At 39.0% G+C, this 72,089-nt stretch overlaps 1 long non-coding RNA gene across 1 annotated transcript; it reads right to left on the bottom strand.

Moving 5' to 3' along the window:
- Positions 1 to 26,137: 26,137 nt before the first annotated feature.
- Positions 26,138 to 57,162, bottom strand: LOC127479280 (uncharacterized). The gene is made up of 5 exons (XR_007907524.1): positions 57,045 to 57,162; positions 41,316 to 41,443; positions 38,401 to 38,478; positions 27,553 to 27,656; positions 26,138 to 26,214 (listed from the first exon to the last, which is right to left on the bottom strand). It is a non-coding gene; the product is annotated as an uncharacterized LOC127479280 (long non-coding RNA).
- Positions 57,163 to 72,089: the final 14,927 nt, after the last annotated feature.

Below are 72,089 nucleotides of genomic sequence, written 5' to 3'. Positions count from 1 at the left end.
CATGATCTTGTCATTTGCACTTGCTATACTGGAAAAAATGCTTTGTAACAGGACTTCTCAAAGAAGTGGAAAGTCAGTGTACCAAGAGTAATTTAGTCTGCTAATAATATGGTAAGCACAGAATATCTCCCCTGGAAGCCAATCCCGTACTGATTACAATTCTATGTAGGAGATAAAACATAAGTTAGCAAAAGTTTCACAGCTGCAGACCAAAGTGACAAAACAGAAGAACAAAGAGATCAGTGATAATGGGTAAAATCCCGGCCCCAGTAGGGTCAAGAGCAAACTCCCATTGATTTTAATGATGCTTGATATTTCTAATTCATCACCTTTGAAGTGACAAATATACAAACACCAGTCAGTACAGAGAAGTGGCCTGCAAAATCACACCTCCACAAATGTGGGGGGTTTGCTGTGTGTAGTCAGCCACCCGAGAAATTTGCCAGCAGGCTTTGAATGTATACTTTGAAGTGATTCAATTCTATTAAAGTGTAGCTTGCTCATTTCATATTTTTGAGCTTCTTATAAAAGCCATCTGTAGTTATTCTTCCAGTCAGAATAACCATTTGCAGTAATGGAAAAATGAATTATCTAGGGAGAGCCTGGAAATGTCACTGTTATGGATAAATACTGTGTGTTCCTTCTCCCTTCCTCTTCTCTCTACTACCCTTTGCCATTCTCTTTTTTAAAACCTGCTTCAGTGACTGGATCTCACCTTGTTTTCAAATACTGAGGCACAAGAACCCCATGAGCTGATACTACCAGCAAGAGTAGCCCAACAGAGTTTAGACTCATTGATGTAACTGCTGGCTCTGCATTAACCTGTATGTTTTTATAAAAGAAGGACTTCAAGGAGCAGTGTATTCTCCAACATGAAGAGACAGCTTGAAAAGTCCCATTTTGTCTATCAAGCTCTCTGTTTCTCACTACTCAAACTCCCACACAACTTCTCCTGTGCTCATCTGGACAGTTTGCATCCCCACTGGTACCCACAGTACTGTTTCTAACTCACCCTCTCCTACTTTTCCAGCACAATGGATGAAAATTCAATTCCATTAATAGCTAGTGTAGCACTCCTGTCAACTTCCACAAGGCTGAAGTTGTGCTTAATAGGCACGAGCACAGTATGAGTCTTTCCTGGAACTACTTGTGCTGTGATTTCAGGTAAAGGATTTGCAGAGCTTTTACATCTGAGGAACTCCAAGCACTTATTTGCCTTCTGGCCACAAGCCTGGATTCTGACAAACAAGCAGCACACCATCATGGGGGACAGGGTGGCCACCACAAGAAATGCTCACTTGGTGTTCAGAGGTGTGTGAGAGCAGGACTCCACAGCATCATGTTGTTGTCATGAACCATATGTGCTTCTCACTCCCACAGATCCTTCTATAACTTATCACTGGAGTGGTTAAAACCAAACCAAGCCAAACACAAATGTACACACAGGTTAGAAGTGAATCCTTTCAGAGAAATTTGCTTTCTATGTAGGAATTTTTTTTTTACTTGCTTCTTTGATTCAATTTTTCTTTTCTTTCTTTTTTTTTTTTTCTGTTCTCAAGATTCATTTATGCTGAGAGTTATGCAGAGATTTAAATGAAGACAATTAAGGGCAAACTAAAGTTACTCACAGTCCCACGGAGCAGGTTGTGAACTCCTAAATGAGACACTTTTAACCATGACCTGAGGCCACGGCGTCGTCCCAGCTGCCTTCACTGCAGGGAACACCTTTCCTCACCTCTGTTTTGAGGAGGCTTTTATATTTAGCATGAATATAACAAAAGTTTTACATGAGGACACTGCACAGCTCATAACAAAGGGGCAGACAAGAAAACATATCTGACAAAGATTCATTTTCACTTTTAGCTCCATGCCTTTGAAATAATCTTTTCCCTCCTCTCCAAGCAGGCTGCTGTTGGCTCACAGGTTGAGTGCTCATTGAGGGTTATTAGCATTCCTTGTTTGCAGCCTGTATCCCATTTGTATGGTACAAACTATTGTAGGTTTATTTCCTAATCCAATGGTTACCAATTAAATACCACCTGAGACTCAACATTTAATCAACCTTTGCCTTTTTTTCATAAATCCTATAAAATAATTTAAGTTCATCAAGGATTTGAATTTTAGAAGTGCTTCAGTGCCTGCAAAAGCACAAATGCCAATCTCACTGTTCACACCAACTTCCAGAGCTCAAAACAATTGAAAAGACAATTAATCATGATGGATGTATTGAAAAGAAAAAAAAAAAAAGAAACTGGAGGACCTTTTGTAGGTTATTATCTTGATTTACAGATTTCGCATGCTCTGTCTTTGAAAGTGGAGTGTTCTCTGCCCTTTCCTCTACCCTCGTCCAAGGTGAATCACTTTATGAAATGAGCAGATCCAAGGAGAGGAAAGAATCTGAACTCTGGTACTCTGGTGTGCAGTCGAGACTACCTCTGTATATCCCTTCCTTCCTGTTATTGTATGAACACCGGGATAAATCTCTGGAATTTTTTGACTTGTAAAAGAGAAGGGGGTACAAGAAGATGCTTGCATGAGTTACACACAGTGACTAACAGCAGTATGCACACACCTTCTGGAAGGTGGCACTAAGGCACAGCGTTGGGCAGCGTTTGGCTCTCACCGTGACCATTGCACCTCTCGAAACCACACAGTTTATAATAACATTTCAGCTCCTTCAGATTGGACCCCTTTGAAGCAATCAGTTCCACTCCCATCTGAGCACCCATTCCAAGTGTGACTGTCCTTCAGCAGCACTCCGTGCCCTCCATCCCCAGCACCCCTGGAAGCCCACACAGGCTGGCTGTGACCCCGTGGCACGTGCCTTCTGGTAGCAGAAGGCTTTGAGCTGAGCTGCTGGAGCCCACCCTGCTCAGAGCACAGCCAGGCCCCGTGTCTGAGGCCACATCTGTTGTTGTGGCAGCTCAAGCCTGGGCTCTTTCAGGGGGAGCCATGAGGGCGGCTTGGCACATACAGGGGGTGCCATGGTAACAGACTGGGTGCACAGAGCCTGGTCTAGCACCCACACGGTCAGATGCAAATTTGGGTCTGTGCAGACGGTCAGGGTGGACACAAGATCCTTCCTACCCTGCAGGTACATCCTGGGGTCTTGCTGAAGGTCATATTTCAGCCCAGCTTTTCCTTTACAGAGATGCAGTGATCTGCCACTGAGGGGTAAGAGCCTCCCTGTGAGGGGTTTCAGCTGAGCACTCTCCCTGAACATGATCTTGTTGAAGGATTACTTCATGAGCTTCTGTAACGTGCCTGTACAAAGACAGACTTTTTTATGCTACACTGTTAAAAGATGATTTGTGTATTTAGATGTATGCATTCATTGAAAGTCAACCTAGGCAGAGTGGAGAACTGACTGAAATGAATTAATATACCTAGCAAACCTTTTTTAAAAAATCCACACTTCTGAGAATATGAAACAATCTCTCTTCTTTTGTGTATTTCACTCCAATAATAAAAGAGTCACAACCCCTCTAAACAGAAATCAAAGATGTATGGGCATGCAACTTCAAAAATAACTAAGCCTGAGGGATTATAGAATACATGCTCCTAAGGAGATCTTCTCTACTTATAATATCTTATTTTCCAAGGCCAATATAAGATTAGTTACTGAGTGGCACACAAAGAAAATGCAGAATGCAATAAAGTGATAAACTTTATGTCATTTTTGAGATCATGTCTTCATTATAATGAAGACCTTGTTTTAAACTAATTATGGTAGAATGACTAGTATGTGCTAGAAGATCTGCCTGACCAGCCTTTGGGATCCTATATTAAAAAAACCCCAAAGCTTAATATTTTAAAACTAAAACATGGTCACTTCTTTTTCTAATTACTGCTGTGAATGTCTTAAAGATATCAAATTCAACTGCACAGCAAATCTTATCAAGATGATATTTAGAATGTCAAAAGATACACTCAGAAAGATAACTGGGACTTAACAAGCCCTATCAATCAGCTCTTAACAGTTGAAAACCCAGGTGATATCACAAAGTTATGAAAAAGCTAACAGAGGTTTGGATTTCATTTGGCTTGCAAGCCTATTGCCTTTTATTAATTTAAAAGATGTCTTCCAGTTTGAAAACATTTTTGCTTACGAACTTAGGTATGATCCTAGACTACATAACAGCATCTCTTTAAAAATTCTGTCACTTGAAATTGTGCAGGAATTTAATGACAAGGACTTCTCTGATCCCCAGAGTCTCCCCTGCAGCTTTGGACTGGGATTTTCCTTTATTTTTTTTTTTTTTTTAACACTATGATTTGACTTGCCATAGGAATGTTTTCAACTACTATGTTTTATAATTAAAAAATGTGTTTATGTACCCCTATCCTCCCACTATAGCCTCTGATAATGGACCATGGGAGTGGAAAACGGCCCATCCACCACTTCAATTGCAGGGAATGGGAGAGCAGGGCTGAGCAGCACAGCGAGAGGGATATTGCTTTGGTGTTTATGTTTGCAGTCTAAGGCCCTGATCCTGCACACGTTTAGGCAGTTGAGCAATTTTACACAAGTGAATAATCTGATTTAGTTCAAAGGGAATATTCCCATATGTTAAATGTCTCACCTGCTGTGGTGGTTTAACCCCAGATGACAACTAAGCACCAGAGTCACGATCACCCCCTGCTGTGGGGTGGGGAGGGGAGCTGGGAAACAACGGCAAAAATTGTGGGTTGAGGCAAGAACAGTTTAAGAATTGAAATAAAATAAAATATAATCATCATTACGATAAAATATAAAATAATAATTTTAATGGGAAGGGAGAAAACAAACAACGACAACAACAAAGAGAGAGAAATAAAACCTAAGAAAGGCGAATAACGCACAATACAGTTGCTCACCACCCCCAGACTGAGGGTCTGCAATATCCCTGTGGCCAGTTTGGGTCAGCTGTCCTGGCTGTGATCCCTCCTGGATTCTTGTGCCCCTCCTTGCTGGTAGAACAGCAAAGAGGGAAGAAAGAGGGAAGTCCTTGACGTGGGGTGAGCACCACTCACAACAGCCAAACCCTCCGTGTGTTATCAACATTATTCTCTTACTAAACCAAAACCACACCAATGTGGCAGGTACCAGGAAGAAAAAGAAGTCTCTCCCAAGCCAAACCAGGACACCTGGCTACGTGTTCCTGAGCTGGAGTCCCACATTGCACCCAGGCTGGCACTTTCCGAGGAGGGAACTTCACTGCATGAAATCACCGTTCTTTCATTTTCTCTTAATTGTTGCCAAAGGAACAGTATCACATTCCCTGATCTACCTTTATGAAATACAAGAATTTGCATTGCTAGAGCGCACATGAAGCTAAATTGAAAAGGGTAGTTGGCCTAAACTTCAGGAGAATGAAACAGGGCTTGAAAGCAAAATAAAACAGTTAGGATACAGCAAAAATATTTTTCGTTACACAGAGCATACATTCTGCTCACATGGACTTTGATTATACCTAAAGGTAGTGTAAAAGTGGGAGGTGGTTTATATTTCATTAAAAAGTGACACTGAATATGTTGGTTTCAACAGCAAAATCTCTCTCTGTTATTTACTACTTTTGCCATCTATTAGTGTATATATATGCCATCACAGAACTGTGATTCCATGGGAATTTCCATAGCAAAAATTCCATAAGAAGATAACAGACAAAAACTTTACCATAATTAGCCAATATTTATGGAAAGCATAAGATTTCTGACTGTATTCAAAAGGCAGAGGAAGATTTTGTGCCAGGTGGGGCAGCCCTTGCAGTGAAGAAATTTTCCCAAGTGTCCAGTCTAAAGATCTCCTGGCACAACCTGAGGCCAGCTCCTTTTGTCCTTTGGCTGGTTACCTGAGAGCAGAGCCCGACCTCCCCCTGGCTCCCCCCTCCTGTCAGGGGGTTGCAGAGCCAGAAGGTCCCCCCTGAGCCTCCTTTTCTCCAGGCTGAACCCCCCCAGCTCCCTCAGCTGCTCCTGCTGCTCCAGCCCCTTCCCCAGTTCCGTTGTCTTTGGGAGCTGAGTTACCCAAGAGCAACACAAACACTGCCCTACAAAACACTGTCCTAACAATTTCATAATAACTTAAACCCAGTTTGCGTGAGCACACTTGACTTCACAAAGACAGAAATAGTGGAAATTCAGATCCCAGTTGAGGAGATTATGATCAAAGCAGGATGGAAACATCTCCTGCTGCCTTTTATTAGCAAAAGACACTTCCACACATGGAACCCTTTAAATAATTTACTGAAAGCAAACAGATCAGCTCAGTAAAGGTCTAATTTCATACTGTGGAGAAGACACTAAGAATGTGGCCTTCAATATTGAGCAAACATCTTCTTTCACAATACATTTGTGAAAGTTATTTTTGCTCAAATAGAGAGTTGTGCCTGTGGAGTGTTGAGACTGAAGGCTTTCTCATCACTGTCACCAGGATGTCATCCCTAATTACTGTGTGGGGCTGTTGCTTGGGAACTCCTCCCTTCCCCCACCACGGGATAATATTTTCCTAGGCTATGGGAAACACAGCAGAGGGGGAAGGCCAGGAGGTCAGGATTGCTCTTTCCAGTAACAGCCCTCCAACCAGATCAACTTAAGCAGACCATGAAACTGGACCCCGAGGTAGACAGCTTTGAATTCTGCCGAGGGAAACTATCATATCTTTTCTCTCAAGTAATTTTTTATGTTCATAAAAATATGTTAAAAAAATAATTCAATGTGTCTGCCAAAATTTCCTGAAGTTAACAGTTGACCCAGACTTTTAAAGAAGTAGTTGCCTAAGACCATTAGTTTTCAACAAAGTCTGAATATTAATTGAAAGGCTCAGTAAAAAAGAAATTAAAATATATGCAACCAATTAATATTAGGGTCATAATATTCTTGTCCTCAGAAATGCTGTTCACTATCATATATATCTCTAATTATTTTTTCCTTATAACACATCTATTTCTTAAGGAGAATTACACTTGTTTGGGGTTGTGGTTTTTGTTAAGCCCATTATAGCAACTTTGAAAGTAAGAGTGGTAAAACATAACACACACATGGATAGCATAAAGTTAAACAAAATAAATGTTACTGCCTCAATAATTTCGGACTTCAGTAAGTAATATAGAAAGAAAGAACTCCATGTCCTTCCTTCGTTCCTTCTTTCTGTCCTTCCGTCCTTCCTTCCTCATTTGCTGGGCACTATTCACAAAGTAAAAATTCAGTTCAGATAGTTCTCCCTATACTTTGAAAAATTCAGATTTGAATCCAAACTCAAACGTTAGGTTCCCAGCTCAGGCCATATCACTTTATTTTGTATTATCTAGGACATATCTTCAAAAGGAAGCCTGAGATGTATGAAAGGACATTTTGGCTTTTTTTTTTCCTCCCCTTTATCCTCATAAAAGGGAATTTTCTACCTATCAGTAGGTTTCTTAAAGCTAGAACTATACCTAGGATAGATTCCATTGTGTGTTTTAGACACAACTAATTAAATACTTTTTCTAATTATACACAAAATTGATAGATTATAATAATGATCTTCTCAAAACCAATAATCTTTCCTTTCAGTGAAAGTTTTCTCCTTCCGTAGGCTTTTTTCCCACCGCAAAGTTCTTCCAAGTTTCTAAATCCAGCTCCTACATTTCCAATTTACAATATGAGATGGTCACAAAAGACATGTGGAGCCTGTAAAGAAAGAGGCCCCCATTCACATGCAGTTGTCCAGCTGCTTCATTTAGCCAACCTCTTCTTTCCACAGGGTATGTAGGTCAGAGTTCCAATGTGAATGTTTGAATTTCCGACTTATCACACACTCTTTTAGTTTAAATATGAAGCCAACTTCCATCAGAATTTCAAACCTTATTAAAAACTAAACCAATAAAAAGAATTGTCTCTCCCATGCTCTGTGAAGATCGATGCTCAGCACCATTTCATCCTATAGTGCTGCTAAGAAATTAAGGAATATGGACAGGAAGAAACTAAAGTTGTTTCTAAAGGGGATCATGAAGCTTAATGGACTGATTTAATGTGCTCGATTACTGATTCAAATCTCAACACAACCAGCATAGGCAAGGGATTTTGAAGATCAAACACAGTACTGGATGCCAATCTGGAGCAGGAGAGGTAAAAAAAGATCTAGGATCTGCAACTGGTTTGCTAATTGCACATATAAAGCATATGATTATTGGTCGTAGGAGAGACTAGACTTAATTGTGGAGTTGCTTTACTCCTCCATTTTTCATCAGTAACACACAAATACACATTTCAAACATCCCTGAAAATTCAAGAGCTGATTCACTCCTCAGTCTCAGAAACATCTGTGATTACAAGCACATCATGTTTGTTCTTAACCCCAGCCAGAGCAGAGCACAGAATGCAGTTATTCTTCATAGTGAAAGCACAGGAGCAAACTTCACCTGCAGGGAGACTGGTGAAAGAACAACAACACAGAGTATGAATAATTCAATCCATATATCTTCAGTTTAAAAAAGAAATTTTAAAAAGAAAAGAAAAGTCACATTTAAGAAAATATAACTACAATGTTACAAGTTGTGGTAAGGAGCTGCTGTACTCCCTTTGTACACAGAGAGGATTAAAAGTAAAAAGTTAGTAATGAAAAGCCTTCACTAATGAGTTTTTTGTTGGTTGTTGCTTTGTGAGTCTGGTTTCCTCTTAAGAAGAGTCTATGTCATGTATGTCAGAAGAATTTCAGTTTCTATCATAACCTTTAAAATTAGGTCTGATCTGGCTGAGAATTTCTCACACATGACCTCTTCTGTCTGACAGAAAGGCTCGCTGCTCTCAGGCTAACAGAAAACTCAACTCACTCCCTAAAACCTTATACCCAGCTCTAGGCTTCTGTTCCAGTCTGGAGTTCATTAGTTCTTAGTTTTTTTGCCTCCAGGACCATCACTTCATATCACACTGAAGAGAGAAAACCAGGAAGCTCATACCCATCCCCTTCTGCCACATAGAGAGTGAAATCTTGTGGCCTTGCCTGGCACTGTGTCCTGTCCCTGTCCCTCCTTCACAGCTTCCTTCATTTCTGTTCCAGGGTCTCTGGATGGACTTTTCTACTTAACATCCTCTTATCACAGGTTCACTTCTGCAAAGTTACAGCCCATGACCACCCACCATTGCTCTCCTGACTTGGCCACAATGTTTTATAAACCCTGGTTTTAGAGGACTCCTGTCACCACAGCTGGGGGAGGAAAGGAAGTGCTTCACAAATACTGCTCTGATTTCTATTACTTTTTTTTTTCTTTTCACCAAATGAGATTTACAGCTGCAGAGCACTTCAAAAGGCTTGAAACCCATGCTATGATGTTCCTAGTTTGTAATGGTAAAGGGGACAGGTAACGGAACAACTGGATTGTTACGGTAGAGCTGGCTGGGAATATTCTCAGATAAAACTGGGGGGTGGTGTCTGCCTTGCTTTTGCCCTACGTCTTAATTTGCTTCAGCCAAAAGATGCCATTACAGATGGAAATTAGGGGGAAAAAAATCACTTCCTAACAGTCTGGGAATTAGGATAGTGAATCAGGGAACGGACATGGATGTAAATGATTGTTCAAAATAAGGAAAAGCAAAGTCTTGAAGCTGGGTCTTCTGTGGTTCCTAAGAGTAGCCTTAACTCTAGACTATCTTAGTGCTTTTTATCATATTTCTAATTAATTGTTTAAACAGACCTGGGTTTTATCTTCAAGGAGAATAAGAACATGCTTGATTTTTTTAAAGAAATTTTGCAGGATGTAAAATGTACTTCACAACAACATTACGGTGATTATTAGTACTGAACTGTGCATATTCTAAAGGTATTAACTTCAGGTCACCTTTAGGCTCTGTGTTTTACCTTTGCCAGCAAGTACAGTGTGTGGCAATAACTGACTTCAAACACAGATGTCTTCCTTTAAAAAAGATAGTAAAGATATGAACTGTCCCTGTGCTTTAATAACAAAACATTTGATTTCCAGAAAGTTATTTATATTGTTTCATAGTTTTGTATTTTTTTTCCAATAGAATGCCATACCTATATTCACAGAGACTAATAAACAGCAGGTTCTTGGTTCTGGTTTTGGTTTCTTTATTTTTATTTTTACTTCTTTTATTTTATTTTTATTTTTAATATTATCACTTCCATAGACTCTTAGCTCCACAACTGAACTTGGAATAATAGTTTGATATGGAAAACGAGAAAATGAGCTAACCATTTTTTTGTTTCTATTTATGCTTTCTCATTTCTCTGGGTCCCAGACTGAATTATAAAACTTCTGTCTCATCACCGTGTTGCCATTTCTTCCTGGAGGAAATTCTCTGAGAACACAGGAACTATGTTTTTCCTTGCAAAGCTTAGAGGTATAATGATGTTCTTGTTGACTCTGACCTTGCATCCACATGTGGCTGAAACACTCAGCACTGTGAGAAGAATCCTGAAACCACAAGTATCAGCCTCAATTACTGAAAATATTTTTTCCTTTAACTTCAGGGAAAGAATCCCTTTTCCCATCAAAATCATATTTTCAACTCTAAGTACAAGAACAGTGTCACAGAAGGAAGATTTTTTTGAAACTCAGTGATTGACAAAAGTGATATCCTTTTAGACAGTTTATCTGTCTACTGAAGATGACTTTTAAAGTGGAAAACTGCTTAAAAAATGCTAGAGAGTGGCTGACAATAAGAAATAACTAGATGTGGGTGAAAATAGTGATTTTATTTCCTCTGATATATTGCTTCTTGTATGAAAACATTCCAATTTAAGAGGAAAAAAACCAGAAAAAACTTGGGGAAAAAACTACCCGTGTGTTATTTCTGATTAAAAAGACTGTGCAGATTATATGTTTCTGCAGTCCTGAAGGGCAAAGGAGTCCAAGAAGGAGGAATATTCTTCAGGAAAGGAATTTTCAAGGCACTTGAGTAGACCATCCCTGTGTGCCAACAGATGAGCTGGAGGAGAAGACAGCTGGCCTGGCTGAACGGGGGGTCGGAAGGAGGAACTCCAGGCCTGTCAGCTTGATCTTGGAACAGAGAAAGGTCATGGAGAGACTACCCTCAGTGTGACCACATGCAGGACAACCCAGGGATCATGCCAAGCCAACAGGGGTTCATGAAAGGCAGGTCCTGCCTGACCAACCTGATCTCCTTCTATGACCAGGTGACCCACTTAGGGGATGAGGGAAAAGCTGTGGATGTGTCTAATTTGACTTTAGTAAAGCCTTTGACATCGTTGCCACAGCATTGTCCTGGAGAAACTGGCTGCTCATGGCTTAGAAGGGTGTATTCTTCCCTGGGACAAAAACTGGCTGATGGGAGGGCCCAGAGTGGTGGTGAGTGGGGTTACACCCAGCTGGGGCTGGTCACCAGTGGGGTTCCCCAGGGCTCAGTACTGGAGAGGTTCTGTTTAGTATCTTTATCTGGGTGAAGGGATCAAGTCCACTCTCAGTATTATCACAGATGACATCAAGCTGGGTGGGAGTGTTGATCTGCTGGGGGGCAGGAAGGCTCTGCAGAGGGATCTGCACAGGCTGGATCCATGGGCTGAGGCCAACGGGATGAGGCTCAACAGGGTCAAGTGTCAGGTCCTGCCCTTGGGTCACCACAACCCCCTGCAGCTCCAGGCTGGGGCAGAGGGGCTGGAAAGCTGGAAAAGCCCTGGAGGTGCTGGTGACAGTGGCTGAACGTGAGCTGGGTGTGCCCAGGGGGGCAGGAAAGCCAAGGGCACCTGGGCTGTACCAGCAATAGTGTGGCAGCAGGACCAGGGCAGTGACTGTCCCTGTGCTGGCACTGCTGAGGCCACACCTCAGATCCTGGGGTCAGTTTTGGGCCCCTCATGACAAAGACATTGAGGGGCTGGAGCGTGTCCAGGGAAGGGAATGGGGCTGGGGAAGGGGCTGGAGCAGCAGGAGCAGCTGAGGGAGCTGGGGGGGCTCAGCCTGGAGAAAAGGAGGCTCAGGGAGGACCTTCTGGCTCTGCAACCCCCTGACAGGAGGGGGGAACTAGGGGGGGGTCAGGCTCTGCTCCCAGGGAACAAGGGACAGGGCAAGAGGAACTGTCCTCAGTTTGTGCCAGGAGATCTTTAGACTGGATACTTGGGAAAATTTCTTCACTGCAAGGGCTGCCCCACCTGGCACAGCTGCCCAGGGCAGTGGCAGAGTCCCCATCCCTGGAGGGATTCACAAGATGTGTGGATGTGGCACTTGGGGACGTGAGTTAGTGGTGGCCTTGTCAGTGCTGAGAATGGTTGGACTCGATGATCTGAAAGGTCTTTTCCAACCGAAATGATTCGTGACCCTCTTTCCTGTTTGACAGCGTGCCCAGAATTCTTTATATTAATATTCACAGCTCAGGACTGAGGTTTTACCTGTGCACAGTGGAAATTCCAGCTCTCAGTGTTTCCAACACTGCTCCCTGTTTGGATCACCTGCTTCTGAGCAGGTTCCAGATGATTCTCCTCTCCCTGGAGAGAGAATCAGAACAGCTTCTTAGTGCATGTCACATTTTCAAGTCAAAAGGAAATTATTCTGTGTCAGAAATAAATCCTAGCAGAGGGGGGCTGGCAATAATTTAGGAAAGTAAAAATGCAGACAAAATTCCAAGGAATGCAGGCTCTGTTTTCAGTATAGAATATCAGAATACTGGGATGATGTGTAAACACCTTACCAGACTGGCATCAAAGGAGAAATACTGCTGAGATTCCTGCTTTTCCTTGTGTTTGGGGATCATGGAAGAGCATAGCTGGGACTGGAAGCAATGCAGCACAGCATCAGTAGTGCTGAGGTTGCCTTTCCTCATCCTCCCAATCTGCCTTCTGGGCCTTAGTAATCCATGATCCCTGGTGCAATTACACCTGATAAGTTTGCCCTGCTTACTTATATCTTTGATCTTTCTATAAACAGTCTCTGGACATTTGTTCACGCTGAGCAGTACTTTGATCCATGAATAAAATCATTCAAAACTACTAGTGCAGCAAGGTAGGGCTCAACATTTATAAAAGTAAAATCTTGACATAAACTGTTTTCACAAACTTGTGTTCCTTTGGGACAGCAGTCATGCCTTGTTTGCTGTTTTCCTGGCAAGTTGTTTTCAGTTAGAACAGAATTGGAATGGTAATTGTAATGAAACAAAAGGAGGGGAAGAACAACATGGTTCATTTTCCAAGTAAAAATATCACAGAGAAGTAATGAAATAATTTTGTGCAGAATCACTCCCCTCTTATTTATTTATCATTTTCTTTAAAGACACTTGGTTTGGGGCTAATTTAATCTGAAAAGAATCATATCCTGCAAATAATTTCTAATAACTTGTGTGTTACTGAGAATAGGTTAAGCAAGACCACTCAACCTGCATATACTGTAAAACATAGTCTAAAATACTATAATGTGATTCAGGACACTAGAGATCTTTTCAGTATCTTCCATTGCCACGATCCTTTTCTTTTGAATTCCCTTAAGAATATTCACACAATGAAAAGGAGATGTTTTTAAACTTCTGGATACAGTTTCTGAACAGATATCCCATTTTACAGAGTGTGAGACATAGCTGTGTAAATGCATACCTTATTCTGCAATAAGTGTAACAGAGTCCAGAAGGAACTTGTGGACATTGTACAACAGTATGGTTTTAATCTCAATCTTTGCCTAAAAGGAATAAATCACTTTCAATAAAAGTGATATAAATGTAAATGTTACTGAGGAAATGCCAAAAGTTAGTGGGAAGGCTCTATTAAATGATTTTTTTAAATTATTTTATAGTGATGCCACACTTGTTCACAAGTTATTTTGCTAATAGTGAGTTAGCCACAAAAGTTATTAGCTATGAGTGTTTATTTCACTTTATACTAAGATACTAAGATATTGTCCCATATTTGCTCAAAAATTGGTTTTGTTAAACAAATTTTGCAACTTGAAGATGACCAGAAGTTACTGTCATTTACACCCTAAACACTTTTGGATGGTATCGGATGAATTGGTTCCTGATTCTTCATTTCCAAATAATTTGATTATGCTTCTACTTATCACAAATTTCCTTTAAATGAAACTGATGCAAGTGGAAGTGTTGCTGAGAAGTCTTTCTGTAACTACTTACAGCAGACTTTTAACAATAGTGTGAGTTTATAAATGTGGTTTGGAGTGAATGGATTACAGGGTAAGAAATAGCACCAAATTTCAATATACATCATATATTTGGATTATTTGCTCACATTATATATTTCCAGTGACTTGGTACAGCACTGAAGTTCTAGCATTAAAATTAGCATTAAAAAATTGGGTTATAAATTTATCATAGATAAATTATCATAGATCTCTTGTACACTGTCTGTGTTCTGATGAGTATCTACCTTAAACTTCCAAGCATTTGGTTCATTTGAAAATCAGGATTAGGAACCATTCTTATGAATACATTTTCCACATCAAACTGAAGAATTTACACATTTCATGTAGGAAGTACAGATTTGAGATTGAACTAATGATCACCATCATCCTTGTGGGCCTTAAAATCTGGGAACAGATGGAAAGGGTGTTATATACAGGTTAACCCTCTGTCTACTTTGGAATTTGAATTTCACTTTGCCATTGCTAAAGGTCTCTTTGGTCTCTCACATTCAAAGTTTTGCTCATCTTGTGCTATGAACAAATTTTCCTTCATTCAAAATTATCTTCAATCTCTGAAGTTTTTACAAAATTTTAAAATTCAGTCTTCTTTCTATCTACCCAGTAATTTCTGACAGACAGCTAACCCTTCAGACCTCATGGAAAATACCATATTATTTCATCTTTAAAGTCAAACAAGTAAGTTGCACGTGGGTATTACAAGTATTCCTACAATGCAGGAAAATACTGAGACATTATTAAAAATAAAGAAGTAGCAAAGTGTTTGAGCCTTCTGAATTCCTTGCCATTTTCAAAATGTCTCATTCAAAGTTTAAGACATATAGGAATTTAGATGTAGTCAAATATATTTTAATCACATCAATCAAATGAAAATATGATGAAATTACTGCATATCCCAAAGAAATGTTTTATATTAATGTCATAACAATGGTTTGCTGAATGAATATATGAAGGAGCTGCCACTTGAACCATAGCAGCACTGGAAGTTTGAGAATCAAATAGCTAAGAATAACACTGCTCCATTTTCAACATACTAAAAGCTTTTTACTCAGTGGGAAACTAAGTTATTAGAAAGGCCAGTCTAAAAATGTACTGCTAGGAGATTTGGGAGTAGTAGTCCTTGAAGTGAAGATTTAGTATTGTAGATTTTACAATTTATCCATTTTTGGTGGTTGTGATGTATGAGTCACCGGGGTAATAAACTTCAAATAGGTTGAAGTAAAGTTAAGTACTTCCCAGTATCTTCTATTAATTATCTGCGGAATAGAAGAAAAGAAATTAATGCAGAGACATAAGCTCATCTTGGAACAAAAGGGGAATACATTCTTATTGTGATGGTTTTACTGAGTCTTTTTCAGAGGAGGCTGAGTGATCACGAAATATTTAACATCTATAGATTACTTTAAAAATTTCATTTTCTATCATTTTTTAATTTAAATGAGGAACGTGATAAAAAATGGAGGACAGCAGACTAAGAATACTATAAACAGAATTTTTGAAGGCGTTGTGTTCTTCCCTGTGCAAAAGCTGCAGGACAGTCCTGTGCAGGTTTTACCTGCTGCAGTTGTTTCAAGACTATTTCATGCTCTTTGTTCTTTTAACCACAGAGTCCTTGTGAGAAGACTGTAAAGTGAGAGAAAATATGTCACATACATGATGGCTCTGTGATTTAGCAGGGAGCTGATATGCCATTGCCCAAGGGAATCTCTAAGCCTTTCCCTTGGCTGTTCCAAAGCTGGCTGACCAAAACAATCTGTGTTTATAGTTTGATAGAGTAAGACAGGGGAAAACAAACCCTCCATTCTCCACACATTCCAATACCCTTCCTAACTCTTAAAGACTGATTTCCTCACTTCCTGATGATTTGGCACTCTGAAGGCTGACAGTATGAGTGGAAGATTCTTTCCCTAAAGAAGGGAAGAGTTTTCTATGTGCACAATGCATGCAACAGATTACAAACTCGAGGGACTAACTGCTGGTTTCAGGTCACTTTGGTAGATAGAATCAAAACTATGTTCAAGATCACAGCCCTTTAATACCTTCAAAAGCCATATCCATTTTCAGATTAACTGAAAGAAAACAGAAAATGCACTTTATTCTCTTTTTAAAAATATGGTGCTTCTTTACACAAGTGTTGCCTGTGAGTATTTAAGGTCAGCTCAAAGTTTGGCATTGTAATTTTTATTCTTCAACTCATCAGAATAGCTAAAACCTCCAGACCTGTGTCTCTTTGATCATTTTGGATTTGGACAGTGTCCAACACATTAACTTTCATCTGAAGCTTACAGCTTATTGGCAACAATAACACTATTTACTTCTGCCTTATAGAAACATCAAGAACTGGTGATAAACTGTACTGGGTCTGCATGGCAAGGTTTTGGGTACTGGGGGCTTCAGGGGTACCAGCAAGTTTTAATATTTTCTTTCCTTGAAAAGAGTAAAATCCTTTGCTCTTTACTCCAGCATGAGGATCCTGCACTGGGATGCTCATGTCACTGTCCTTCAGGAGCATCAAAATCAATGCACTTGGAAAGCAAACACATGAAGGGAAGTTGACATCATTGATCTTTTCCCACCTGTAAGGAAAACACTAAGCACGACATTGTTTGTGCAACTAAAAAATGTCTCTGATGAATAGCAATTGTCAGAAAAAAATAATCAGGATTTGCAGTTCCATGTGCATCCTCTGTATTTTAAGCTCTGCAGTATCCACACTTGCCAGGAAATGAACACAGTAGTTCTCAATCTTTTTAGTGAAGGCACAGACGTTTCTTTAACTAGATTCTACAGTGAATGTTAGATTGACTGGCCAATGTAGAAATGTCCAGTTCTAAGGTCTGAAAAAAATTGCTCTTGACATTTCCCCCACCAACCTGAAAGTCAGTCTGAAGCCTCAGGTGCACCTGGACAGGTTAACACCCTCCATTCTTCAGGCTCAGCCGAGTGTTCAGACTAGTTCTCACTCATGTTACATTTGCTAGATCAGTCTTCCACATCCCAGCTAATTATCAACATCATCTCTCCAGATAATCTTGTCAGAGGATGACTGTGTCAGCAGATAATCTTTTTAGGGGATAATCTTACCAGAGGATCATCTTGTCTCGAGATAATTGCATTACAAGGCTTGAGAGCATCAGTTCCTCCCAAGAATATGGTAAATTTTCAGAAGCAGCAACATATAGCCATAAGTTCAAAAGACATATTAAACTATGTGATATGAGTCAGCAGAGCAGTGGAAATCAATGTAGAGCACTCCTGTCTCTACAAAATATCCTACACAAAAACATTTGTGAAAGAGGACTCTAATGAACAGCAATTTTGATAGTACAGTATATTACAGTTAAAGAGTCCTTAGTTCTCTCATTACAGATTTTAATACTTTGTAATAAAAGCTTCTCCTAGGTGAGATTCCACAGGCATTACTTTGCACTAACATTTTCTATGAGTTAATATTGCACAGGACTACAATAAATTGTAAGCCTCACAGCACTGTTCTTGGGTAAGACTAGAGAATTTCTCATTTTTAGGAGTGGATTAAGACTCAACCAGTGCATCACTAATCACTAACATTAAAAAATTTCCATAAATACTGCAGCCCTTTCAGATGTTGAAAAAGATCTAGTAATTTTCAATGCCTTTATCAGCCTGTGAAACTGTTACAGATAATGAAATAGTAGTAATGGAATTAGAATTTAGGAATTCTGATCCTAAAGCCCTGTCCATTTGCACATACTCCAAAGAGCAGAGCCAACAACCACATTCAAACCTTCCTTTTTCCAGACAAAATCTAGTTAATTCAGCATTCTTTCTGATTCTGGACCTGTTGCTGCTCTTTTCACTACACATCTCACTGACTTGTGTCCATTCAGTTATCAAGGATTACTTCAAAAAACATTGAGGATAGTTTTTTTTTCCTCTAGTTGAAAATGTGTGTCTATGTGAATAACAGGTAATTTCTGGACAAGTGCAGCAAAATTAGAAATGACAGCATTCATTTATATTAAAACAAATGATCCTACTCAAAAGTTAAATCCTCAGGGTACACAGCATTCCTTTTGCAGGAACCACCCAAATGAATGGGGATTATGACACCACTCTGGTAATCCTACACCTTTGATGAGATATTGTTATTCTGGTCAGTGGTAGTTCCCTCACACCAGGCAGCAATGTCAGGGACATGCTGCACTCTGTTCACACCAGCTCTGAGCTCAGCTTTTAATGGTTTTCCTGGTTTCCCAGTTTTATTTAGCAGCACTTTACATCAGCTGCACTTCCCTTACAATTTATTTTTATGGGTGGTTAGAAAAACAGCCTTATCCTTCTTTGTTTTAACCAGTTTCTACTGTTTCCTGACTTTTATTTCACCCAGGCAGCAGCAACCATGTCATGGTGTGCCTTTACTAATTGATGCTCTCTGTTTCCACCCCAACCTTCACCCGTGCCATGCCAGCTGCCTACTTTCAATTTATTTGGAGATATGCTTTATTCTTTTTCCTCCTGACCTCCATGACCCTATTTGTGCTACTGCAAAAAGAAGGAAGATTGTCTAATGTCCATGAATCACCTCAATTGATATTTCCAGGGCATACACACTGTTTAGAACCTCGGCCTTCACAGTTCACCACGTGTTTCCTCTGTATCTCTCCTGCACAGAGAAAACATTATTTTACTATATTACCAATTTTCATAGCTGATGTCATTTATTGTCTTGTATTATACAGAAGACTTCTGTATAATATTACAAATTTTTATCAAAATTTCCAACCTTTATTCTGAGTAATAGTCTACTCCAAATATCATTTAAAATTAATCTGGGAAGAAAAATAGTGCCATCTGCATCTATAAACAACTGTAATCACAAACATCAATGGCACTAATGAAAATCTGAAAGTCAGAATATTTAAATATCCTTTGCACTTGTTGGGAAACCTTGGAAAACCACCATCCTCAAGGTGGGGTTAGCATGTTTTAGCTACTTAATGAACAGGATTACATTCTTGGTTTAGAAATAAAGCCTGAAGAAGAAAACATGGAACTCCTATCTGAGAGACAGAAAAATGGGTTAAGATTGGAATGCATTTTCACTGTGGGTTGGAACTGTTCTGATGCAGACAACTCTCTGAAGAGGTGGTCTTCTTCCTCTTCCACTCCAAACAATCATCCTACCTGGATGATTGCAATGGCTTTATTCAGACATTTTTGTGTCCCTCCCATTTTTGTATCCTACAATCATGTAATTTTTAGATCTGTTTCCAAAGTGGAGGCAGGAAGCCATGATTAGTTCCTAGAGGAAAGATTGCCTCTGTAAAATCAGTTTAAGAAATACATGAAACCACACCCTTATTTTTCATTCTGTTTGCTTCAGATTAAGATCTGGGGTGAAGGTTTTGCTTTTTACGAAACCTCCTCCATAAAATATCGGTCTCTAATGAAATGCAATGACAGTCACATAATTAAATGACTGTCCTACAGTGTTTTTCATAGGAGTTGATTTAGTCTGCATTTCCCTACTGAAATTTTGCATTACCAATTGACTGTTTCTGTGCACTATCAGCTGCCATTGGCCAGAATTTCATGCATCCATAATTTATCAATAATGTTAACACACCTATTTAAAGACACTTGGAATGTAGTTCTGTGCCCGGGGGAGAGAGGGATGGAGATGTCTGAGTCAAAAGTTACTATGTATTGATACATATGAGCAAATACTTTTATTTTTAATGAGTTTGAGCCTTTAGTAATCTCAGAAAGGAGAAAACCCGTGGCAAACCACTGGCTCTGAAGAATCCTGAAGATGAGGAGTATAACCCTCTCTCAACTCACATTAACTGCAACTGGATTTTAGGATGCCCCAGTACCCTGCAAATCAAAAATTATGAAAACTTAGATTTTCTGGTTAAAAAGTAAACTTTCTAACAAGTCTTTTCTCCATCTTTCATATCACAGTCCCCAAAACCCCGTAGATCTGCAGAAAATTCTTGTAATACACACTGCCCCCAAAATTCCAGAGTCTTTTGGGCCATCTTCTTATTTTGTCATGTTCCCTTTCAGACAGAATAGGTTTCCACAGGTATCTTCTCCCTATTGTTATGCAACAGGTCTTCTTTTCCATTTGCTAAATTCCACTGTATACTTCTATATGTACATTAGAGTACAGGTGATTCCTAAAGTTATTCCTGCTAGAAACAGAAGGCAGCATCAGGAGAGTCTTTATAGGCCAATAGCAATGAAAAAATTGTATTTACAGGAAACAAAACATGATCTGAATTTCAGTTCAGCCTTTTGTGTTGTTGTTCATCAATGCAAACAGTTGAAAATGCTTCTGGTGAGAAAAAATATTTTCAAAGGAAAGAAAAATAAAAGAGTTTCTTCTGGTGTTGTCGGGTATGGCCTGAGTGTTTTCAAATTATATCCCTTTATGTATGAAAACAGGAGTTCTGAAACTGTATTTGTTTACTGGAAAATATAATGTTATTAATTTCCTACATCTCTACTGTCTTTTCCAAGCATACTTTTTTAGCTTTTATGCATGTTAAACAATTTAAATGAGAAGTTGTGAAATGTAGAATGGGAAATATTATAATTAAAAGGTTGTTGTGACAACTCTGACACACCAAAAACTTGAAGAATTAAGATGTTAAAAATCACAGCACTTGGAGCTATTTAGCAAAACTTTCAAGATCGACAACTCTGCTTTACAAAACCTTTAAGTGTTTATTAACTTAAGTAGATTTCATAGGCTTTCTTTGATCACATTTTTTTTACAATACAGCTATTGCAAAGCATGCATCCTAATTGTTTATTTACACAATATTAATATTCAGGCAGAAGGATCATGGAAGCACAGTTAATTAAATACAAATTAATGTGGTGGAATATTTAATTATCTATTCTACACCTCACAACTAATGATTATGTAAATGCCTTGCATTTAATCTTGTTCCCAGGAAATTAACTTAATGGCCTTCAACAAATGAACATTTTGTATGCATTGCAGGACACTTTATCTAAATTTTAACAGCATGGTATTAGTTTCAGATAATAACACGATTACACAATTTAAAATGTAAATGTATACAGCACTTTTGTTTCCTTGATTTTACTTCAGAATTCGGAGTGGAATATAAGAGAATTTATAGGATTGCAGCTCTGAGGCTCAGTGGGGTAGGTTTTGACCAACATTTATTCCTCCAGTTTTGCTTTCAGCACACTGTCAGGGCTCTCTGTCGCTCAGACACCCAGTCTGTGCCTGGAGAGAAGAACTGGCTCCCCCAGCTACAGACCAGGAACCAGAGGGATACAACAGATACAGAAAATATCTTACTGTACCACAGAGCTCCTGCTAAATTGCCCATACCCCAGTCCAGTAATGAATATTGAAAGCTAGCCATAGCAGAGACTTTACTCTCTTGATTGCAGAAAAAGTCTGTACCTTTCTGTAAAAAAAAAGTCTCTATATCTGATTCTGGTAGACAGTTAAAGCAGTATTTACACAGAAAATCTTCCTTGGGAAAAAACACTTTAATAGTGACATGTAGAAAATGTAACAGTGCAAGGTTGTCCTTTCATCCTCTGGTTTTTTTTTTCACTTTTAGAGATATTAGGACCTCCTACATGCTTTAACCTTGGATTCCAAAACACTTTGGAGTGATCTCAAAAGGAGATTATGTAATTACAAGAAGAATCCTTAACTTTCACTAAAGCACATACGAGACATAGTGCCTGGGAAAAAAGGTCTCTTGTTACTAACCATGTAATTAATATGCTCTCCAATCCAGGATTAATCTAGGAGAGCTTCTCAGGCTGAGAAGAGAAAGAGTCTTATGTACAAGCTAAAAAGGGACTGGTGATTATGATTTATGGGTCTGCAGGCCTGGGCATGCCTGTGCAGACTGTCAAACACTGCCTATTCCTGTCACTTCTGCTTTTGCAGAAGCCTTACTCTTACCCTGGAGAAAGTCTTATTCAAAATCGGTGGAAGCCAATGGGAAATGATCAGAAATCAAACCAAAAGAATAACAATGAGATTTCATGGTGTATTTTATAGCTTTAGAGCATTTTACCTATTTTACAAAGGCAACACAACACTAAGTTGGACAGCCAGGTAAATTTTACCCAAGTGAGGGTAAATGGTGTTTAGAAAAAAAATATGAGAAACTGTTCAAAGAATAGTTTCAGTCAAAAGTATAAAATGAAAGTTTTCAAAATTTATGTCATTTTGATATTATTTAAATTAAATGTTTCCTTTGTGAAATAGGGAAGAGCAAGAAGGCTTAAGAAGATAGAATCTCTGTTTCATTTATAAAGAATGAGAGAAAAAGAAATCCCTAGCTCTGACCAGGTACACTCATATGAATTATACATTTGCTTATCCATAGTGCTGCACTTGCTAATCATCACTGTAATTGCACTCAGGAAAACGGGAATGGAAATTTCACAGAAAAAAAATCTTTGAGTCGTTTACCCATCCTGAATTCAAGGGGAATAGATATAAGTTTTAACATATTCAGCTAAAAAAAAAAAAAATCCAGCACTAGGAGGCTCCATTTTAAAGAAGAAATTCTACCCAAAAGTCTGTTTTTTAATGGATTTCTTACCTGGGATCTATAAACAAAGGAAATAAAAAAGGAAAAGGAAAGAACTGCACTTACCTACTAGTGTAAGCTATATAATATATATTCAGTTAGATAGGCCAAAACAGGTCCTTTGAACTCTAAGACACTTTGTATCTAAACTCTTGGACGCTTGTGGTATCATTCCCATTATTAAAGCACAGTACATGTTGAAGTATTTTGTGGTTTAGATTCATAAGAGGTACATATTAATTGTCATTCACTCGTCACAGCTGTCATCCAGAAATCAGTTGAATAATCACAGAGAAGTGCAGTCATAAAAGTGAGTTGATCAAATTAAAATTAATTAGTTGACATGGTGTTCTTTGTTTTGTGTGATCTTTTACAGCCATTTTCTGCAGGGTTATGTTTGTGTCTCTCAAACAGGTTTTTTTTCCTCTGCAAAGGCAATGAGTGATGTTACCTTTGGTTTGGAAAGTTCAGAATATGACATGGGTTCTTTTGTATCTCCCATTCATCCTGCTGCTTCCTGCCAATTCATCCAGCTCTCACTGCATGAAAATCCTTTGGTTTGTGTTTCCTTTCTTGTTGCTTATTGTTCTGTTTGTCTAACATTTAGTTTATTCTTTTTGGGGTGTGAGAAAGAGGTAAACCAGGGGTGTAAACCTGCAAGGAGATGGGAAATTCTTGGAGGAGCTTGGCAGTCAGTGGAAGCTGATTACACTCAGTAACACTCCACACCTTCTTGGATCAGTTGACAGCTGAGAAGGAAAGTGGATGACAAGGAGTGGAAATAGTTATTTTTGCCTATTATTTCAAAAGGCCCAGTTCAACTCTCATTTAAGTCAATGGGAGATTTTCCACTGAGTTTAATGGAAAACTCTTAACGTTTTACACCATTGAGGATTATGCCAATTAAACATCTACCTGGACAAACCTACCAAAACCAGTCAAATGAGGATTCCAATAACTACCCTGCAGTTTAGTCCCCTTACAGCACCCATCTCCACCAGGGAATGTGTTCCTCACACACTCATCAGGAGAGCAGATCCTACTGAGCTCAGAGTTGGAAACAAAGGAGATGATCTAAAACTGGAAGTATTTTAATGGACCTCTGTATAAAATGAGAAGTTCTCCCACTGGCATATGATATCAGAAACCTTTACCATGTGTAGAAACCAAAAATACAATGAAAGAATATATACCTCCATACTCTATTAAATACTTGTTAAACTACAGTTGAATCACAATTCCCCATTTGAAGAGGCTTTAGAAACTCTCCATGCCTCTATTAGACTAATGTATTCTTCAGAACACCACCCATTTATGTGGAACATTCCACTCCCTCTTCCTTTCTCCTTCATCTCCGCTGTCTTCCCCTTAAAACACTTCTTAATCTCCTTTCCCAGACCTTCATTTCTTGATCTCCTCTCCCAGACCTTCACTCTGCCCTTCTTTTTATATTTATTCTGTGGAAGAAAAAAAAAAAAAAGAGAACTAAGAAGGTAGCAGCTGCTATAAAGTTTTTTGGGAAGGTATGTGGAGAAGGAGTTCTCAGGGTAGAATGTAGGGGAGGGCCAGTAAAGGGATTAATTAAGACTCTGCAACCCCTTTCCTGCTTCCAGGCTCCCTCTGAATCAAGATGACTGTTTGCATTAACACATTCAGGAGAAATTAATTTCCTTTAACTAAAAGGACACAGGAGAGCAATGCAGTTCCCATCATATGTGGTTATCTTTGACATCTCAGACTAAATGATCCAGCTGTTTTCAGCTAAGTCAGCTCAGGGCTGACTTGGACATCAGATCAGAACTCCCACTGTGGCATCCACACTGAGACACACTAATAGCTCTGCCTTGAGGTCAAGTGGGCACTTTTCTTTTGCTGAGTGACACAGGTTTATATTCTGCTCTCCCTCCTGCTTACCATTCTCACAGTCTGGGCTCTCTTTTCCTGGCACCAAGCATCTTTAGAAACCAGATTATATAGGGTTTAGCCCAGAATCACCAACATCACTTCTTCAAATAGTTCAGCTTCACAGTCATAAAATAGCAACTACTCCTTGGATTATGGCAGCATATTCTTGAGCCCATGTAATCTTAAAACATACATTGCAGGGCTCTAATTTTCAATGACTGTCAGGCACCTGTTTATATTTATGTGGTGTGTTGACATTTCAGATGTCCTGCAAAGACTTTCACATTAATTTGGACAGAACACTTCAAAATTTAAAAAACTTAGTGTGTGAAAAATCATTGCAGCATGTCCCCACTGCCATTTGCAGAGAGGAGGCAAATATAATTCTGTACCACCCCTAGACTTTTACATCTTTGTGAATAAAATGAAACCCAGACTATCCAAAAGCATTCAGCTTTTGTGTCAATCCAGTCCCATCAAAACATTGGTAAACACCAAGAGTTTTTAAAAGCAGCCAAATTAGGTCAGTGCTGAGGACCTTTGCAGATCTCTATTAAATCAGCAGCTCAGCTTCTATATGGTCAAAGAACCACGGCATAAAATTTCAAAACTGATGGCTTTTCTACACTTTGTGTTTTTTTTTTGTTTAGGAAAAAGTTGCATAAAGAAATGACTGCTGAAGTGGAAAAAACAGTTGAATATTTGTACACTTTTTCTGCTACTAGGTTTTCCCTTTACATTTCTTTATTAGTTGAGAAACAATTGTAATACTTGAGCAGTCAGTGAGTTCACTTTATTAACAATTCAAACATAATATGAAGCCAATATATTTAACATTAGTTACTAACCTTCTGCAAATTTAAGCTGTATTTTGCTCACTTAATTAGGTAAACTGCATGGTTTTTCTTTTACTGGTTCCTCTTTTTAATATGAAAGCAATAAAAGCACCATAGGGTGCATTGTATTTTAAAAAATGTATTAGAATTTATATTTTTTCTATGAATTGTAAATTGTTTGGAAATTTTTTCACCTTCACTATTCTTATGATTCACAATAAAATATGTGATCCCTAATGCAACCTTTTTAAAAAGTGACTTCACCCAGCCTGTAACTAATTAATTATGAACATAATCTGTTCTAGTGACAGTTATTTTTTAACAAAGCTTTATAATGCAAATCATGGCATTTACATTTCTATTCAAGGGATGTCTACATTTAAACTCTCACGCAGGATATTGCCTAAGAATCAATTCACTATTTTCTCTCTTTTTTTTTTTTTCACCTTCTACTCTTTCCTTTGCAGTTCTCCTTTTCTCTTGAAATGGAACAAAACATTGCTAATTTGGCTCGAGCCTTTCTCCTCTTCTTGGTATTTTCCTCCCTTACTCTCATTGCAGACTGAGTGGATCAAGCTGTTGAATGTAAAGCCAGAGAGCATTTCACTATACATGAAATGAAGGAAGATCATGCTGGGACAGTCACCTTCAACATTGTGCATTCAGTCTGAATTTACAGTAATAGACTCATACTCGGAGGACACTTGCTGTGTTTGTTTGCAAACTAGTATGCAGTACTTACAAGTCTGTGGTTTTATTGACATATTCCTTTCCTTTCCTGTGGTTTTTAATTGAAACCCCCACTGCTCAGCCGAGCTCCTGGAAGTCAGAGAACAGAAGTTTTGCGTTTAGTTTAGCATTTAGACAAGATGAACGCATGCAGCAGAGTTCTACTGGTCGATTATGAAATGCATGGTTCAGGGCTGCTGGAGTTTTTGTTTTGATTAAGACTCATGGTATGGGTATGGAATTAGCATTATAACGAAGTCAAATCATAGAATCCCAAAATCAGCTGACTTGGAAGGGACCCACAAGGATTACTGAGTCCAACTCCTGGTCCCCCACAGGACCATCCCCAGGAATGTGCTCAAGAGGATCATCCAAACCCTTCTGGAGCTCCAGCAGCCTTGGGGCTGTGCCCACTGCCCTGGGGAGTCTGGTCAGTGCCCAACCAGCCTCTGGGGGAAGAACCTCCTTCAAATGTCCACCCTACCCCTGCCCTGACACAACTTCAGGCCATTCCCTGGGGTCCTGTCACTGGTCACCACAGAGAAGAGATCAGTGCCTGCCCCTCCTCTTCCTCTCAAATCAATGTTTGAGGAAGTACCTTAATGTATAGACCAACATTGAAATAAATATAATTTTAATATTACTTGGTTAATTAGAAAAATATTTTTCTATAAGGTGTTTGCTTCCTGATGCCTCATACACACTGCTGACTGTCCAACATGAGAGTTCAGTACACAGCCCTTTGAGCTGTGACTTGGCCAGCCAAGGATAATTTTTCATTCTGTTCACTCTCTGGATGAGCTGAGAGTGAGCCAAGAATAGCCCTGTATATCATAAGGAAGGTATCATTTCTTAAAAAATATTACAGTGTTCTTCACCAGCATTGTGGAATAATTCTACTTTAGGTACTAACAGCGTAAAAAAAAGCATGTGCAAAACTGATGTGACAAAAGCTGATAGACAAAAATCATGTAAATCTAAACCCACATTTCTAAGCCCAGGCATACCACTTGAGTTAGAATTCTGTTGGCTTTTTGTCTTATTGTACGAGTTAAAATCCACTAAAAACATTTATGACCCAAGGGAACGGCACGAAGCATTGTCAGGGAATATTTAAGTTGGATCTCAGGAAAAGGTTCTTCCCCAGAGGGTGGTTGGGCACTGCCCAGGCTCCCCAGGGCAGTGGGCACAGCCCCAAGGCTGCCAGAGCTCCAGGAGGGTTTGGACAACGCCCTGAGGGACAGGTGGGATTGTTGGGGTGTCTGTGCAGGGCCAGGAGCTGGAATTTCATAATTCTTCCAGCTCAGGAATAATTCTTTGATTATACCTGTATAGTTTTCACCTAACTAGAAGAGCAAGGCAGCACAAATAGCACACAATTATGTCCAAAATAGGCAACTCATGTCCATCAATAATGATTTAAACCACCTGTGACTCCTGAGGGTTTTCTGCAGGTGTGACTTGTCCTTAAAGCAGCTCCATGGCAAAAGCTGCATGTGATGAAGATCTGCCAGCTGTGGGTACAGTTTCCACTGCCAATGACAAAGTAAACATGTTTTATTATTGTCATTCTGCAGAAGCCATGAACTGTTTCAGCTGCTGTTATACACACGGTTCTATCTTTCTAACAAGGTCAGCCTGGATACCCTTTAGTGAATTTCTTACTGCTCTGCACAATTAATTAAACATCTCCCTGTGCCTTATATGCTGACCAAAACCATCTCTTTCCACCCAGACACTAGTCAGTAGACTATATGATCCTGTGCTAAAACACATCTCACTTCTTCCTATGATTAAATGAATGGATTTTCTTCCTTGTATTTCGGTATGAATTGAACCAACTTGCCTTGGATGCAGATGGGAAATAGACTCTTTCAAGAATTCCTCCTGTTGCATTATCACCCTTCAACCAAGTAGCCAGCAGAGGCTTTGCAGCACAGAAAAAAAAAGCCAACCACCACCAGCATTTGTCAAATAAATGTCTGTTAATGAATAACATAAAAGAGCCCATGTTCCTCAGTTGTAAATAAGAGAGAACAGAGAAGTGTGAAAAGAACTCTGCTAGAGAAACAATGAAATATTAATAAACTTGGGTAGGAAGCCTTGCTAGGTGAGGAATTAGACAAATACATCACTTGCTTTCTTTATCTTCCCCCAGGACCATGCCTACAAGAATTGGTATTGACCTAGGAGGTAAGAAACACACACAATAAAAACCCACAACAAACAATCCACAATATTAGAGTCCAGTTCACACCACAGACAACTGCACAATTAAGGAGCTTACAAGGATAGTAATATGACAGTGAAATACCTCCTATTTGTCCTGTATTAAGCCTAGGAATCACATATACCCATCCTGATAAACCTTAATATTCCTTTCTTTCTTTTGCTCTCATACTTTTAATCATAACTGAAGAACTGACATGACCAGATATAAAAGGAAATAGAGGATTATATTAAAATTATCAAAAGAGTCTCCAAATATCCGGACTTTTTAACAAGTACATTGGTAAATTGCTGACTTTTTCCATATGAAGCATATTACCAAATACATATTTTTTTGCATGACTGCTGTGGTGTGCACATGTACTCTGAACCCTTGTGCTGGACCAAGCATTAAAATACCTGAGGAGCAATTATTGATTATTTGGGTGAAAAGGAGAACCAGTCATTGCAGCCTAAAGGATTAGGCTCACTGCTCACTTCTTACTGACAAATACTGAATTTTAAAAAGAGGATCACAAAGATAACCAGGTTCTTTCAGTTTTCTACATATCAAAGCTGGAAGGTATAAAATTACTATTTTGTTTGAAACCGAAACTCTTTGAAACTGGAATGGTAATCCACTGATTTTACCAGTGGAATGCCAGAATATTTAAGAATATCCCTGTCAATGTTGCTCATTATGCAAGAAATAGACTATAACAAAATGACATTGTAAGACAGTGTGCAGCTCCTTTGAGGGATAAGTGGGAAGCTGCTGCCAGGAGCCCATTGAAATTCCAACGTGAGAAGAACTGCCAGCTGGCTGTCCACGACAGAATAAGACAAAAAAACCTCTATTTTCTGCCTATCACTATAAGAGCAGCCATTTGGCTTAAGTCCATTCAAAATCAAATATCCAGATGGGAGACAGTTCCCATTTGTCCCTTTAAGGGTTAAGGAAGGTAAAGCAAAAGGTAAAACAACTATTAGGTTATTATTGCATGAAAGAGCTTCTTTGACTGGGGAGTAGGAGGGAGAAAAATCTCTTACTGCACTGCTGTAAATAAGTGGCAGGCAGGTATGTGCTGGCCAATAGGATCTGAAAGACAGTAAGTGAAATAAAATCTATTTTTCACACTCCAGTGCTGATGTTCTGGTGTCTTTGCTGCATTGTTGCTTTTCTATACAGAAAAAAACTTATTGTTATCTAGACACTGTCCCAATTAACCTACATCTGTTTTAAAGGCATAATTTTTTCCAGTGTGTTTTTCATACAGTTTCCATAATCAGACTGTAAAGGGGAATTTAGATTGGCCTCCTTCAAATGAGCTTTTAGTGGAGGAGACTGAGGGGAGACCCCATAACCAAATCTGGCTTCCTCAGGAGGGTTAGGAACTGATGATCTCTGCCCTATGTGAGCAATGACAGCACCCAAAGGAACAGCTGGAGCTGTGTCAGGGCAGGCTCAGGTTGGATCTCAGCAAAAGGTTCTTCCCCCAGAGGCTGGTTGGGCACTGCCCAGGCTCCCCAGGGCAGTGGGCACAGCCCCAAAGCTGCCAGAGCTCCAGGAGGGTTTGGATGATCCTCTGGGGCACAGGGGGTGACTCTTGGGGGTGGTCCTGTCCAGGGTTAAGTGTTGGACAATATCCAGGGAAATGCACTTATTTGGCGACTTCATGGCTTCTCCTTCCTACTGGCTGGGAAGGGTTTTCCATTTCCTTTCTCCTTTGTCTCTTGCCTTATTTAATTTTCCCCCAAAGAACCTTTCCCATTTGGAGCCAATGTCTGTCACCAGCTACAGCTCACACCAAAGAATCTTTGTGCTTCCCACCCTGTCTCAACATCCTTTCTGCAGCAAGACTTGGAGGCCATACCTCTGGCTCACACTGGGATGAGAGAGCCTTGGATTGAAGACACTGTAGAGAAAAGGTGGGCAAGGGCAAGGCAGGGAAAAGGAGGAGTCCTCTGTGTCCTTCTACGCTGCTTTCGTACAGAGGGCAGCAACTTTTACTTACATATTTCAAAATATTTCACTGTCAGGGAAAGCCACCACCTTGGCTTTGAGCTTCACTGGAGATGAGGAACCTGAGCCACAGTTGTGGGTTCCTAACCCTGGGAAAACCTCATCTGTAAATGCTTTCAGCTCAAATTATGCTATGGATACAGCACTTGAGGATGGTACCTCACTGAGGGGAAGGACACAGAGCAAACTGACCTCTGGCCATATCCAGAATGAAGAACTTGCTGCCTTCACAGCTGGCAGAAAACTACGGTGGGAAAGAATTCCATAAACACAGGAAGATAACTGCCTTCTGGGAAAAATATGCAGGAAAAGGTAGAAAATATAGCCCTGGATTAGGATGGTTTCCATCTTTTCAACAAAGTTTGAGCAAAGAAATTTAACCCCTTATGCCACTGCATTCATGACTCTTATATTTGGTCATTAGCTCCAGTCAATTCTTTGAAAATAAATGACAGCTGAATAAATGACTGATGATAAACTGTAAGTTTGCTCTCATTTTTTCTGTAATGATGGTTTTATCCTATCCATTTATTTATGATAATTTAAATTCTCTATCTGCCTTCTCTATAATGCAGACTTATTATGTTGTCTCATTATTGTGGAAAAGATACACACACACACACACACAACCCCAATATTTAAATTAAAATACAAACTAGGATAAAAATATCTATGCTGATGACCTATATTGCAGAGTATATTATTTTTCTTTCTCATGTATGGTAAAAGGATTGGAATATCTGATTTATTCTGTATTTAGAATTCAAAAGCAGGCTTATTTGCAAAGTAACAGACCAAACTTTCTTAGCTGAATCCTGAAAGATTTTTCACAATGCAACATGTGATGGTAAAGGAGGTCTTATTTCTCTCTGACCTGCACTAGCCATCCTTCATAGAGGCAGAGATCCTCCCTTCTATCATATAGATCAATCTGAAGGTAGAATACAGTCACCCAGTAAAAATAAACTCCACAGTGCTCTAATACATCACATTTCATGGCTGACAAGGAACAAGTATTCTTAAGAAATTTGCATTTAAATCATCTGCCCATGATAAATGCTGTGTTTTTCATTTGTCTTGAAAGGGACACATAGTTACTTACCATGGTTTAAACTCCAAAATTTGAATCAAGGATTGAGTCATAAAACTGCAACAGAGGATGGATAGAGAAGTCTCTGGCTCTACTCAAATATCTCAGCTTCCATGGATTGCAGGGAACTTTATACTGAGCCACAGCCCTAGATCATTTCAACCTATGAGGCTCACAAATATAAATACAAATTGAAAAGGCAATTAGAAAGAATTCTAGTTCTTTACACCTCCCTCTTCAAATCAATCACACCCTTTAAGGATGTTTGCAGGGCTGGACCTCTGTATAGTCTCATAAAAGAAGTTGAAATTTTACACTTTGGTTACCTATGCCTTTCCTCAAGACTGGTTTTGCAGCACACCTCAGAACTGGTACTGCAGTCCCAGTGCACTCTCAGATCCACTCTGGGTGCATATCTCTGTACTATATTCCATGCTTACATGGAATGCTTTGTGTCCTGTTGTGTCTGGAGCCAGTGAGGTTGGCATAAAGCTAGATAAACCCAGCCTGTTTCATGAAAAGTTGCCAATATTTTCCTTCCTGGGCAGGAGGTCACTTCAGGCCAGGGAGGCTGGGCAGAAAGTTCTGTCCATCTGTGCTCTGTGTCTCCTCAGGGTTAGAGTTGTCTCAGGTGTTAAGGCCAAGCTCCCTGGCCACTCCCTGATGTTTCACTCCACACCCATTCCTGATCTCCAGGATCCCTGAACTTTTTTCCAAGACCACTTTTCCTCTTCGCAAATCCTTCTTTCTGCATCAACTCTGCTTTCCAGAACCCGATCTTCCCAATTCCATAGTTCCTGTGCAGAAGCACAGTGGTGCTCAGCCTCCTGCTTGACAGTTCTGTGTCATGTCTCTATATTAATAAACTGCAAGATTTGGGACATGCCACTTTTCCTTAGTCCAATTGTCATTAAAATTTACAGGCAGTCCATACAGCAAGGAGCCAGCAAGGAGCAAACTCGTGTTTGAAAGTTCCAAGGTTTAATTTAGAATATCTGTCCACATGTGCACATACTCCCAATTATCTGCCAACTGCTAGTGTTCCAAATTTAAGCTATTTTTTTGCCTACAAAATATTGTTAATATATTTCCTTCCTTCCATTTTGCTTTCAAATTGCAACTTTGAGGGCAGTCTGCTTTGGGGTTATTCCATCACTTTATTAGAGGAATCAGAAATTCCCAATTCCCAATCCCAAGTTTAATAATTATTAAATTACTGATATCCACCTAATATAATGCCATTTACTTGAAGTGTTTAATACTTCTTTTGTCAGGTCCAACATGAATGGACTGTAGGTTCCCTGAGGGAAACAAATGGCATCATCTTGACATTAACATACCTGGGGTCAAGACTGTGCCTTAAAGGTTAAAAAAATTTGGGAGGATACCTGATCTGTGGCTCCACTGGCAGCAGAAGCTTGTTCAAACCCCCCAGAGGCCATGCTGTGAACACAAGCTCTGTGTTGCTGGACTCCTTCAGAGAGATTGATGCTGCAGCACAGCCCCTGGACAGTTCCTTTCATGTATCCAACACCAGTTAGGACAGACCCTGTCCTAAAAGTGAGGGAACCCCCTTTCAGCTTTATGGAAGCTGTTGTACAATGATGTAAACATCATGAAGTCTTGATTTTAAAATGTTAATTTATCTTCCCAAATTACCACACTCACATATGGCTCATAATTGCAGTATCATGGAGTGTCAATTGAGCAAAACAGATGTATTTTTCAAAAAACTGTGACACTGTTTGCAAAAGCACTCTATTCTCCATGGGTGCACATGCTGCTTCTACCTTCTGCTCCAGTACCTACATATTGATACTGTTCAACTAAATGCAGATTTTCTGCTTCAAGTATATACAACATTAACATTCAGGGCAGCAAATCATTCTGAGAGTGTTTAGATGTGGATAATGCTGAATAAACCAGCGAAAGCAAATGCCTGTGAATGAAGTAACAGACCAGAATTTCCTATGGAACCCACAAGAAAGCTAAACCAGGATATTCTGATATATTAGATTATTCATAAATTAGGGAAAAAATTAATGAAGTATAAAATAGCTCCAGGTATAGTAGTTAGGAATGACAGCTTTGGTAAATTAGGATCTTGTCCCATTAGGTTTTAAATCTGTGACTTCACAAGGCACTCTCTGGTAGCTGGTTGAATGCTGAATTGCTCTGCAACAACTCCATTGTCCTTAACGAGCTGTAAATTTGGTCTCAGTGAGATCCTTGTCTAAGACACGTTTTCTTGCATAGTCCTACCTGAGAGGTGCTGTGAGCTCTTGGTTAAATCACCCTGGAGCTCTAGGCTCATCTTTCTTTTGGAAAAGGCTTTGCTATACATCAGCTGTTGGATATCTCCTGGGTACTGTTATTCCAACCAGGATCTGCTTTGCTGCAGAGTCTCACTATTACATGAATACCACTCAGGAAACGTCAAGAAAATCAGAGTTATTTAGTGCATTTCAACTCACAGAACAGGAACTTTTTTTGTAGAAGGCGTTTCATTAATTCTTGCATTTTGCAGAACTCTTGCCTTCCAGACTCACATTGGTTTTAGCTGAATAACTTGGGTTTCAGACAACTTTCCCTTGTTTTCTTTCTTTTCTGAAGGAAGAGTTTATCTACCTTTCAGAAGTATAAACACATTTTCTCTCTGTTTTGGTTGTTGGGTTTTTCTAATACAAATATTACCTTTAAGAAAAGATATGTTTGTAAATTCTATTGTTAAAGAAATTGACTGCTTGATAGTTTTAACTCTCTGGTGTGAAAGGATATCCACTTTAAAAAATTGCAGGAAAAAAATAAAAAAAATTTCCATTGTAAATACTGTTACATTGAACTAATTTCTCTCATTCTTAATTACCATTCTTAATTGCTTGCTGTGCAACTGGTCATAGTGTTCAGTAAATCAAAAGCAATCTCATGCAGTTACTTTTTGATCTTTATTACTTTAAAGTTTAGCTCTCCAATAGTTCAGAATGAGTTTTTCATTGCATTTCTGTCTATCTTCGTGTATTTTCTTGCAGCAGAATTTATAGCTGTATCTTTCTCACATAAAGAAGAAATCTCAAGGTGATGGATGCAGAAGCAGTTCTGAAGCAGTGTGATTTACTGCTGTTATCTTGGAGCTCTTTTGTATGCAGTGCTCCCTTGGGAGTTGGATGAAGTGAGAGTTGGGCCTGAACCCTGATGCACAAGCAGGAGGTTCTTATCAGGTACAAGATGAAATAATAAGAAATAATAACCATACACAAAAAAAAAAAGCATAATAGTTTTGCCTCTGTAAGAATATACTTCTCGTAAATACCAGTATTTCAAATGTCTAGCAGTACTTTACTTGGTATGTGGATTCCTTAAAATTTTTCCCTTTTGGCTTTTTTGATACATTTTTAATTGGGCCTTCTCTTAATGGAGATTATACTTAATTCCATGAGAAGAGGATGAAAGCAGGGGTCAGTTCCTTTAATGTCACCTACTAATTTGTAGAATTGGGTCTATTATCCCTGCACCAACCCAGGCCAACCTCTGCCTTGCTATAGAACACTGGAGATTGCTGTGGTACTCCAGGATGTGTTTAGGGAAGTTTATACCCTTCTCAGGTCCTATTTTTCTCTAATGTAGGTACAATAATACCAGATTTCTCTCTAAGCATTTGCAAAATACAATACAGTGTGGGTAGTGTTATTATTATAATATCATTTCACTACAAGTTCTGTAACATATATTTAGCTTCTCTTAATCTACAAAAGAACAAATCAGATGTGGAGTCTGCAGTTCCCAGTATATAAAGACATAGTGAAAACACCATCACTACCAGGAACAAGGTTCTGCCACTCACAGTTGTACTTCAAAATGCAACATTATTGTGTCTGAGAGTCTGATTTTCCATGGCAGAATATCAGCAATGCAGATAAGACTCTATACTGGCATCTTTTATAGTTTATGCCACTAAGAGATCTGGGACACAATTACAGATTTTTATCCTCTCAGTCCTATCAGATATGAAATTGTGAACCTGCTCAAAATGTCACCATTGGAAACAAAAGGCAAAACTGATTTCTTTTACTGTGTAATGTGTTACCATCCACTGTGCAGCTCAATTCAATTTTTACAAGGCTTCCTTATGAGGTGCAAGGAACTGATTTATGAGTCCACATTAAAGCCTCCCTTACTCTTGAGATTCTGGTTAAATATTATATGATATGACACAAGTATATTGAAAAATAGAGTTTCAGCTTCTTTTTATGGGCTTTTGCTTGCTACCCTTGCAGCACGTTCATTTCAGACTGTGCAGAATGTCCTGCATTTCTATTTTTTATGTATCTCTGGTAAATGTGAGAGTTCAATTTGATACAAGGCAATATATTCCCTCTCAAACAAAAGTTACCAGATAAGATCCTAGGAAAAGTCTTCATCTTCTGGAAGTGCCTCATGTATTACTATGGGCAAGTAGAACTGAATATTTTATCACATGCTATTATTATGGATGAAACTTTGATTTTGGATGTGTTTCTGTGCAATGGAACTACGTGATAGCACGTTCCAGACAGATTCAGCATTACACAGTGACAGTGAGGTTTACACACGATTGCTTGGATCTATATCTCAAAATCTGTTTGAGTAACAGAAAAGCTTGGTTTATTTTTGCTTCAGAGTGTTTATAAACAGTACAGATTGTTCCTAGCCCTTCCATGGCCACGAGAATGCATTATAGCATCTGTTCTGATTGGGTTTCTGACTCCAGGAAGGTTTTGAGTGAAAGCACACAGTATTTAACCACTGCTCTTGAGAAGTAACCAACAGGCATTGAGCCTGAGGAAGAATCACAGAGAGAATCATTGAAGCATGGAATGCTTTGGGCTGGAAGGGACCTTAAAGCTCATCCAGTCCCACCCCCTGCCATGGGCAGGGACACCTTCCACTAGCCCAGGTTGCTCCAAGCCCTGTCCAACCTGGCCTTGGACACTTCCAGGGATGGGGCAGCCACAGCTTCTCTGGGCAACCTGTGCCAGGGCCTCCCCACCCTCACAGGGAGGAATTTCTTCCCAATATCCCATCTAACCCTGCCCTCCATCACTGCAAAGCCATTCCCCCCTGTCCTGTCACTCCAGGCCTTTGTCAATAGTCTCTCTCCATGTTTCTTGCAGGTTCCTTCAGGCACTGGAAGGTCACAATTAGGTCACTCCAAAGCTTCTCTTCTCCAGGCTGAACAATCCCAACTCTCTCAGCCTTCCCTCCCAGTAGAGCTGCTCCATCCCTCTGCTGCTCCTGGTGCCTCCTCTGGACTCCTCCAGCAGCTCCATGTCCTCCCTGTGCTGTTCCCCAGGGCTGGAGCAGCTCTGCAGGGGGGTCTCATGAGAAGGACAGGACACAGAATGTGAGAAATCAAAGTTTTATTGTCCCACACCATGAACCAGACAATGTACATGGGAAAGCAGTGATGAGGTCAGGAATATGAATTACATGAGGAAAAGGGGTGATGCAGCTTTGAGAATCATCTGTACCTAGAATTCATCCCTACATGGCATAGCTGTGTTTCAGATCTCACCTTAATAAAAGACTAAACCAAAAGTTCACATTCCAGAGTGATCTCTCAAGGAATGAGTAAGGATACATCCACCTAGGAGATGCATGTGCTCAAGGAAGCCAATTTTAGAATGGTATATGACATATATTACACAGCAGCTCTGCATTCAGGAGCCATGAAAATTCATACAGGCTGTGGGGAATAATTAATAAAGGAACTGGAACCTTGAACGTGAATTATCCCACTGTACATGGGGTGCATTCGTATCTTCTTTATTACATGCGATGTTCATATCTCTAAAAAGGACAAAATAGACCTAGGAAAGATTAATAGTGTTATCAGGGATATGGAACAGCTACTCTGGTGAGGGAGGCTGAGCAAACCCGGGTTCACAGCCTTGGAAAAGTCATGAATTGCAATAGAGAAGGTAAGTAAGGACTGCTGACTAGTTCTTACAACAGAAAACTGATAAGGCAGGAGGTTTAAAGAAGGAAAAAATACCTTTTTCTACAATGCAAAATTCATGCTGTGCCACAAGGTGCTTTGCATGCAAGAACTTAAATAGTTTCAAAGAATAGATATACAAGTGGCACATAATAGTATGCTTAAATATAGATATTGATATGATGCTCATGATACAATTTTTACCTCAGAACATCTTTAAAGAGTATTTGTGCAGAAGCTGGGAGCTTGTATCTGGGAAAACATTAATATACTTCTTCCCTATCCCTCAGTTTTATAAGAAATATCCCTTTTGCCTGAGTCAGGGTTGATCTTCTTCTGTCCACCACTATTGCATGAATCTCCACAGCACTGACAATCAGTTTCTTACTTTTTTTAAAATTTTTTTTAGCTGTAATAATCTTCTTGTCATAGTCAATTGCAAACACATTCATGGCATGTTAGAGTTAAATCACAAGTGTTCTTAATTTAAAAATTATTAGCATACTACATAATTAATTAGACTTTTACACTTCAGTGAGTTTTGGTTCCCCAAAGAAAATTGAGCACAGAGAATATAATTTGATTTAATTTTTTGTCAAGGTTTAATCTACCTGAAACATTGTTATATTTCAGGGGAAGTATAAACTGCTTAGACCTTGTCAGAATTTCTTTAGTGGGAGCACCATTTATTTATCTGAATGTTAAAATAAAAATAAGTCATTTTAAAAGAATGTTTTATCTCTTTCAAACTAAAAAAAAAAAAAAAATATTTTATATATAGAAAGATATAAAAGCAAGGAATACATTCAGGCAATATTCAAGATATGTGTGTTGCCAATATGTAAAAGTTGTGACAGAAGTGGTTATTCTACCAGAGCTAATTAAACACTTAAAATACAAAATTGAATGAAATAAGTGAGAGGAGTAAAGAAAATAAATGCTTTAAGAACTGCTAAGTAGGTGAAGAGGACTTAAACCTACCAAGGATGTTTAATGGACAGAATTGTTCAGTTAACATCAGGTGTTTGAGGAGTCTGTGCAGCTGACAACTGATGTTTCCTGTTTGAATGGAAACATCACACTGGTGAGAAGAATTAACAGCAAAAATCTCCTGTCTCTGCTACTACAAACCTGAAGTAGCTGTAGTGAGCCCTCCATTATCCATCAAAACCAAGACTGAGAAGCCCAGATGATTTAAAAATTCTTATCCTTTTTTTGCTTCTAGGTTTGACATGCCTCTAAAATGTTTCTCTTTCAAATGCAGTTACATAGATAACACCACAGGCACACACAGGAATATCCCAGAATTTACAGCAGTGTTCATGTTATGCTGAGCCAGAGCTGATCAAGTTCTCTCAAGACAAGATGAACCAGATAAAGTAGTGCAGAAACATTTGGAAGGTCCCCTGCAGAGCAACCTTGGGCAGTGAGAATGCTGAGCCTGAGCTAATCAGCCCTTCCAGACAAACTCCCACTCCATGCAGAACTGGTCTGGGTGTCCTTGCATTGCTGTTCCACATCACTGAGCATCCCATTTTCTGAAACAGGGACTTAACACTTCCTTTTCTGCGAAGAGTTTTAAGGCAAAGAGCATCAGGGAAGGGAGAGCTGATTTTCTGTTATTCCATGATCTGCCTTATCAAATAGTCTGTCCAGTTAAATAACAGGTACAGATGGATTAAAATTCCCGTCTCCAGTGCACTGAATGCCAGGTGAGAGGTGATGAAACACTGGCACAGGGTACCCAGAGAAGCTGTGGATGCCCCATCCCTGGGAACATTCCGGGTCTGATTGGATGGGGGGCTGAGCAACCTGACCTTGCTGCAGAGGTCCCTGCCCACGGTGGGGGGGTTGGACTAGATGCCCCCTAAAAATCCCTCCCAACCCAAACTATTCTATGATTATGATGCTGTGAAGAAAAGATGATACAAGAGCAGGGCTATGTTGATCTGTCCTAGAGCTGGCACACGAAGCAGAGGTCCTGCTCACTGCCCCAGGTATCACACGTATGGACTGCCCATCTTTGGCAGAACTTTCAGGCCTTTTCTACTTTTGTTCTCTTCTTTTGCTTTGATATTAACAATTATTTTTCAACTGCAGCAAGACTCAAAGCACTTGAGGAGTACGTGCAGCCAACAAAGATGCTTTTTATATAAAAAGCTGGAGGGAAGGGTTAAAAATACTAATAAAAGGGCTCCAGTCTTCAGTGTTACAAAGACTGAAAAGCAAAACATCAGCCCCAAATGCGTTGGATGGTATAAACTATTCATTTTGTGGATGGAAGGCAATTCTGAGTCCTCACCTGCGTTGATTAAATCTGAGAAAAAATCTATAATTAAGCAGTTCAGTGTAAGGCATTTTTTTAAATAACTATCAGGTAAACTACATGTTTTCACAACCGTAGCAAATAAACAAAAATATTCCTGTGTTATAATATACTTTATAACCATTCTGCCCCTGGAGGATCATTCATTCCAAATGAACAGTTTGTTGTTAATTCTCAGTTTTACATTCTGCCGTAAGGAAGCTTTGGAAGAGAGAAATGTTCTATATTCCTAAATATGTAGACAAAGCATTGTCTTCTCCCATGGCCATGTTCTTCTCTCTGTAGCCTTGTTTATCTTAATCTGACTGGAATGAAAAATTTCTCAGAGGAGGAACCAAATAAATAATTTGAATAGAGATTATTAAACAGTGAAAGCATTCAAAAATCAACTTTTCTGTCTTGGAATTAATAGTATTTTTGAAATGTTTTTCAATAATCGTTCAGCACAAAATACACAGAATTGTCTTCTATAGCAGTGACCAGGAAAATGATATTTTTTTTACTAGATAAAAGCTAACCCACTGAGCTAAAGTGCAGTCTCTGCCTTTTCTTTCCCCCTTCTGTTTTATTTCTTCGTGTGCTTTTTCACAGAGTGGAGCATCGTCAATAAACCAGTGGTGAGCTCCCCCTCCTCCTTCTTCCTCTTTCCCCATACAGTAGTTTGAGAACTCTTGGGATACGAGAAGGTATTTGCTCTATAAAACCACAGGTGTAGAAAAGGGGTGAATTTTGTGTGGCCAACACATATTTCAAAATGCCACTGATGCCTCATAAAAGCACTTTAAAAACCTGCCCAGGAAATCCTGCTCCAAGGCTTTAGGAGTCAGCAGCAGGGCAGGAAAGCTTGCTCTGAGCAAGGTATCTCAGCTCCAAACTCAACTTAGGTATCTCATATTCTCAGTTGGCATCCAGCTCTCAGCAAAGATACTTTCTCTAATGAAATCAGCTCAGACCCTCAGTCTCACCATTGCCCCATTCATTGCCAAGCCAGCCAAAAACTTGTTAAAGAATAATCACACATTCGAGCAGAAAGCCAGATAGGACTTTATTGGCCTATTTTCAGTGACATGCTGCAGCAAAGACTGTGGTGGCATTACAATGTTTTTCAGATCAGGAATGCTTCAAAATCATTTATTGTTAATACAAACACTATGACAAGTTGCCACTCTGTGTGCTTAGCAGCTTTATAAAGTAAAAATTTTGTTCTATCAAAGCCACTTATACAGCAAATGATACTTGTCTACATGACTGGTTAAATCCTACCAAATTTATTCTTTTTAAATCAGATGGAGCTGATGTAAAATCTGTAAGACAGTGCTTCTTCTTTGTTTTAACTTTAGTCAATATTTAGCTGTTTAACTCCATTTTAAAATAAAATGAGTTTTCAGTCAGCATGTCAAGCCCACAGTGAATGTCAGCAACAATCATGGGGAAATTATTAAACATGTAACATGTGGGTCTACCCGGATAAACCTGACGTGTGGGATGACATTTGCTCAAATCAGAATGCCAGGCCTGAGCCGAACGTGTGGAAAAGAAATGAAGAAAAATTTAACACAAACACATTTACCTTGGTATTGGTGCTGCTGCTTCCCCAGCTGCACTGTGCTTTAGAGGAATGTCCTGGTTTCATCTGGGATAGAGTTAATCTCTTCTTTCAGCATCACCTTTCCTGTGTGACCCAGACTACGGAGTTGTCTGTGTTGGTAGAAGACAAATAAATTCATTGTTCCAAAGGAAAACATGATCTCTGACTATAATTCTGGTTATTACTGTTTGCTTTCTGGTAAAGCTGAATTTTAAATGCTGACAGGAATGGTGATAAGTTTTATTCTGTTCCAATCTTTATACATGAGATATCCTCCTAAGGAAGGACATCTCTTGAAGCAATGTCTTGGATATCACTTAAAATTTTGAAGTTTACTCCAGAGACAAAGAGAAAAGTTCTCTCAGGACTTGGCTCTTCTTTTTTGTTTTTATAAAATAATCTCCAGCCTATGAAAGGCTGGCTTACTAATGTTCATGCCATATCTTATGTCATCAGAAAGCACTTTAAGCATCCACAGCTTAATTACAGGTCTATCAAAGAATCATAAAAATTAGGGGTGGAAAATGCCTAGTACACCACTTAGGTCTGCTAATGCAGGAATATCTCTAGAGTATATTTATTCTTCATCTGTGTCTCAGGTCCATTTTAAAATGTGCATAGGAGGGTTCCAGTAATGCAGGAGTTCCTCTGGAGCACACTTATTCCTCATTTGTTGCTCAGGTCTGTATTGAAATAGATATAAATGACTAATGCATTAACTTTGCTGGTGCAGAAACATGCAGATCAGGGGACTTACTTTGCCTGTTTTGAAATATATTGTCAGTTTTAGGTTATTTTGCTACACATATTTTGTCTATTCACCTTCAATGTAATTCCTTTTAATTTATACCAGTACTCAGAGCATAAAGCCAACACATATTACTGTAAGCAATGTCTCTCCTTTTTTTTTTAGTAACCTTCATGTGTTTGAAGATGGTTATAATGTTTTTCTTACTGAACTAATTCTTTATTTAATAAAAATAGACTAAAATATTTATTCAAAACCCTTTAGAGTGCAAGTGAGCAGAGATTCACAAGAAAGAATAATAGGAGTAGGTACAGAATAAAACAATGAAGACGGGCTGAATTCTACCCAAAGAAGTGTCTGGTTTATTGATTATTTCAGTCTATTGGTCTTTCAGAGAAACATTAGTATGTCCAATGATTTGATAATGACAAATGAGATCAAAGATGGTCTAATCAAGAAATAAATGTTAAACCATCATGGAATGTGAAAGCAGTGTGTGAGCTCATTTTAATAGACACCAGTTGTCTGGTTTGGGTTATTTCTTTGCTTTCAGTTGCAAGGTTGTTGTACCAAAATGATTTTCCATGAGGCTGGTGACAGTCTCATTTTTCACTATCAAGCAAGTCTGCATTATCAATTACATTCTATCTTATTTTAAAGCTGTCTGTTCCAACACTCCACTATGATATTGTTAGGGGGAAATAGCATCATAGAATACTTTGAGCAACGCAAGATTCACTTCTTAAATAACATTTCTATAAATATATTTCCAGAATGCAGTATTGTCAAAGGCAAATAATTATGAAAAATATAATCTGATACACCTAACATTGTGTGGGACAGATAAAATACAGATATAATAGGCTAGTCTTCAGCTCCTCTCCAGCCACTTTGACTCCAGCATCCAGAAAAAGATGCATCCTTGGTGGTAAATGACTCCCAGGAAGCACAGAACCTCTAAATTTTGGCAGTCCCCAAATAACAAAATAGACTTTGGGGCTGCTGCAGTTTATGCCATCTCTCAGCCATACTCAGACCTTGATTTACTTCAAGGTTAAGATCTCATGTCAGAGTCTGAGAGACCAAATATGACATGTATATAACCCAAATATAATGCTTATGACCTTCACTACTCCTAATTTAAATGTTTGTGTAAATCACATCCACAATACTTCCTGGGCTATATGGAATCACCTTCCCAAGCTATGCCTCTCAAGTTTCTTACAAAACAGATTAAATTAACTCTTTAAGAAAGATTACTGTCATCTCTCTCACAATCTTCTGTGTTTAGAAGCTGAGTCCCTTCTATGAATGCTGACTTTTAGCTCACTCTGAGGGTTATAGTTTCCATCTCCACTCATCTGGCAGCAGTTTCAGTTAGAAAACAGCCAGGAGCATAATCTGAACCACAGCTGATCCAGTGGGCCAAGAGCAGGAGGAGTTCATAAAGGAGAACTGGTGGTTGTAATACAGTCATCCATAAATATGTCTGGGTTTGGCCTCACAGAGAACTGTGGCTCTCCCTTTAAAGTATTAACACCAACTATCCATTCAAACAATCCCATTTAGCTTAAAAAAAAAAAAGGTTTAAAGACCATTGCCAGCATTGTTTAACCTGTACCTTCTGTAGCTCTGCTGGTACAACCCAGCCCATGGAAGGCAGTCAGAGTATCAGGCACCTACATAATATTTCCATGAGACCCTTTACTGCCATAGCAAATCACTTTAGATTTTGTTCTTTGACTGAAATATGTGGTTTCATTCGTATGAAATTTTTATCCTGACACCTTCTGAAGGAACGACCAATTTTTGTGACTAATTTAATTTCTTTAGAAGTGTAAACCAACCCCAAAACTGACTAAAAGCACTTTCAAAGGGAGGCTTTGAACCAGCTGTGTTATTGCACTCTAAGTTACATATTCGGAAGATTTTCAATCTTTAAAAGATTTATTAGCATGCTGTTTTCAGAAAGACTTTCATTTCTCCAACCATTATTGCATTGTGCTAAGGGATTATATTTGGTGCATTGTGGCCAGGTTTGATAGAAATTAGAGATATTTCTTAAAAATTACTGATAGCACTGAGGAAGGAATATGAATTTTGTAAGTCAGTGAATGCTTTCATATGTGTGACTCCCATTAATGTCAGTGAAAATCCTTCAGGCTCGTAGCCCTGAGCCTTAAATTGGATTCTAACACATTTCAGTACTTCTGATTACGCATCCTAAACAACATATGTTATGACATTAATGAGGCCCATAATTACAAACAGCCTAAATGGACAGAAGAAACATGATTTATACCAAACTCATATATACATACACACAATGTAGGACCTATAAAACTCCTTCTGCATGGAAACACAGGAGTGTTAAACTGATGCCCCTGAAAAGATGAAAAGGGTCAAAATAAGCTCCTGCTCATACATTTATCATTGTAAAATGCATGTATGTGTTAACTTGACAGATCCAATGACGAGATAATAAAGTAATCTTTCAGCTTAAAATTCAACTAACAAGAATGCAGGGCAACATTTTGTATTTCTTTACTCAAACATTGTGTTGAAATTAGCTGGGTATTGTCTGTCAAAATGCATAAAACAACCCAGCTTGATAGGAAAAATCCCTTATACATGATGGATGCAGACTGAGCAAGCTGGTTGTGTTATTACATAAAGCATCCACTACACATAACTTGATAAAAACCATCTTGAGAGATGATGATTTTACTGAGGCAGGTAATTCCTTAAAGGTAGTAGAGAAGATATCTTACTTTGGGCTTTCAGCTGAATGCTGAAGAGTGATAATAACAAGTACATTATCATCCATGTTCATTTTCTTCCCTGATTTTTATGCTGAAATTAATAGTAGGCAAAATCAAGTTTCTTGCAGTATCTGGGCATGAAATGAAAATTGCATAATTTCACAAATACCTTTGTGCAGCAAAGAAAGCCACTTATGTACCCAGTTTTCTGTATAGCATTGAGGTGACCTGCATGTCTGGAGGGATAATAACTGATACAAAGACTAGTAGAATGAAAACAATGAAGGTCCCTGAAATAAAGCATTGGATCTTTTGGTAGGGAGGCAAGATTAAGTACTTCAAACATAAAATTGCAGCTCTGTGACAAAGAATACATACCATGCCTAGAGAAGAGGACATTTCTTTTTTCCAAGGAAACAATGATCCTGTTAAGAACATGGAAATTCTGATGATAAAGTGAGTTTATAGCAAAATAATGAACACCAAGTGGATTTACATGGTCCTTGGACATAACAACCATGACAGTATCAAACGGGAAGAAAAAAATCACGTTTTCTCAGTACTGGCAAATTGAAAAATCCACTTGGGAATACTGTGCCTGGTTCTGGTATCCACAGAAGTACACTGAGAGATCGGACACACTTCAAAGAAGGACAGCAAAAATAATTAAAAGATTATCTAAGAGAAAAGCTCTAATTACTCAGCAGCAGTTGGGCTCAGAACAACAATTAATTCTAGGGAATCCTATAGCCTGTGGATTTTAGAAGTCCAGACTAAAGGATTGCAACAGTCTCTCCCATGCTTGGAATTTTCCGAAAGCTGTTTTTATTTTCACATGGTAGTAGAAAATCATCTAATCTGAGGTAAAATGTTGGCAACACATAACCAGCAAAAAACTATTCTGTGATCTGCAAGAAATGTATTTTTTCCATCCTGCTCCTAAAAGGAAAACACACAAAAATGGGATTATTGTTTCTTTTTCCATGTCTCCCATTGCAATGTTTGCCAGTTCTTTCTGCAGCAGGTGCACAGAATGAAGAATTTCATTGTCCAAAAGAAGATACTTCTGACATGAAGTATCTTCTAAACTTGAGGACATCCTAAATAAGATCTCTTACATTGGCTGATGTTTCCTACTCCAAATTCACTGGAGGTTTTCTGACAGCACTGCTCTGACAAGAATCCTCAGCCAGGCTTCATTTTATAGAGCAATGGTTCTATTGCCTCCAGGAAGTTTTTGCTCAGAAAGCTGGAGGACTCCTTTTCCCTCAGAAGACCTCAGTTATTTTATGGGAATGTTACTGCCTAAAAAATGCCCAATTTAAAAAAAAAAAACAAAAACAAAAACAAAAAAACCCAACCAACCAAACAACCAAACAAAAAAACTTTTCAAATAAACTTTAAAAAAATAAAATAAAAAATAAAAAAAAATTGAAAAAAAAAAAGGAAAATTCTCCTCAGTGTGAGCTTCAAAAGTAGAATAAAATCTATTTCCAAAGTTCTCAGGGATGCTCTTTGGTACACAGACTTTAACAAAATTAGCATTTTTCCTTTCACAGACAGAAAGTCTGCCTACTAAACCATATAGTTTTGGATTATCCAGGTCTATCTTTCTTCCAATCCCACATTACTGGTGGTAGCTGACACCAGCACTGTAACTCAGTTTTATTCTTCACCCAGTCTTTATATAAAGTATACATTTAAAATATGAATATGTTTACATTTAAAGATTTTCTTATTCTTAAATCTAAATATTTTCTACTGATTAGTGCAATGCAATTTGAGGTAGTTAAATATATGCAAGTTTTACAAAAAGGAAATTTGAAAAATGTGAATTTTTAAATGCATGTGAAATATTAACTATAAATAAAATAAGTTATTCCTGATAAAAATGTGTCTCACTAGAAAATATGTATTTAGTTCTACATACTACTTATAACACACAACATGTTTGCTCTGCAAGTTTTTACTGTGGAAGAAAATGTGTAGATAAAAGAAATATAAGAAATCATAGAGATGAAAACCTAATATCACTGAGGTTAATAGAAAATCTATTTTTGACTCAAATTAAGTCATCTTGTATGTTTGTTATCCTCTGATAATCTTCCTTTCTTGTGGCCTCTGCTACTTGGAGATTCGGGAACAAAATATTTTTCTGGAGCAAGTGTTCTGAGATGGTTCCAACAGGAATTTATACACAATAACTGCCTTTTTTACCTCAGCATACAAAAGGACTTAATATAAAAAATATAGAAAAAATATAGAAAAATATTTTCTATTAATATAGAAAAAATATTTTCTTTTAAAGTCACTGGTCACCACTGATTTTGTTGTTCAACTCATCTAAGAAAGAACTTTCTTTACAGTGAGAAGTTGATACTTATGGGGAAAATCCAACACTTTCTTGCTTGGGCTGCCACCTCCTGAAGCTACAAGACCTGTTGGATATTCATTATTTGATTCAAACAGTAGAATTCTCCAGCTCATCTTTATTCAGGTCCCAGAAATGATAGACCCCTTATATCTGTAAAGTGAATATGAGAGAAGTGAGTTACTGATACAGAAAAAAGTAGAAGGCTTCAAAGAAAGAAAAAAGTTCAATGAGATTCACATATAACTTAGATTTTCTTTATATTAAGTAACATTTATATATCCATTTTCCCTGAGCTTTGTTGTATCTGGATTAGTCCCTGAAGCCTTGAAAATATATGAAGGATATTGGTCCCAGAACACAAAATTATGCCCAAAAAAGATAATAATAACAATAATAATAATAAAAAATCCATAGACTGGGGACTGTTAAAATTATCAGAGACCATTTTAAATTATTAATTCCATAATGAGCCATTAATAATGAATGCAGGAAGTATTACAAAAGCTATCACAGCACGATACCATCCAAATTTTCCTTACCAGATGTGTTTTATTGATTTCCAGAATTGATAACTCGAGTGTTCTAAGGGAGGTATTCTGGGGAAACCATGAATACATAAATAAATAATTGTGTGTGGAACGAGCAACCGTACCGGGTGAAGCTTTGTGCACCACAGTGATTTTAATCCCTTCTTTGAAACATGCAGAGTTAGGGAGGAGTCTGCAGAAATACAGGAGATATTTTATTGGGCTTGTGGTTTTTGTAGACACTGGGTTCTATTTCAGGCACCCATCTCAGGAGGAATAGTTTATATAGATATTCCAAGTAGCTCAATTCACCCTTCAGTAATTTTATTAACTATTAAGGCTACTGTAGTCACCTAAATCCATTCAGGGATTTATCTAAGTGACCCAATTTTCAAGCTACTACTTTGCTTGCAGACGTTACAATCAAAGTTAGCTCAGTTGCACAAGATTTCTGTACTCAGAACACTTCAGGCAAAAACGTGGTCCAGATTTTACTGGAATTAACCTGAAAGGTGTCTATTACCCCATTGCAATGTGCCAGCCATACATAGCTCAACCCTGTAAAGCTCTTTTGGTTTGAATCACAGCAACAACATCAGCTGAGGCTCTATCTAACACTATTAGTACCTTAGGTAGAGATCATCTTAACCTGATATTTTACAAAAGTCATTTACATATTGAAATATAAGATCTGCCGGCAGAGGAAAACTTTGACAGCAAAAGTTTTAAAAACTGATCATGCCAGGTGTTCTCTGTCACCATTCTCCTTTTACCTTCTCTCCCTACACCCCAAATAGCAGCAGAACATAATCCATCAGCCCAAGCTGCCTGGAACAGTATCCAAAATATTGTAGGTCCAATAATGAGGGCTCCCAAAAAAATGTCTAAAAAATGTGTTGCCTGGCACTGAGCTATGTTTTGTCTCATCAGTATTCAATAAAGCTGTCTTGCCATGAAGAAGATTAAAAATAGAACAAAACCAGAAGAAAAGCAAGTGAGCAGAGACAAACATACAGAAGACATTAAGATTTTTTTTAGCCCAGACAGCTGTGGCTTTTCTCTGTGACTATTGAATCTCCTTCCTATTCAAGAAGCTGTTATAAAATTCATTCTGCAAATTTAAGTATGGCTTTATATGTGGCATATGAGAAAATCTTGTGCTCACAACCGGGTGTCTGGCAGCCACACCCACCATATATGCATATATTTTAGCAAGGAAGGTCAATCATCACACAGAAATTGAGATGTGTAAATCACCCATTCAACTGGGCACAGTAATGCCCCTTCATAACAAACTGCTTCACTCTCAGGGCTCTTTTGTTTCTCCCTCTCAACTGCCAGACTCTGCGTTTGTATTTTTCTTCATTAATGGAGATTGTTTGGAACCGAATATTGCTGGGAAGAGAGGCAACATCTGCTATGATGTTTATTCCTCTTATTATTCTTTACATAAGTGCTACAGGAGCCATTATATTTGCCTTCTGTAGAAAGTTCATTAAATCATGCAGGAATAAAGGGCTACAGGCACTCATCCTGCTCCTAAGTGGGAGAGGCCAGGAAGGAGGGAAGTGAGACAGAAATACAGGGGCTCTGGAATACAGGACTTCACAGGAGGTCCGGGTTCATAGCTCAAGGTCACACTTAGTTCTTGAACACAGGGAGGCTGGATGTTCCCAAGGGAAAACTGAAAGGTTTTTCCTCCAAATTTCTTTTTCATGGACTGCCTGGGATGCACGAGCCATCTCACTACAAGTTATGAGATCTTTCAGTGGGAATAAAAAGAACTATGATGGGGTTCCTATACCTCTCCCTCCCCTTAAGAAACCAGCAAAGGAAGTGGGAAAAGGAAATATATGTTGTTTAAATGCATCTTTCATATATCCTTTTCTTTTTGTATTGGGTGATGAGCAAGCACCTGCCATTGGAGATGTGGTGCTCAGGGACTTGGGTTAGTGGTGGACTTGGCAGTGGGAGGGTTTCAGTTGTACTTTATGATCTTAAGGGTCTTTTCCAAGCTCAATGATTCCATGACTCTGTGCTGAAGTAGATACAAACCTCCTTTTTTTCCTGTTGACAGTATTTCTATTGACAGTAATTCAATAACCCCATGCCAGGGATATCCAAATCTTTCTGATCTATATTCTTAAGTGTATTTCCTATAAGATGGGAAATACTTTGCCTAGTTATTAGATCATTAGCAGAGTGAGCATTACCCATGGGTTGTGAAAGAATTAACACATTAGTACTCTCCTTTTTCACAGGGATTTGCTCTTTGAGAGAATCCGAGTGGGAAAAAGTTGGGTATTTCCCTGTTTCACTGATATGGAAAGAAAGGAAGATATTACTAGAAATGTATATCCCTCATTAAACACATAAATGAGGTTCAAGGACCAGTTATGGAAGGAATTCAATTGCAGTAACCCAAAAGGGGGGGAGGGATGGAGATGCCCACAAACTAGTGCAGAACATATGTGTCAGTACAAGTAATATTTACATTTGAAGCTTCATGAACAGCAAGAAAGGGCACAGACATGCACATTCTTACAGATTGTGTTGAATTGGCTTAAAGAGATGCTTTCAGTTTAGGCTAACATGTTCTAATTTGTATTGAAAGAGACTGCAAGTGTCAGCAAGGTCATTTACCACATCCTAGAGAATGAGAAGGGAAGCTCCACTTTAGAGAAGGGTGTTTACAGTCACAGTCATCAATTCTTGAACCCTCCCTACACAGTTTGCAAGAGTCTGTCTTTGTCCAGACTGCACAACACTAACATCTGTCATGATCAGCACAATCTGGGAAAATTTACCAATGTCAAGGATTCCCTGCTTCTACCTGCAACTCCTGATGCAGGGCAGGCAGGACAGGCTCCCAGGGAACTCTCTGCTTAGGGAGAAACCTACGGATTTGCAAAGGGGTGGGAAAAAAAAAGCTGTGGAAGGGACGTGGATTTGTCTGGGCGTGGCAAGTATTCTGCAAGCTCAGAAGCAGCCTCCAAAGCTACACAGAGTTTCCACTAAGAAGAGGCTTAGGTGGCCCTGTCATTGTCCCTGGCAGTCCCCAGCACCACTGGATTGATATGAATTACAGGTGTTGTAGGATAAAACTTATTTTGGATCCAGACTGCAAACCTTGCAAATCTTTGCAAATCCCTGAAAGCTGTGGAGGCACCCAGATGGGATCCCCTTGGGATGATCTTTGGGCTATCTTTGGTAAGGTAATGCAGGGAGCTCTGGCAGACAGCTGTGGCAATGCCTCTCCCTTGGCCTTCTGAGGATTGTCACAAATGGTGCCACATGGACCCTCGGCACAACTGCAGACACTTTGGTTCCTATTTATACACATCAGGTCCTGTCATGTGCTTGTTGTGTAGAAACAGAAAGCACACACAAAGGACTGCAACAGCTTGAAAAGCAGACAAATAACGTGGCTTTTTGTGTCTGCCTTTATTAGCCAGCACTGCTTCACTCTTCTGGGGAGAGACATTGTCCTTTGTGCTAACCTGATTTCTTAGGCACATTTGAAGTCTGTTATTTATTTTAAAGAATCACTTTTAAGTCAGAGAAAAAAAGACTAATGCTGAGAGTAGAAATATCTGGATTGTAAACCCTAAACTGATACTGGAGAATAATCTTCACACCTATTCCAATACTTGGTCATGATGAAGAAGTCTTACAGCTTTGATGTTTGAATTGTGGTTCTGGGTTATTATTTGAGACTGACAAAACACTGGAATTCATCTGTACTGCTGTGGGAAAACATACTGTGGTACAAGAAGAAAGAACGTGACTGATGGATAAATAGATGTGTCACAATGTCATTTTTGCCATTATCACCTCAGCCATAAAAGGCTGGGGTGGGTCAGGATGCAGAATGAGCTTTAAAAAAATCCTTCAGTTGCAGATTGTTCACTCGTATTTTACCATAAATATCATAACAACTCTTTCAAGAGGCATTATTCTTCCATTTTAGTACATGCTCTGAGTGAAAGATGTTATCTCTGAAAGCAATAAATTCAGTGACAGCAGTGAAATTTAATTAGAGTATTTTTCTGAGGCAGAATTGATTTTGGGCAGGTCCATTAAACTCATGTGTAAAAAATAGACCCTGAAGTTGCACAACTAAAATTTTTATAAGTTTGCAAATAAAGATATCTCCTCACTTACAGGGGATTAACTTTGTGAAGATTACACTGAGACATTTAGGAGTCAATGAATAAGAGGCTAAAATGATGGGAACACAGTTGTATTTTTCATGGGTGGAGAGAGGGGAGGGAGGCAAAGATTTGTAGGCTGCCTGTCATCAGTCAGCATTAATTTCCCATCATGGCCATGAATCTCTCTTGGTCATGGCTGGCAGAGCAGCAGCAGAGATGGGCGAGTCAAAGCCATACTTCTAATTTCAGTGTCCTACTTTGCAACTTCATTTCATGTACAAGGCCACGAGTGGATCATCATTTATTTTAAATCATGGCATGTAGCTAATGGCCACGTTTCAGTGTCTCCTTTGACAGTGTTAACATAACTCTGGAGCTGTGTTAAAGGCTGTTCTGAGGGAGCACAGGCACTTCTTGTCGCACAGGCTATCAACACCTTTCCAAATGAGTTCCACAAGAGGAGGTCTTCCATTGCACTGCATCCATAATTGCAGTAGGCTGTCAGAAAAGATTTGCTTCTACTTAGGTGTATAAATAAGGATCTGATACTAAAAAGTACTTCTGATATTCCAATCTTTATTTAAAAATATTCCAGTTTATTTTTGCTGTTTTTATGTTTACTGATACACTTCAATGCTAAAATATTTCACAGTGTAGAAATGCATCACTAACATCATGTACACATACACTTAACTGCTGCAGCAACACCTCCTCCAGTTTGCAAGGAGCTTGGTGTCTACAAAAACTCAAAGGATGATACCTTATCCACCAAACACAGCAAACTGCATTTGTTTACCTGGAAACTCCACTCACAGTTGTCTGTGGGTCAACAAAGGAAACTGCACGTGTGAAAAGTGACTAACTCAGCACCACAAACTATAATTGCATTGGCATTATATCTAATATAGAGATATTTAAAACTTACTTCTCTCTTTTTATAACTGAGAGATAATGCAGTAGGAGGGGGTGAACAGGAAGGAAATCATGGCACAAGTTGAACAGGACAAAGAGTTTAAGAGGAGAGTACTTAATAAACATCTCAAGGGTATAAAAGACCAAAAGAGACTTCAAGGAAGGCATGTGTAGGAATGGACTAGATTAGGATTTCTGAACAGCTTTTGACAACTGCTAAATTTGCTCTGTGAAATATAAATAGCATTCAGCTAATTAAAAAGAAGAGAATCCATCAATCTGTGTTACAATTTCAGGACAGACTTTGTTATTTTATTCGTAACACTGTTTAATAATGATACCCCAACCTCTAGTCATGTCAGGTCCTAGACAGCTATTGGTCTTATCCATATTCAGAAATCAGAAAAAATGGTTTTTTGCATCTGTTACAGAAAGGTTCTGTTTTTCCTCAGCTGCAGGGCCTTCATAGCCTGCACTGTACTGTTTCAGACATATTTCAGCACCGGCACTACATTAACTTTCTGTGAATGGTAATGAACAAATATTATAGACTGAGTGCAGAAAATCAGAAACCTGAGTCACACCTGGCAAAAGAGAACAGAGTCTGAGGTCGCAGACATTGGTGCTCTGGAGTGTGGAACTGGCCAGTCCCAACTCACAATGTCAAACCTTTCCCTGTTTTTCGGTGCAACAGGATCTCTCACACTGACAAAGGAGACAAGAATCTAAACTACTGTAAGTCTGAAAAATCCTTCCTCCACTTTTACTTGCTGCTGCAAAAGGTTCTGGCAGTAAAATACACTTGTTAGGGAATTTCAAATGCACCTAAGCTTCAAATCACAGGAAAGCAAGATCTCTAATGGAAGGAAAGCAGCATAAGTTGCTTCGCAGCACCCTGTGAAGGTGCTGACTCTTTGAATCGGGGATTTCCAAAGTAAGTGAAGGACTAATATTTTCGATGGGCAGGAGCTGCAGCTCAGGCTCCTTTCAGCTGTTGACTATTCCAGGGAAGCCAATATATGCTGATGTAATTGGGAAGTGTTTGTATGATTAAAGCAGACCCCCTGGGAAAAATGGGTGGCTAGAAAGGACAGTCTCTGATGCAAGTGATTATTTTGGAGCACCTGAAATTGCTTTTTAAGATACATGCTTCATAAGAACTTTGTGAGATTTAGGCCTATAGGTCAGGGGGATGTTAGCAAAGATGTTTGACCACAGAAACAACTAAAGAGAAGTAGAAGGCAAATTAAGGTAAAACAAGACAGAGTCTGAAACAAGACATGACAAACTCTAGCACTGGTATTTTTATCTCCATAAGCTGAAGTGCTGTTCCACGTACCATTTTAGTAGTTAAACCTTTCTTACCCTCAGTTCTGTGCTTTTGCACTCTACAGAATCAGAGTTAAGGAGAGGAAGTATTTTAGTTAGTCACTAATACACTACAGCAAATGCTAATGGGTGAAGGGCATTGAGGTTAACTCCTAATAGTTGGGTGGAGAGGCAAAAGCATGAGGAAGCCAAGGAAGGAAGCTCCAAACACAGGGATGGAGCACAGGCCTGCTAAACACATACAAGTGGAGGAAAAAAGATGTGACCTTTTCATAATGTACTCAGGCTGACCATGGAGTGTGAGAGGGAAGGGGTGAGACTGTTAATGGAACACTTGTGCAGTCAGCCAGAGTTACTGCAAAAGCCAGAGAACCAGAGCTCTGGAAACTTTATGCCTTCCCTTGACTCAAATCTTTCCAGGTGTCTCTGAAAGAAACCTTGATGGGAAGGAATGGACTGGTGCAGATTAGTCACATTGTTCAGTACACCATGTGGAGACACTTGAGGGCAGTGATAAGGGAACTAAAACTCATTCTTGCAGAAAATACATGTACAGGTGTATAAATCTGCACATATCTGCTTCTCTTCAGTGTACTTCCCTCATCCAAATACACTCTTTGCCATGCAAGGAAGGCAGTGTGAAAGAAGAGACACAGCTCTGGGTCAGAGAAGTAGTTTGATATCTCTGAACAGCAAAGCCAAGTTTGATTCAGGAAAACCAAAACTTTTTAGAGATCTTCAGGAATGGAGCCTGAGTATTTCTTAATAAAGCTGACTCCAAATATCAGCATATAGAGCATCATTTTATCAGAAGACCTGAGTAAAAACAATGACTCAGATACTCAGATTCTTAAAACTCAGATTCTTCAAATACTCAAGATTCTTAAAACCAGTGTATCAATTCCCTGAGGATTCCTATCTTCAAAAGCCTCCCCATTACCCTCTTCTCTTCCTGAATAGAGAGAAATGGCCTCTAAATCACTAAACAGAACACTAGAACAGCCTGGACTGGCATTTTGTGATAGTGAAAACTTTAATCAACAGTATTTAAAACTGACTGAAAGCTGCTCAGCAAAACTAATGATCAGGATGAGTCTGGGGTTGCAGTTAAAGAATTTTTTAAAAATACTGTGGTTCTGAATGATTTTGGCATACGAAACAAAATACTTTCTGTAAAGCTATTAAGGAATGGATTTGTGCTGGCTAGTTGGGTCTGTCAAAAATTTTCTTTTGAACCAATCAAACCACCAATCTGCAGAATTTTAGGGATGTGAGAAACTGAGCATTTGTTTAAATAGATATGGTGACATATAGTAAATTTCAGTATTTTCTACTAATGTAATGTAAAATTGTTTTAAATGTGTTCAGTTCTTCCCCCTGTTGTTGGAAAGACTTTCAGATATTCTAGAAGTGCAGACACTGTTATTATATAGATAGTTTTGTGGCAAGTTATCGCACACTGGAATTTCAATGTTTGTTTACCCAGCTGGCACACATAAGGAAAACAACTGTAGTAACAAATTAGTCTCACAATCACAAGCTCAAAGAGTTCTAAAATCTGGTTCTGACAGTCCAAGTGTGACCAAAATTAAAAAAAAAGTGTCAGCCTTTTGTCTTTATTTTTGAACAAGCAAAAGCAACAAAACTCTTCACTTGAACTTGCAGGTAAATTCTGGTCGTTGAGCTGAGTTCCAGTAGTGGAAAGAGGTCTTTAAACTAAGATTAGCTGACAGTTCTCCTATGACAACAACAACACAGAACTGCAGGTTTGTATCTGACCTGTTCTGCTTTAGCAGTTTGCTGCTGTGACTCACAGCACTGATATTTTATTCACATGAAGCATTAAGGGCCTGATTCTTCACTCAGAGCCATTCAGGTTAGAAATTGCTGTGGTTTGAAATCAGTGCAACTTTGTGAAAAGAGAACTGAGCACTTAGAGCACCATCCAGCACAGGGGAGTGATAAATTATATAACATTAACAAATCTTATAACTCTTTGGTAAATGAGAATTTGATGACAGAGCCTCAAAAGGCTTGGCAACTCGGATAAGTGCCACAAAGCCAGCATGTTTATCCGCAGATTATCTGAATTATTCAAGCCCCTTGGGTTTTCAAAATTGAGCTGGAAGTCTTGCACAGACAGACTTTGCCAACTGTGTGCACAGTAATGAGAAAAAAAAATATTCCCAGAGAAATTTCCCATGACTAAATAAGCCTGGTAACAACAGCAATCCTTTTTTTTTCAGTACACGAAGTGATTTTGTCAATCAGCGAGAACTGTGGTGGAAATGATCCTGAAATAGTTCCTTGGAGCAGACCAGGAGGCAGCCGAGGGTCTTTCCTCACAAGTGAGGAAAACATTCTTACAATTAGAAAAAACTGTTGAAACTTCTGTTTTTCACAATAAGATTTCCAACAAACCAGCCTGACATGGAGAGGACTTGCCCTGGATGTGCAGGTATTGGAGGGCAGCAGTCCTTCTCTACACCTGCACCGTGTCTGGCACCACAGAGTTGATCCCTAAATAATCTCCTGCATCCTGCTTGGAGCAGAATCAGCTGACAGCTAACACATATGGATGACTAAAATGAATGGGTTTGACTCGAAGGTTTCAAGAATATGAAGATGATTGTGACCAGTAAAGGGCATTTTATGATGCCCAGGAGAGAAACCATCAACATTCCCCAAAGGTTATTCCTGCATTTCCTACCACTTTGACTCCAATTACCTGTAATAGGAAGAATAAGGTAAACAACAGGTAATAAATAAATAAATAAATAAATAAAAGGTAATAGGAAGAATAAGGTAAAGCAAAATCTTGCTTGAAATCTTTTCACTCTCCTGTTAAGTTGACATAACAACAATTGCTTTTCTTTGCACCCGTAGTACTCCAGAGTTAACTTACTTTAAACTTCATCTTCTCCTCATCTTCAATGTACAAACCCTTTTCAGCAGGATACTGGCACAAAAATGCAATTCTTCCTTCCCTTATAGTTCTTTGAAAGCATTCATACTTAGGAACAGGTAGAAGAGAGATCAATCTGTACTAGTATTTGGATCCTCCTTTGGGAGGGAGGGAGGGAGGGGTGGTGAATTAAGATCATAAAAGTAATGGATCTAAATTTCCAATTTCTGCAACACCAAAAGTAAATGGATGTAAAAGTAATGTGGGATTCACAGTGCAAAGATCTCAAAAGAAAGTAGTTGCTCTGTGTGCACACACCAGATTGCTCCCTTCTCCTCCTTCTGAAAAATAATCAAATTATTTCATCTTCAGAACTGTAAAATGGGATGGCACATTTGTTAACCTCCAAGTATTGTACTGAGGAGTGATGAAGAATATTCAGTTTTAACTTGTTTCTTGCAATATTCTTCGGGACTAGCCTGGAAGAGATTCCTGCAGGGAGTAGCCAACCGGGTTGCTGAGGTTGAAAGAAGCACTTGCAGATCAGTGATAAATACAAGGTCACTGAGTTAATTTAATCTGAAACTCAAAGTAGGGGATTACATGCAAGAATAGAGAAGAAAAAAGGTCCCTTTAAAATGCCTTTAATTTCTGATCTGTCTTGTTTACTATCTTTTATCTATCTAAAATATATATTATCCTATTTTGATTTTATGGGGGGAGCTCATGGTGAGAGAAGACCTGGGCACAGGTACCTCAGAGCTTTGGGAAACTCACATTCCCTGTAGTCCTTCACCTGGAGCAGTCCTTTCTCCTTCTCCTTCAAACTCTGTTTAACACTGAGTTTGAAAAAGCAAGACTTCAAAGGCCGAAGGAAAGGAAAAGTGGAGTCTGTGCTTGAATGGAAATTAACAGTTGTTCAATTTGCTTCAACTAGAATCGATAATCTAACTCCCCTTGGAACACTCCCTGCAAGGATTCTAACTTGGATTCTTGGCAAGGACTCCAGAAATAATAATGAAATGGATTGTAAACAGGAAAAAAATGAATTAACACTAACAGAAAAAGTTTAACACAAGGTGTATCCAATTTTTTTTCCACATATGTTTTACAGACTAGAACTGTGGGCTGTTTGGAGGCTTTTGTTTGCTTGGGTTTATTAAAAGAATAGAATTGGAGCTGATGAAATTGTAATTGATTTGAATAGAAGCTTACCTGAATATCTGAAGGCTGATAATAACAGATATCTGTGTTATACTTCTTATTACGGACAAATCACCAAAACTAATTTGCTAGGAAAGGAAAATTGTTATTGTTTGTTAAGAACCAAAAAAAACTTACTCTCCTGCTTTAGGTTATAAAACAGAACTTTTATAGAGGATGAGCTCTAAGTTTGGTTTTAGGTGACACCACCAAGGGGTGTGACCTGCAATAGTCACTTCTCTAATTTCAGGAGTTCCTGGGTTTGAGTAATTTTTGTGCTTCATTTTAAAATGAAACAAAGAGGGAACAATGGAGGCTGAATCCAGAAGACATAGTGAAAGGAATAATAACTGTCATTCCTTATTCAAGAGGGTAAATATTAGTGGTAATAAACAAGTTCCGAAAGTTCTCAGTTCTTTCCAGCAAACTAAAATTTTATTTTCCATACTGCTTACAGTGGTAAGTCTATTTAATTTTGAAATACTTATCTGAGTGGAAAAGAAACCTATGAATCTAATTTTTAGTGTTGTGTGAAGGTTGTACCACTGACCTCCAGGTGTACAGAGCCAAGACTGAGCAACTGAGAGATCAGAGTAGATTTCAATTTTCAATAAAATCATACAAGTAAGTCACTAAAGTCCAAGGTCCAAAGAATTTTTAGACAAACTAAAGGCAAGAATGATTGTTTTCATAAAAGAAAGGTTTCTCAAGCAATAGGCCTTGTGACAAAAAATAATACTAATCAATGTGTTGTGTCTAAAGGGGTCCAATAATGAATTTCAGTTACAGTTAAACTACAACATTCCTTGTTTATTGTCCAGCACAAACCACAGCTTGTGAACCTACTGATTCAATAGAAAGTACCAAGTGTCTTCAATAAACCAAGATAAATGGGATCCTGGGGCCTGAGACTTCATTGATGCAGCATCCATGTTTATTTTCCAACAGTAGATTCATGTTATTGTAGATTTTCAAATGCCTCCTTATGGCATAAAGGTAAGTTATAATGGAATGAATATGCTTCTCATCACTTAAAAACTCTACAGTGGGGACTTCATATCACGAATGCTCCTCCATTCTTAGGGATTTTGTGACTGGTGTCTGTGTCCAAACCCTTCACAATTCCAGTGACTGCTTACCTTGTCTGCAAGTACCTGCTAAACTCACATACCTACAGGTTTAGTCTGATTTTTAAAAGCCATTAACCCAATATTTGATATGCTGATTCATGTTTGATACAATTTAATTTGCAAATGAATAAAAAAATTAACTTGCTACTTACACTGCAGAACACTCTTTTATTATGTGGGTTTTTTTTTTATTTTACTAATAAGACAAAATCCTAAAGCTGCTCAAGTGCACAGCAAAATTTCTGTTGTCACTAACACAATGGAATTGATTTTATTAGTGGTGTTTTTGCTCTAAAATGAAGTAGTAGGTTGATTTGACTACTTGGGAGAAACTTGTGTCACTCACTGATAATTCAGGGTTTGTTTATCCCTTTGTGTTCCACATGAGGTACCACGTGTCTTATTTGGGAAACCTTCTTGTGAACTCCACATCGTGCTGTAGCTGTGTAGCAAGGAGGAGTTTTAACACAATAATAGATATTACTGAAGAGTCAAGAGAGCTTTCAGAAATGCCATAAAAGCTGAGTCACAAAACTAATGGGCTGTGCTATTAATCTTGGGTTTTTTTGAAAACACGACTTAGCAAATACTCTTTATTTTTACTTCATTCCTTTGCAAAAGCAACCTCCCCCACCCCCAACGCTGGAATGTTGATATAAAGAATTTATATTGTGGTGAGTCATCTCCTAAAATATTTGTGTGTCATCTCGAGTTTCAAAAAAATAGTTGTAAGCTGTAAAACACACCCAGTGTGATTTCTTTATGCTAAAGGGATCAACAGAACATGTTAAGTGCATCACAGTGCTGTAATGGAGAAAGCATGTGAATATTTGTAGTCAGCTCTAATATTTTCAATAATTCATGGGAAATATATTATAGAAAATTCATTATTCATATACTTTTCTCCCACATGCACCTGAAACTGGAATGGTTCTCGTTGCCTTATGAATTGTTGAAATGGAGTGATATTCTGTTCTTAACTCTCTTGCCAAGTGTACAGTCAGTCAATCATATGGTACCTTGGCTTGGTAGATAATTCATTTCCTTTAACCATGGGGTGTTTTCCTCTTTTTTTTTTTTTTTTGGATACTTGAATAGAAAAGAGAGATTTCCAGTATTTTTTACCAGACACTGTCTCTCTGCAGATTAATTTTTCAGATCAGGTCTACAAGTCTCTAGAGCAAGTTAGTCATGCCTTATTATCAATAGTTTTACGAGTGAAGGAAGTTTGGTATTCAATGAATCACAGAATCATAGAATCTCTTGAGTTGGAAGGGACCAACAGGGGTCATCAAAGTCCAACTCCTGGCCCTGCACAGGACACCTGATAACATCACCAGCTTCCCCATGATGATCTCTGTTAATTAAGCCCAGTTTGGGTTGTGAAACAGCACATAGGAAGAAAAGCACAGGTACAAAATGCCACTTTAAATAGTAGCATTAAATACTTGTCTTCACACTTAGAATTGAAATTGAGGTTCATTATTAAGTCGAATTCTGCAGTCTATCAAACATTGCTTTGCTTTCAATGAATGTCTAAAAATGCAGCAGTGAATTATTACTCCTTCTGCAACAAATGATATTATCATATAAATAAAACTCTGGTGCATTTTTTATTCATTAATAGATCAGGCTGCATAAGTTTTAAGTTTCTGGACTGTTCATGGAAAAATCCACCCTGCCCAGCAACTACTTGTAAGTAAAACCTGAATTTTGCAAATTACATCAAGATGATTAACATTTTTTTTCAAAATATGTAAAAACTTGAGCTTGGGGCTAGCTAAAAAATGGGAGGTTGTTTGTTTTTAATTTCAGACAAAGAATAATCAGCCTTATTAATGGTCTTTGAGGAAGCTCACTGTCCCAGACAAGCTTCCTACAGGATTTTGTATTTATATAGCTTTAATCTGGGCTACAGTGTGCAGGATTTGGTTACAGAAGAGCAGGGCTTCCACGTGGCTTCTCCTGCTCAGAAAAGAGTAAATTGTGAAGAGGCAATGAGGTCAATATTGTTGTCAGGATTGTATCATTGACACGTCTTTTTATGGATAGCATAATCTAAAATGGATATCTTTTTGAATCAGCATTTTTCAGACATTTGTTTCATTTCAGACATTTATTGTACTATTACAACTAAAGGCTTTCAGTTTTCTGTTCCATTAAAGACTGATGTTACTGAGGATTACCATAAAAGAAGCTCCCCACCCCAAAAAGTGCCTGTTTAGCACCCCACCCACACTCCCATGCCCAAACCAGTCTGAAATAAGCTGTGAGAGCAGCTTTTCCAGGGGAAAGGTTTTAGCTCACCCAGTAAAATTACAAAGGTAGAAAGGGGATCAACCTAAAACAAATAAATAAAGGAAACACCAAAGGATGTGAAAGGGTTTTTTCCCTGAGCCATTAGTGAACAGCCACCACACTGCAACCCCAACCACTGTAGGAAGTTTTAATAGACAGGGTAGTAGTCACAGCTCTCAAATACTTTGATTTAAAAGAGCAACTTCAACAAAATGTTGTGCTTGGGCAACTGTCAAGATACAGGGAAGGGGAGGGAATCAAAAGATGCTGGTGTCAGATGTATCAGGTTGATGTGGGGACAGAGCCTTTAAATGCAGGGGGCCTGCCTCCCTGCTGCCCTTGTGAGGGTGTTTGTGTTGTGAATGGATGAAATCAGAACTGGAAAACAGTGGATTGCACTGTAGGGCACAAATAGAATAGAATACAAGGCAGAAAAGAGACTGTTGCAAGCAGCACTATGGAACAGGAAGCAGGGAATGACTGGCAGGGGCTGTGTAGAGGGTTTTTTTCAGATTTGGAAAAACAAAAGATGATTAGACACTGCATTCTCTGGGTTAGATCCCTTGCACCATTCTTCAGAAAAGTGTTTTCATTAAATCATATGGCTTCACCTATGGTTTTCTCCTCTTTTAATAACCCTTTGCCTAACCACAACATAAAACCACCCTTTCCACCACCTACACACAATTCAGTGTGAGGAAACTTTTATAGCGACATCAATAAGGAACATTAAGGTGGGACAAATGTATGTAGCTCATCACTAGTTCTTGAATGGGACCATCAGGATTTTGAACAGTTTGGGTGATTGATGCTTCATCAGAGTCTGTTGCCTAAGGATGCTGTAAGACAAGAACAAAGACAGGGACTGTGCTCTCCTAGTAACAGACACAAGCAAACATGAAAAAGCTCATTAAGCACGTGCAGGTCTTGGCTCTTCTTGGCTTGTGACATTCCATGGTTCTTCTAGCCATAGCTGCAAGTCAGGTTACTGGAATACTAATTCATCTGGGGAAAAAAAGCCCAAAACAAACAGCACAGCAAAACCCCCAAACCTGCTATGGTGGAGGAATGTGAGACCTGGCACCTAAAGGGGTACCAAGCTTAGGTTATGTCAGTGTGTGAGTCATGACAGAACAATGTCAGTGACCAAGTTCTGATGGGAAAAGACTTACTTGATTGAGACCCTAATGAAAAATCACATACACATGTTCTTCCACATATACAAGATGATAAATTACATGGGTAATGTGAGTTTTGATAGTAATTCTAAAAGGTGTTGGAACAAGCCTGCATTGTACCCCAGGAATATCATCTGTTCCACTCTTGGCTCCACCTACAGCCCAGTTTTGCACCAGAGCAGCTCTGCCTTCTGCTGTCACTTGTTGAGGACTTGCTTTTTGGAAAATGCATGAACTTAAGAAGGTTTTGTAAGAACAAATCTACTCTCTGTGCTGAAACCATTAGTCAGACTATCCTCTATCCAAAATTTTCAAGCTGTTGTATATCAAAGCTAGTCTGCTTAAAACAAACTGTTATCTCCAGTACTTTACAATTAAATAGACAGAGTAAATCCCCTGCTGGTCATTAAGATTCCTCAGCTGCGTGCATGCCCTCATTTGACCCCTGGATCAGAAATTAAAACCACCTTTTTTTGTGAGCAAAGCAGATGAAAGTTTCCCTCAAAGTAAAAAGGGAAAGAAAAGAAGGAGAAAAGAAGAAAAGAGAAAGGGAAGAAAAGAGAAAGAGAAGGAAAGGGGGGGGAAGGGAGAAAAAAAAGGGGGAAAAAAGAAAAAATAAAAGAAAAGAAAAAAAGGAAAAAAGGGAAGATTTGGGAAGATTTGGGAAGAGAGGGGAGGGGAGGGGAGGGGAGGGGAGGGGAGGGGAGGGGAGGGGAGGGGAGGGGAGGGAAGGGAGGGAAGGGAAGGGAAGGGAAGGGAAGGGAAGGGAAGGGAAGGGAAGGGAAGGGAAGGGAAGGGAAGGGAAGGGAAGGGAAGGGAAGGGAAGGGGAAGGGAAGGGAAGGGAAGGGAAGGGAAGGGAAGGGAAGGGAAGGGAAGGGAAGGGAAGGGAAGGGAAGGGAAGGGAAGGGAAGGGAAGGAAGGGAAGGGAAGGGAAGGGAAGGGAAGGGAAGGGAAGGGGAAAAGAGAAGAGAAGAGAAGAGAAGGGAAGAGAAGGGAAGAGAAGAGAAGAGAAGAGAAGAGAAGAGAAGAGAAGAGAAGAGAAGAGAAGAGAAGAGAAGAGAAGAGAAGAGAAGAGAAGAGAAGAGAAGAGAAGAGAAGAGAAGAGAAGAGAAGAGAAGAGAAGAGAAGAGAAGAGAAGAGAAGAGAAGAGAAGAGAAGAGAAGAGAAGAGAAGAGAAGAGAAGAGAAGAGAGAGAGAAGAGAGGAGAGGAGAGAAAAGAAAAGAAAAGAAAAGAAAAGAAAAGAAAAGAAAAGAAAAGAAAAGAAAAGAAAAGAAAAGAAAAGAAAAGGAGTCTTTCTATTCCTGTCCAGTTATTGACCAATTTTCATCCTACCTATGAAAATTATGAGTTTTAAAAAATAAAGTATAAAATGTGCTTAATAAATCAAGTCAACTTCTTGCTAAGGTAACAGTCCCTGTGTATGACCTTGTAGCCTCACCAAGTGAGACAGACAATCTATTTTATGAGTGGCTTTCTCTTTCTGCTAACTTCCCTCTGTTTCCACCCACAGCATTTATATTTTTAACAGAAGAAAATAATTTCCATTTAAAAATTATCATGCTTGCTTTTCACACGACCCATTTTTCATACATAAGAGTTTCTAAATCCAAACCACAGCTCTCTGTGTCTCAGAAAATAACTGATTCCTTCTCCTTTCTCTCAGGTAAGATACTGATTCCCTTTTTCCTTTTCTCACGGATTATTTAACCATTTTGCTGGCCCCATGCTTGTTTCTTCACTGATTCAACATCATTACTCTAGCTCCTTCCAGTGGTAAATCATAACGTTTAACAAGAATAGGATAGAGCTTTTAATACACCTTTAATCATTTTGCTTTGCAGAAGCCAAATGTGTGTCTGTTAAAGCAAGTCTTCCTGCTTTTCTTGCCCTGGTTGCATCAAAGGTAAAGGGTAAATGAAGCTCAAAGGTACAGCTCAGCTTCATTCACAATTCCAGAACATTTTGGGAATTAGGTAACTCTGCCATTTAACCTCAAAGCTTTCGACTTTTTTTTGTCTACTGTGATGCTGTGAGAGTAAGAGCACAAACAGGGGAACAACAAATCCCTGTGTCAGACAAACTACAGTTTGCATAATTCAAAAAGGGGTGCAGCACCTTGAAATAAATGTATGGTTCATAGTTCTGAGGATTATGTTCTTTTCAAAACACTGTTACTGACTAAAGGGATAGAAAAGCAATCAATACTTCAGTATCAGAAAAACTTACTTTAACATTGCCTCATTTACATTCATATATATTCAGGAAACCCTGCATGAATTGAAAGATGAACTTTGAATTCATCTGTGACAATCAAGAATTAAAAAAAAAAAAAAAAAAAGCCACAACAGAAACCCAAACAAACCAGCAAAAATAAACAAACAAAATAAACCCAAAACAACAACAAAAAAACCCAGAAAAAACAAAAGCAAAAAACCAACCAACCCAAACAAACAAAAAAACCACCAAAAAAACAAACCACAAAAGCCCCAAATGCAAGATCTGAGCCATAAATGCTAAAAAAAAAAAAAATCTTCTGAAGAGAGCTCTGTGACAACATTACAGGAGAAATTTGGAGTGTTGTTGATTACAGCCATGAAAAATATTAAAGTAAAATAAATTTCTTAGAGAAGGTAAACCAGAAACTGAAGAAACAATTCATTACAGAACTGTAGGCACATTAACAATATTCAGCAGTTCTGCAATTACAGCCATAAGCTGTCAGAAGAGAATATATGTGATCATTTATTTGATTATAAAGTACCTAAGAGTGTTCAGCAGGTCAGATTTTTCAGCCAGCTGAGTTTTCTAATAGCCCTTCTCAATCAAGGGATTGTGCTGCACAGTGGAACACCGAGCCCGGGCACGAGGATGATGGAGGTCACTGACCCTGCTATTTAAATAAAAAAGGCCTGTGCACAGCAGCTCTACAAATGCTACTTCCTACAGGTTTCTGTTCAAAATCTTTGCTTTTGCTGTTAACATATAAATTTAGGCCCTCATGATTAGATGCCTTGGCACAATAAACTGCAGTTGAACAAATATGTAGTGAATCATTAGGCTGAGCAGTAATTTGACCTCTGCACGATTCAGAACTCAATTTTTCATGATATTATGCACGTGCTTAAATCTATCTACATGTGGAATGCTATTACAATTAATCACTGGGAGCAAGTTGCTTGAGGGAAACAGTGAAAGAACATTTACACCATGTCTTATAATTGGTAGAATCTGTTTCTTACTAATCAAACTCTGCTTAGCACTTTAATATTAGTTATGTGTAAATTAAAAACTGCCTGCCTATTTTGTTTCACGATTCACGTTTCTCTTCCACAAAGAAAATTTTTCTCAGCTAACTCTCTGGTCTCTCCAAGCAGAGGTTATGATCAAATTTAACAATCCCACCCAAGGAATTGGAAACCTCCTGTTTACAATGGCCTTGGGGGCAGATCCAAAGAAAGATGTTGACTTGTAAATAGGCCTCAAGCACCTAAATTACCTCTGTGTCCAAAATCATGATCTTGAACATTTGCTCAGCTCTTGCTAATGAGGAATGAGCTCCGAAATTCCTATCTCTTTATTTTAAACTTGAAGTTGGACCTTAACTTGGGCTAAATTTGGGCAGAACTGAAGAAAACAGTGTTTACCTTGAAACCATGTGTCTGAATACAAATTCGAAATACAGAGATCATGAGCCCCTGATCAATGGATATTATTGTAGGGAGTGTTGTAGAATCATGGAATATCCTCAGTTGGAAGGGACCCACAAGGATCATCAAAGTCCAGCTCCTGACCCTGCACAGGAGGGAGTCTGTTCGTATCTACAAACAGCCATGTCTGAGGACAGGAGCATACAGAGAATCACTTTTCCACTTTCTTCATTAAAGCACAATAGTTCTGCCAACAATAACCAAGTGTGTTGTTAAGGAAACTTCCCCGTGTGACCACTCACAAGTCTCCCTGGCAATCACACTCCCACCCCCCCGACTGTCACTGCTGGGACAGGAGACCCTTCGCAGTGATGGTCCCACTTGGCTCCCACACGTCCCACACTCACAGTCAGGCCATGTTCCCTCACCAGCTCTGCCCCAGGTTTCCCATGGCAGAGCCTCAGATGTCCCACTCCCTAAAGCCATTTATGTATTCACAGTGCAGTAACACAGACACAGCCCGAGCCGGTGCCTCTGAGCAGGGACCCTGAGCAAAGGAACCCTGGGCTTTCATCCCCTCACAGCCTAAAACTCAACAGTCTGGGACCTTCCTGCTGAGCCCTTGGCTCCTGCCCTGTCCCTGGGTGTCCCTCACCTGGTTGTGCCACAGATCTTTGTGCCTTTTGTCATGCAAAGGGTCAGCAGGTCACTTGTCTGGGGTTCCCACCCCGAGCTCAATCAGCAGTTCCATGGCCCCTGGGCCACCTGCACCAGGTGTGCTCCTCGACAGGAGGGCCCAGCCCACACAGCCTGGGATGCTCACTTCAGAAAGAGCCTGGCTGCTTGTCTGTGCATGCCAACTACTGCATTAATTGCCAGAGCTGCACAGGTGTGATTCCATAACCCCTCTGCTCACCTCTCCCTGCTGTATTTCCACGTTCTGACGTTGCTCACTTTGCTCGCCCTCCTCTCCTGGGGCACAGCTCCCTCACCCTCCTCTCCTGTGGCACAGCTCCCTCACTCACCAACAGAGCAACTTTTGATGGAATAACCAACCATCAAATTCCCTCTGTGCCAAAGAGAGACAACAAGTGTAGAGGCTACCTAATATGAGGTTCTCAATTCAGCTCTCAGGGCAAAGGGTTTCAAGGCTCCAAGCCTGACAAATTGAACCTACCCAAAGCTTTCTGTATACACAGTTTTGAAGACGTGCAATTGCCGTCTTTGAAAGCTTAGAAAGAGTTGGGGAGATAAAATCACTGGGTAGGGAAAAAGCAGAAACCACCAGGTTCCATCTGGTTCCTCATCCTTCGCTTCGCTGAGGAATCTGGCAGTAACGTGTGAGGAGAGGGTGCTGAACAGCTTGAAAGGTTAGAGTGTGATTAATGGGATGATGTGTGGGTGCACGTGGTAATCCCCCTACATACCACCCAATTCAATTTGGCCTACATCATGTTGTAGGAAAGATTTAAATAGTCTTTCAAGGCCAGAAGAATAACATTAATGCAGTCTTCCACTCCTCCTCAATGTGATTATCTCAAAAGTAGATTTAGGGTATGGAAAGGGCTTCAATAACAAGTAGAAATCAGTTAAAATAAAATGCTACTCCACTCCGATGCAAACTCTTCAAATGAGTTGTTTATCTGTGAGTAAACTATTATTTTCAGATAGTGTGTTCCAGTGAGGCAAGTTGAAATTTAGGAATTATGTAATAGCAAAATACAAACTGTTGAAAATTGGTTTCCTTACTAAATGGAGAACTTGTAGAGGAAATTGCAAAGAGGGGGAACTCTACATACATGATACTCTCAAAAACCTTAATTGATGAGCATTTTTTAGGAAAAAAAGTTGGTCATGAAAAAGGAGATTTGAAGAGCTTAATGAGAAACTAGTTAACACATCTAAGGGGGGGGGGGAGTATACATTTAGATATTTTTTTTTAAGCCATAGTCTGTTTTCCTTCTGGCCTTGTTCTGCTCATGGACCATGTTAATTGGAATCAGCAGTGGCCAGAGCCTTGTGCATGCATTTGGAAGGAAATAGCAACAGTGGTTTTGGCCACTTAGTAACTATGTTACAGGTTAAAATTAATTTACCTAAAGAAACATCCTATTCATCTATTGCCACGTATATCAGATATTTTTTTTTGTCACACAGCAGTGCAACACTTTATGATTAATTTTTGTCTCTGAAATTGTTCATAAGAAAAGAAAATATGTTTTCATGGGCTTACCCTGACATCTTTAAGAACATGATATTCAAGGGGCATGATACTCCTCCAAGGAGATCTTGAGTATTGGTGAATTCAGTGCAGTAAGTAGGAGACATGTATTCCAGCAATATATGGCAGAAAAAGAATCTTAAGTAGCAAAGGAGAAAAAAAAAATCTTTTCACATGGTTACTCAGATTTTCTTGGGTTTGGAATTTTTTTGTTGGTTTTTATTTTTTGTTATGAAGCCTCAATGAAATTGTGAGTGTTACTTAGACTTGAACTTACAGAGGCGGTTAAGTGATCTTTTGATCCAGATTTTGGATATGAAGTATTTCTTCATTATGAACAAAACTAATTGCTGCTGTACATTAAACTGCCACTTTTTTTCTTCCTACTGCAGAACGTTTATTTCTCAGTCCCTGTGAAGTTCAATTTTCCTTATTTCTTTTAACTCTGTTTTGCATCTCCCCTCATTATCCAATCACCTCTCAATCCATGACCTACAGAGGATGTGAGGAGAACTTCCCAGCATTCTGCTGTCTGGTTAATGAGCCTCCCTGAGATGTGGAGATTGCTTTATTATGTCAGTGCTTGTTTCCTTTGGTCGGTGATACTCAACTATTTTGTTCTTCAATAATTTTGTTCTTCAACAATTTTGTTCTTCAATGCTCTTTGCTGCACGCTGACACCTCTTGTAAACCTTAATCTTTCCCATTTAAAATGCACTTGAACAATAGTAAATCCAGACATCAGCAGCATTAAACAGTCACCCTCACCTTTCTCATTCTGTTCTGTAAGAGCTGGATCTGACAGTGGCAAACAGCAGACTACGGATTCTAAAAAGCACTCAAGTAGTCTGAGCCCTTTAGACCTTAAACAAATGTAAATGTGATTATCCTTGGATTGTAAAATGGGTGCAACTGTTCCAGAGAGTGTTCTGCTAAATGTGCCAGTGTTAGAGCCTTTTAAAGAACTTAAATATAGGTTTGCTTTTTTTTTTTCCTATGGAGCTTTTTGTAAAGATCCCTGGAGTCATTTAATGTATGTCTGTGTACTCTTCATTCTTCAGCCAAAATATAAAATACAGTTTCTGTATTTGCATTAACCATCAATATGGATCAGTTCTCTCTATGGATCTGTTAGTGATTCCTTAAAAACTATACATACATATATTTAAAATATAAATATACATGTAGATGTGTATATATATATATATGTATACACACACACATATTCTGGAGTTAAATATCCAGAGTCAAGTGCTGGAATGGTGAATCTCTACATGTGGATCACAACTCTGTGTTAGTTGCACTTGTCCAATTTGCACGTGCACTCTTTGTAGTGAGGATTGAATTTCCATGTAGTATTCTCCCGTTTTCTGCTCTGCCAGAGAAACAGGTGGGAGCAAAGAGGGGATAAGGTTATAGGAAATGACATGGGTAAACAGAAAGGTAAATGGTATTTTTTGGATGACAGCCTTGCTGCTGTATGTGTGCCTCAGAAACATCACTAGATAAATAGATGTGCACCCACAAGAAGGACAAGATTTCCTAAATATTTATGAGCCAGAATCAGTAATCTAATTTGTGGGCATGGAATACAAGGAGGGGTTAAAGGTCTTTGTCTGAAGCATTGCAAGTCCTGATCATTGAGACTCTTCACCTGAATGCTGCAAAAAAAACCCCAGGTTCTGGATCTCAATTTAATATCTTTAATTGCAGACACTGTTAAGCAGAACTCAGGTGGGCAGCACGAACTGGTGTGTGCTGCTTTAGCACTCACAAAATATGCTGCTCTGACCCAGCTGGAATGCTGTGTTGTGAGGATGGCAAAGCTTCAGTCAGAGCAGGGAGGAGCTGCTTTGCCCTTCATGATACGAGCATGTGCTGTGAGGACTCTGGCTCTTGACTGCAGATAATGATGTGCTGTGTAAGGCTGGATAAATATCTCCTGGATACATATCACATGTCTTTTAATAATTTGTTTGGTGTTGCTCCACTGTTGCTAAGGTTATGTTCCTGGGACCCGTTGAATCCCAGAGTGGTTTGGGTTGGAAGAGACCTTGAGGCTCATCCAGTCCCACCCCCTGCTATGGGCAGGGACACCTTCCACCAGCCCAGGTTGCTCCAAGCCCCGTCCAGCCTGGCCTTGGACACTTCCAGGGATCCAGGGGCAGCCACAGCTTCTCTGGGCAACCTGTGCCAGGGCCTCCCCACCCTCACAGGGAGGAATTTCTTCTCTTCTAGATCTACCCTGCTTCAGCTGATACCTGAAATCTAAATCTACCTACATCTAGATCTAGCCCCCTCTAAATCTAAATTTCCTCTCCTTCAGATTAATTCCTGATCTTTATTACAGACCACTCACATAAATCTCAGTTTTAAAGCTCACAGGACAATCATGTTGGTATCTTCATGAGGAAATTAGTAGGTTAGACTTTTCTCTTTGAAAAAGAATGGTTTTTTCAGTATTTCCTGTCAAACAAGACCTGGAACATGTAGAGTTGAGTGAAATGGTAAATTTTCTTATGACCAAAATATCAAAATTTTAATGTTTCAAATGTAAAAATATTTCAGGCATAAGCAAGCATGCCTTTAACTAATATCAGTGAAAAAAATCTTAATCAGCTAAGAATTCTGGAAAAAAAATGCACTGGAAGCAGAAGCAATAAGTCCAGCTATTTTGCCTTCTCAAGGGCAGTTTCTGAATCAACCTTCTAAAATACATGTGGCTACATGTAACTCAGTCATTTATTGATTTCTTTATTGCAGCCATCTTAAAGGAAAATTTTGGCAGATCTGCTGTGTTACACTTCTTTTTTTCCTTTGGTTTGTCAAAGTCTTCATTTACACATGTAATAACATAGCTAATTTCTTACAACCAGATAAAGTAGAAACCTGTTTTGAAACTAAGGCATTTCTGATTTTTAAAATTTGGACATCTAAATTACTAAATAAAGAGTTCTAATTCTGTGTGCAATTAATTGATTTGATTTGGGAATGGATAGAATTGTATCTTTATAATAGAACAGTTGCCATTTGTGAATGTTGCAAGGAAGTTAGTGATGCTGAATTGGGTCCATTGCACTGTTTGGTTTTTGACATAACATTTCATAAACTGACTGGTATCATCCTGCAGATGGTAACCAATGGAGGGAGTAAAAATATTTACACAATAAACAAATGGGGAAAAATAATTTGCATTGCAGTATTCTTCCCTTGCCACATTAGGTTACTGTCACAGGATCAGAAGTGATCAATTATATTGTTTGGCAAGGTATTGCTTATGCCTCAGCCATAGCTGATCATCCAACAGCAGAGCTGGATCCTACCTATCAAGCAGAGTTGCATCCAGCTCTGTATCATATCTGGCAT

This window comes from Manacus candei, unplaced genomic scaffold, assembly GCF_025592945.1.
Source record: "Manacus candei isolate 608988 ecotype Guabito, Panama unplaced genomic scaffold, ASM2559294v1 h1tg000065l, whole genome shotgun sequence".
Taxonomy (NCBI): Eukaryota; Metazoa; Chordata; class Aves; order Passeriformes; family Pipridae; genus Manacus; species Manacus candei.
Note: the sequence above shows the minus strand (reverse complement) of the source record. Positions and strands in the feature narration are given on the sequence as shown.